Below are 72,089 nucleotides of genomic sequence, written 5' to 3'. Positions count from 1 at the left end.
AACAATGATCTGCAGGGACATGCAGTATCTCAAAGTACATAGAAGTGTACAAATAGGGGTTGGCAAAAGCTTTCAACATTCCTAAATGAAACATGTTCAATTTCTCTACTCCTGGCAATCCATTTCTAGGAAACTGAAGTATCGGGCTACATTAAAGGACACTCTTTGCCTGTGGCTGTATTTAACATAACTAACAGCACCATGCAGGTAAGGTATATCAAGATATAGGTAAGGTATATTGTCCCTGTATATGAATGAATGATACAAGTTATCTCGTTTCCAGAGGGTGTTGCGGGGCAGCAGGCATTCAAACAGAAATACTGTCATTTAAAACATCAGAGACATCATTTAAACATTGAGACACATTTTAAAATCGCATCTTCTATAATCGCATAGCTCCAATACAGCTGGAGTAATTGGTATATTACTACTGTGACCTGCAATTTAACAAGTACTGTACATTGCATTTGCAAATGAGTGCACAGCCAGGTACCTCAAGATACTTGGTCCAATCACTGGTTGCTCTATAAAAACTCTGAGTGTTATAATTGGAGACTTGTGTAGATCTGAAAGCATACCTTGTATTTTATCTATTAAAGCGTTCGATCAAATATGTGGGAGCCTGATTGGATACACATTTATAGACTAAAGTGTACCAAAGTTTATTTCGTCTAGTTTCCAATGTATTCCGCCCAATTCAGTATACATTGTGCAATGATGGGTCTGGAAATCACATTCCAAAACAAATCTATTATATAACACATCCAATCTATGTAGAGATGCAATAGATACCACTTGAATAATTAAGCTATACTGTATTATTTCAGTTCTGTAAAGTAAAAGGCATACAATTATATCTGTGTATTACACTAAATAAACCTTTTTACAACCTAGAACCATGTAATAAGTCTATACAATAGCACTGATTAGATATGTTGACATATAAAAATAGTACAATTCTTTGCCAAATGTTTCAGCTACAAGTCTCTGTTATGTCTTCTTATCAGACCACACCATTACCAGCACGCCAACACAATGGGCCTCATTCACTAAATGGCGGTAAATGATCAGAATTACAGCATGGCAGGGAGAAACGCTATTCACTAAGCTAATTATATGCACAAATAAAGCAAGATAAATGATTCATTTGCAAGCTGTCACAACGTGTGGAATTCAGCACACAGAATTCAACACGCACAATTATTATTATTATTTATTTATTTCTTTAGCAGACACCATTATCCAGGGCGACTTACAGCTGTTACAAGATATCACATTATTTTTACATACAGTTACCCATTTATACAGTTGGGTTTTTACTGGAGCAATCTAAGTAAAGTACCTTGCTCAAGGGTACAGCAGCAGTGTCCCCCACCTGGGAATGAACACACAACCCTCCGGTCAAGAGTCCAGAGCCCAAACCGCTACTCCACACTGCTGCCCACATTATGCATGAGGTTTACACATACTGTATTATAGTATATATATAGCTCTTCTGCTGGTTCTGTGACCGTCTAGTTTCAATAAGCGGTACTTTTAACACACGTTGAGGCACCTAGTAAAGTTAAGTGAATATGGTTTGCATATCAAATACCTCCCTTGTGGTATGTTGTGACGTTATTTGCATACATTTCCATACATTTTTCCATGCACTAGGTTGCCTGCGACTAGTTAGTGAATACAGAAGGTATATAAAGCATTCAGTAAAAGGGGCTTTCTGCATGCAAAACACGTTACTGCTGTTTAGTGAATGAGGCCCAATGGATTTTGAACCCGATATTGCACAGTCGTTCAGATGTGTTATAGTAGCACACTGGTATTGCACTGACGTGGTTCCATGGAATTTCAATGGACTGCCAGTGAGTATTGATTTAAACCATTGTTGTGTTACCATTCTACCAGTGTCTCCTTAGTACAGATCCATGGCATTACCACTAAAGTAGGGACACTACATTGCCATTAAATACAGTATTATTTGGTTCGATTGGCACAAGCACAGAAAGGTGTTTGAAAGAAAGATGCAAATATAATGTTAAGCTTGTATAATAGCAGTTTAGCAAAGGGAATCTCAACCTTCACCATACATTAGAAAGGTAATTTGATTATGGTGTTGCATTTAAAATACCATCCCCTTATCCCTGTTCACACTACCATTGTGTTTTCATTCCACTCTGCATTATGGGTTCAAGGAAGAACTGCTAGGCTTTTTTTCTCACAAAGGCAAAGGACTGAAAGAACAGAAATGTAAGTCTTTCCCCTGAAACCCCCAAACAGGAAAAAAGAAACTTGATGCTGACAAACTTCTGAAAACATGAAATAGATTAATTGTCTAAGGGGTCCAGCTGACAACTGAAAGACTGACTGAAAAGTTAGATTACAGATCCATTGATTTAGAAAGAAGAGGCCTACTATCATATACCTAGGAAACTGTTCCCACCGAATCCCATTATGCTGTGAAATAATAGCCAAATCTTGCCTGTGCTTTGGCGGCTGGAACATTAGTTTTTATATGCAACTCTGCCGTTAATCAGATGCAGTTACCTTATCTAGGATCAAGGTAATTTTTTTTTTTGGCACAAAACGGGTTAAATTCTAGTTAACATACAGCAGCTGAAATATGTTTCATGGGGTTTATGCAAGTGCTGGATATATTTTTTATTTTTGTATCCCACACATTATGGAGAAAGCTACGTGGGTCTCAAATGTGCTTACTGTACACACACCCCCATGCATATACAAGGAAATACTCAAGAGCTTATATTTATTTATGAATAATGTAAAAACCTGAATAAAAACAACTGAACACAAACTACCGGGTTTGGATTTAAGATTGAAGCAAAGACTAAATAGGTACTGCTTGTCGTTTAAGATGAGGTTTTGCTGACCTATGCGCAATAGGATTGGGATAGTGTCTCTTATGGCTTCACGCTTTACTATAGATTCTTAGAGTTCACTTATATATTGCATCACCAGATTCCACAAGCTCATTCTATAGAACCACTTCTCACAAAACAAAGCTGAAATCTAATGCCATCAAGTACTTGCAATTCCCTTTATTTATAACATAAATGAACACCATGTGATTTGAAATCTAAAATTGATGAAAATGCAGAAAGAACAACACAAGAACCACATGAATAAATTGTCAATGATCTAGATGGAAAACCATCCCATGAATACTGCATTTATGTACCCACAGTTATAGCTAAACAACTTAGGAAGGTCATTGCATGTTAGAGCAGTTTCTAGGCAACTGTTTGCAAATCAGAAGACAAGTACTTCACTATGGCAACACTAAATGACCAACACAGGTAAATGCTCGCTTGGTCACCAAAGTGTTAAAAGTAGTGAATTCTAATTATAATACAAAATGTGCAGTTTGGTGGTGTTTGTATTGTAAATTAATTAACTAATTTCTAGACATGCTTAACCGATGAACAGCATGTTTCCAATACGGTGAAGCTGGGAAAGAAACACCACTGTTTATCTACCAGCATTACTGTCATCTCTTTGTACTAAAACATAATTTCTATACCTTATAGCAATGCATCAATATAAAAGAGATATTAAATTCAAATATATATATATATATATATATATATATATATATATATATATATATATATATATATATATATATATTTACCTTCCAGTATATGGAAGTGTAGTGTAGGATATATTGAAAAATAAGAAATGTCTTCAAAAGGCAGAGACTTGTGAATACGACCAAACAGCAATCAGTTTTTCAGAGATCTTCAGAGCATGGACCACACAACTTGTAGTTAGCAAGTTGCGTGATACTTGACTGCGGTTTTACCTTGGTTTTTATAGGATTTTCCCTCCATTGAATACATCAGGAGTTTCAATTAAATCTGATCACCAATCTACCTTGACAGTTCCTATCTTTGAGTTAATGATATTTTCAAGAAGTATCCGGTCAACTCTGTTTTCAAAATTAACTGAATGTGAGCTCATGGTTCACTATCTTCCACCCCTCCTTTCCCTAAAAATTAGGTGAACTGGAGTTCACAGGGTCCTTGCTACCAAATACAATAAAAGTATATGTGTATATATGAGAGATGTTTTTAATATGTAATACCAGCTCTATTATTATTATTTCAGACTCCCTGTTTATTTGCCAAGGCTAGTGTTTTAATTAATATGAAACTCCACTGTAAGCACTTTTCCAAATTCACCACATGAAGTCAATTTTTGGCAGATTCAAGAGATACCTGGACCAGTATCTTTTCAGATAATAAGAAAAAGCTTTCATCCTAATTTTTATCGTCTCTCATTATTTTCTTATAATATAATGAGATACATACTCCTGTCTTTATTAAAGCACCTTCCGTTGGTTATCATTCAAAGTTGGCAAATCCCGCTTTTAAGAGCCAACACCGAATCCTGCTTTGAGGTGCCAAAGACTAAGCTTTATCTTTTGAAGGTCTAATGCCCCTCCAGAATTCTACTGTGTGTCTGAGACAAACATTTAATTCTTTCACTATTAAACTCTACAGTTTCTCTGTAAATAAATACCTCTGTTAATTACTGCAGTAAAACCTTTATATAAGCTAAACATTTATATTCTTTAGTTTAATTGATATTGTAATGTCTAAAATACTTTTTGTTTAGTTGGAGAAACTGAACTAATTCTTAAATTAATTAAATGAACATTATCTCAAATGTTTCTTAACAATATGTTTACAATATTGTCAACGCCATGCTTCTGTTATAATAAACTTTTAATATGTTCTTTCAACAGTTTAACTTTAAATGGTATTATAAGATGTATTTCTAATTAAGTTACTTCAGTATAACAGTTGCTCCTAGAAACTGTAATGGAAGGTCCAGTTATTTATATCTAAATACAGGCTAGCATTAATATACCAAAATGCCAAAGTGTTACAGTGACTGAACTAAGTCTGACCTTCTTCACTGTTCATACAAAATCCAGTTAAAGCAGGTTTAAGAGAACCTTTGCTTTTTTCCAATTTTAGGATTGATTAATATGAAACACTACCGTAAGCAATTTTCAATACTCATTATTTCAAATCAATATCTAATTTAACATATTAACATGTCCTATGCTTTCCATTCCCATCTCTTCCTGCCAGGTTCTAATTAATTTCTGTTATAGACAGAGAATGATTATTGTAAGATAAACTCCTATCTTCTGTTATCCGAAAGGTATTTCAGTTCGTTAATATTAACAAGATCGCTCATTATAGAAAGGATTTTGACTTTTAAATCGCTGACCATCAAAAATCCCAGCTACATTGGCCAAAACCAATGAGTCATTTTCAACATTGCTTTTACTACAGGCAGGTAAGGAGGTTACAAATCAGTTCACTGTATATGTAAAGTTACAGTTTGTACTTTAAATGATTTTATAACATGTAGTTCTAATTCAGATACTTCAATATAGCAATGTCTTATAAACTGCAATTCTATTTAACTTCATTGATATACACAGAAGGCAAGAGGCTAATTTTTAATTATTAATATTAGTATTAATTGAATATTTAAACTTAGGACTGCTCATACATTTACTTAATGTTATTATATTTTCTTATTTATTTAAATGCTTTTGATTTTTCTTACTATATTCAAACCTAGTTTGATTGCTTCTAGCATATTAACTGTGCTCCATAGATTCTGCCATTCTGCTCTCGCTGGATCAGAATGTTTTGAGGCTCTTAGTCTAATTATAAAAGGTGCTATAGCCTGATAGGGGAGGTTTGGAACTTTCAGCAAGTCAGTCTGACCTTCAATGTAATGAACTCCACACAGGCCTTACACAGATCTGCTAGTAATATTTCCTACTGCTTTTAAATTATTTAAAACACATTACAGCCATTACAATATTTGTTGCAGTTTCACAAATGTTCAATTTGTATCCCAAAGATCAGCCTGCTTCCAGTAGCTGTGACAGTCTTGGGTCAGTTTCTGCTCACAGATGTGGGTGACAGTCTTTGAAAGCCTGATACCTGCAAAAACATAAATCTTGTTAGCTGGGCTCCCATCTCTACATTCTCATTCCCATCGTCAGTGGGCAACACATTTTAACTGAATCTGGGTCCATCAAAGTACCGCACACCCTTGCAACCAAGGCCTTCCATGCAAAAGGATCTAATGACTTATAGCACAAAAGGGCCAAAGACATGGACACATGTTACCTACTTGTTTATAATTTCTTCTTCTTCAAAGATCTCAATCTCAAAATATTCAGTAATGCAGTTGGAAAAGACACTTTATAAAAATGATCTAATAAAATGTATAGTATTACTTTATATGCTAAATAAATGAACATATATATTAACATGTATATATTTCCTTCCCACTGTATAAATATCATGGCATTGAATTTGCAGTACTGTATATATACAGTATATGCAATGAAAATTGAATTGTCCATAAACATCGTAAGGTAAAATCATCTTTGTGTGATTAGAATGCATAAACAGTACAGTAAGTGAAGGTGAAATGAATGAATCAAAGAGAGACCTTATTATCGTATGTTATTCAGATCCAGACACGTGGTATTCATCAGAAATGATCATGACAATGCTACTAATTCTGTTTTCTGTATGTAAGACAAGTATTTCAGGTAATGAATGTTTATCACATGATTCAAAATCCTGTTTACATTCTTCTTAACCAGTACAGAGGACATCTGAGGCTGTGATCTGCCTCGTCCATCAAGAATTAGAGAGTTGTTCATGCAGTTGTAAATATCAAAGGTCATTTCAATGGGTCAATGTGATTTACTTCTGCTAGTCTCACCCAGTCTAGTCCCAGCATTTATTATGCTGCTGCCTGTGATGTACAAGCTCTGTGGATAAATTGAGGACCTCTGTCAGCTGGACTCATTTTTCAAGAGCTGTTGTTGGTACAGGATAGTGCTAAGTGCTATTATATTTGCATGGGTGAGTGTCGGGTGACTTTCTTTATTGCAATTAACCATATGTTAAGAACCATTGCATTAGAATAATTTGCATAATGCATCAAACATCTTTTTATTCCTATTCCCATCTTGGTCAATTGCATTTGCTTTTCCAAGTGCTCTAAAATACATGTTATCTTTACCCATATACAGAAATTTGTATTTTTACAGCGTGTTCATAAAGATACAGTTTCATTTTCCCTGAAACATTACACTAAGATCAGTTTTATTCCAATTCATTTGCACTAAACATATTTAATTTATATATATATATATATAGTGCTGACTGATTCTGCAATTCACACAATGACACAGTAAAATAACGAATACAAAATGTATATCATAATATCCTTTATTTTAAAACACTAAACGTTTTACCCATACCTTTTCCACCTCTTCAGGTGCAGCCTGGAACATAACAGAACCTGTAAATACATTCATATATCTGGACATACAGTATCTGCACCATAACAGCCCACTCTTCAAACACACTAACTTCCATGAATCCAAACGGATAAGTCTAGAGGGGGAGATTGGCATTCACCACAAAAAGCAGAAAACTTACAATTAATTGTTGTTATTAATTATTTCTTAGCAGACACCCTTATCCAGGGCGACTTACAATTGTTTTGTTTTTTTTTACATACAATTACCCATTTATACAGTTGGGTTTTTACTGGAGCAATCTAGGTAAAGCACCTTGCTCAAGGGTACAGCAGCAGTGACCCCCACCGGGGATTGAACCCACGACCCTCCGGTCAAGAGGCCAGAGCCCTAACCACTACTCCACACTGCATACACACGCGTACTAATTCATGTAACTCTGTTATTTTAGTACAGAATACATTTATCCAGCATTCCCATTTTACATCTGAAGCACTGAAAAATATGTCATGCATGACGATCTGAATCTAAATTAAATGTTTGATGCCTTCAAAAAGTAGGCAATTATTAAGACGATTCACTCCATGATTAAATAAAAGACAAACTACAGTTGGTGCTAGATCTTCTACATTATAGTGAATATCACTGGAAGTATCTGTTATTATTATTATTATTTATTATTATATAAGCTAAAATACTTTAAACATTACAATCTGTTGAACTTACCCTGTAAATATGTCCCCTTGCATATTTAACCCATCACAGATAATGTTCTGCCATGTCTACTATATATATATCCTTTCTTTTTCGCCAGCAGGAATAACAGGGCTGAGGCTGGATGACTATTACACACTGCAAGCAAGTGGCTTAACCACAATGCAATAGAGCCTCGTCTGTATGTGCGGTTATAGAGCTTCTACCAACAGGGGTCGGCATCTGTAACGTCAGTGCATCTCACACACAGCAGTAAAGCAGTGAAGAACATGAGCAAGCAGCTTCAGATGCCATTTTATTTATTTCATCATCGTTACCTTGGCTTTTTATGATGTTTGCAATTATGTTGAGTAGTTCTGGGGTCTGTTGATCCAGTATTGGGTTTATTATCATGTTTCTCTATATCTATATTCTCTATGTCTTAATCTGTCTGTGAGCTTATCTGGAATATTCTAACTGCCTACAGAACTGAACAGACTTCCTCATTGCATTCCACTCATGTGACAAAATGTCCCTTCAACTTGGCTAACAGCACCGACTCACCCTCTATATGCAGAGCAGGTTGGTTCACATAACATGGTTTGACTGGAATGCGGAAGTCAATTTAGCTCTAGGCAGTTAGATCTAGCCAGACAAGCTTGAATCAAGAAAAGAGATCAGCTTCAATGAATAAAGCAAAGGTAAGTGCTGAACCAGAAGCTCATACATACCCCACAAAATAACACAGCAGCCTGCCCATCATTATTATCATGATCTTGATTTTTTTAAAATGTATTTATTTATTTTTAAATTTTGTAGTCGCCGAGTGTTTTTTTTTTTTTTTTTTATCATTTTTTCTCCCAATTTGGAATAGCCAATTATTTTTAGGCTTAGCTCACTGCTACCACCCCCCTCGCTGACTCGGGAGTGGTGAAGACGAACACTCGCTATCCTCCGAAGCGTATGCTGTCAGCCGACTGCTTCTTTTCACACTGCAGGCCCACCATGCAGCCACCTCAGAGTTACAGCAGCTCTGGGTAGCTTACAGGCAATCCTGCAGGCGCCCGGCCAGACTACAGGGGGCGCTGGTGCGTGAGCCGAGAACACCCTGGCCAATATATTATATCTATATTATTTTTACATTTTTCGTGGTCTGATTTTTTTTTATGTTCTTGAAATATTTAAGGTTCACCTAGAAACATGTTTTAGCCCATGACAATATTTTCTTTTGTGCTTTGTCAATATTTATTTTTCATGTACAATGGCTTGGCTGTATCTGATGAGTAATTGAAAATGAATTATCAACACCCCTCTCCAAGAATAATAATAAGAATAAGAAAAGCAAAATGGGGCACTTTTGAGAGTAGGAAAATGTTGTTTTTTACTGGGTTACAAAAAATGTACGATACTATTAAAAAATGTACGATAAAAAATGTACGATAGTGTTAATCAAAGTTTTAAAATCAATGTTCTACCTCTTAAGCATTAGCAACATTAACACTTCCCTTTTCTTTCTTGTGTTATTATTTTTTTCACTCGTTGTTTTATACTTTAATTTTGGATGGTAAAGTTGCTGCAGTTTCCAATTTCCAAATTACCCTAAAGCATTAATCATTCTTGAGTTGTTTCTTTAACTAAACCACATTTGTGTTACTAAATGAGCATGGAAAAGGTATTGTTTGATTCTTTTCTCTCCTGGTTTTCTCTGTCTGCCTTCACAGACAGAAAGCCAATCAGATGCCGTTTGCTGTGATAGCATGTTATTTCTCTGTCTGTACATGCTAAATGAACCAATCATGCAGTGGCTTGGCTTCATCTATATTTGCCTCCAGCAATAAAAAAAATGAAATGATTATATTTTAGATAATGTTATCATAGGTCTGATGTTAAAGTGTTCAAAATGATGAGTGCCACATCCAATTAGGGTTCTGTTCAAGTTACAACAACATTCTAAAAATGTGTCCTGTAACTACATTTGATGAAGTTTTTTTCTTTCTTGAAAGAAAAGCATTTAGAGAAATATTGAGTTAATGTATGAATTCAGCATATATGGAATATTACTTGTTTCGACATTATTAACACACCAATGGTGAATTAAATTGATTTAATTAATGTACAGAAATATTCAACATTGTCAAGAACAGAATATTTTTCTTTGAAACAATACAGTATTTACGGTATTTCTGATCAGATTTTATTCTCTATTTATTGGTCAACTGCCACCAAGCTAGTAGACGTGTGAGGACTTTGAGTCCCACATGCCCACGCTAAAAAAATCTGTTTCATCATGTTCACGTCAAATCTGGTGTTTATTAGCATCGTACAGTATACCAGCCTTTCCAAACTTTGACTTTGTGTTGTTACAGCTTGAAAATGTTTGGGTACTCTATGCTGTGTTTCTGTTCTGTTATGTCTTTGAATATTTTCCTTCAGCTATTTAGTTCTTTATGTTCAGCAAATACTGTACATTGTGGTACTTTCACAATGTGACCCCTGCTCTTGTCAATAAAACATTTACAATACAGTTTAATCAATAACAGGCTTGTTTGTCATGTTGGCACAGTGAGTTGGCAGGATTTTCAACTTCCATTGATAGCAATTCTACACCTAATGGGCCTCAAGCCCTTTAAAATGCACTGACTCAGCTTGTACCTGCTTGCATGCTCAAGCTTGCAGGTCAGCTGCTTCAGTGAATGTTCTGAAAGACAGCTAGATGCGTAATGCAAAAATCCACCCAGTGATTTATATTAGAACATACAGACGTGGGATGTTTGGTTTGTATTGTATATACTGTAGCCAGTCATTTCAAGGAAGTGTCTCCTCTAATGAAAACACTACAATACAGAGTTTGAGGGAATGTGGATCTACCACTTACTTAAGTATTTTAGTACTAATGTAGATTTGACTTAAATTTACTGACCCTTTGTTATATATATATATAAAAAAATTAAATTAAATACATTCTTCTTAGCTCCATACTTTATTCCAGAAACAAACTGTTATTATTATTATTTTTTTAAATGTGGGATCGTCGGGTTATGGGATCCTAAAACTGTTTTGTCAGACTAACTACATTAATTCTACATTTAAAATAAAATAAAAAAAATAAAAAAAACATTGTACCTATGAACAGAAGAGTCAACTCTGCTGTTTTTAAAGTAAAATAAGCTTTTTCCTTGATATTGTCCAAAAAGTTTAAATTCAAAGGGCACGTGCAAATGAAAATAATATGTAACTTCTGTATGAATACAAACAAGCTAGTATAGCTCAGTAGTACCAGGCCCAGTGTGATCTGTTTGATCTAAACTGAAGCATAACATCATACACTGTAGTACCGTATTAAAATATTTCTTAGGCACATGCTTTAACTCGCTGAATTTAACAATCATGTTTCTAATCTCTGCCAACTACTTCTTCTGGGACTTCAAGGCTGTGAATAGAGGATTTATCACAGATGAAACCCTAGGCTGACATAGAGACTACACGTCTCTCAGATTATAACCAGCCTTCGACTGACAGAAATGGTCATTTAAATAGAGAACAGTTTGTAAGAGAATTTTAAACACAGCCTTTAGTCAATGTATTCCCCTTCTGTTGATAGGGAGACGTTCCAGCTTGGCTCCCACAGGGAAAATCTAAATTACAGCCTAATGCAAATGCAGAAGCAAGGGTACTGGCACAGATCACTATGAACCACGGGCTGTTTTCTGAACTCCCTGTAGAAATTGCAGTAGGCGGTGGTGGTTAGTGGTTCTTGTAGAAGGGTTTCCGTACACAGACACGTTCTGTCATCCATAACTAATTAACACTTAATAAGGCTGAAGTAAGAAATACTAAAAGACTTTTAACATCCACCTAGAATGAAAAACAAACAAAAAACCCACCAAAAATAATAAAAATGATGATGCTGCTGTGTTTTTCCAAGTTAACAATGCTACACATAGCTCTGGAATAATACAGATTGTTTATCAGTATACAGTATCTCAAAACATATATAAGTATCTCTTGACTACTGTACATAGTATTCAGGTCTGTTGGTGTCACAAATGTAACCAAGAAAATGAGTATTGTGTTGCCTTTCTACAAACGTTTCACAGCTTACTGTTTGATCAACATGCCATCAAAAGTAACTAGTATAACTACAGAAAACTATGCCATGTAGATTAAATCAATGTTTTGGATTGTCTTGCAATTTAACATCTATTCCTATTTGTTCCCACTGCATCTCTGTATTGGCTTTTTGGGCCACCTAAAAATATGCCTTTAATTGATCATGCTTTTGTCCACTCTGTGATGGGATAAAGGAAGCTACTACTTATCACGTGACTCCCTTAAAGGTATTCATAAGCAAATATTAAGAGTCCATGTTTGCTTCTGCAAATCACTTCTCTAACTAAGCTGGAACTAGGCATACAATTTGGAGCATGCCGTCGTTTGCATCCTCCTAACCCAAAGATAATACCAGTGCGTATGTGTTGACTAGGCAGGCTGAATATACAAGGTAAAAAACATAATCCAAACTGAGTTATCATAAATCTGTAGGCAGCAGTGTGGAGTAGTGGTTAGGGCTCTGGACTCTTAACCGGAGGGTTGTGGGTTCAATCCAGTGGAGGACACTGCTGTTGTACCCTTGAGCAAGGTACTTTACCTAGATTGCTCCAGTAAAAAGCCAACTGTATAAATGGGTAATTGTATGTAAAAATAATGTGATAGCTGTATAATGTGAAATAATGTATAATGTGATATCTTGTAAAATTGTAAGTCGCCCTGGATAAGGGCGTCTGCTAAGAAATAAATAATAATAATAAATAATAATAAATCTGACATTTAACACAAAGTGTGTGGTGTGAATTCTGTCCATTATCAAACATGCGTTTATTTGAACACATTCACATTCAACATGTGTAATCATAAATTGGAATAGCAATTGGAATGTTTCAAGTTTGGACATGTCTACTCTTGTGTAAATCTTTCTTGCTTGGTGAACAGACGCTAAAACTAGAGAGACTCTAAACCAGGGGTGGGCAATTCCGGTCCTGAAGGGCCGGTGTCCCTCCTGGTTTTTGTTCCAACTGTACCCTAAATTAATTAATTAGACCAATTAAGCTTCTAATAAGCACTTAATTGGTCCAATTAAGTAATTTAGGGTACAATTGGAATAAAAACCAGGAGGGACACCAGCCCTCCAGGACCGAAATTGACCACCCCTGATCTAAACCCTTCTGACAGACCTTTGCTGTGTTTTAGAACAGAGGACACAGGTCGTAGCTGATTTCTGAGTAAACAGTACAACCACCAATCAGTATTTAACAACTATTGAAGGTACTCAACTTGCCAGCACACTGAATCTTTTTATTGTAGTTATTTTGTTAGGATTACAGTTTTTATAATCATGGAAGACACATGATAAAACAATGAGCAAATCATTTACCAGTAAATGAAACCACCATGGGCCACGTGTATCAAGGTCTTTACTCCAAAGTGTAATTTAAATATGTTTTGTCAAAAGAAAAGCAAACTGCAATTATAAAATCAGTAACTTGCAAAAAGGTAAATGTATGAACTAAGCCAGGGTTGTTAGTTATCTGAAAATATAATTTATACAGCAAACATTTTTAAAGGAAATAAAAACCATAGCAATCAATTTACAGATCCCAGTGTCATGTCATCATTTGTATTTCTTTGCTGAAAAAAAAAGTTCAACAATCACTTCATTTCAACACGAGTCATGGTTTTAATTGTGAATACAAAGAAAGAAAGGGATTACATGTAACCAGTTGTCTATAAAAACTGAAACAGTTACATATGCTTTCAGTTTCCAATTTGTGACTGGATCTGAAAGTTATTTATATGTTATTGGATTTACTGCTGAAGATACAGCACTGTATGTGCATACACTGCCAACAGCGGACAAATACAAATGTAGCATAACTGCTAGAATGTCTTTTAAGAAATCCAGATTGTCCTGGATGTTTTTAAATACTGATATTACTTACTAGTAGAGAAGCTGGAAGCTTTAATCAGTTCATACATCAGGAAATGGTTGGGAGTTCCACGCTGCCTCAGCAGAGTGGGACTTTATGGTAAAGGAATACTGCAGCTACCAGTCTCTGCTCTAACCGAGGAGTTTAAGTGCGCCAAGGTCAGACTGGAAATGACATTAGTAGAGTCACGCGATAAATGCGTAAGGGAGGCAGCACCTGTGTTGAAAACTGGAAGAAAGTGGGCGGCAAAGAAAGCTGTGGAAGATGCAAAGGCTGCCCTTCGAATTGGTGATATCATGGGGCAAGTTCAGCATGGAAGAGGGGGTCTTGGTTTCAGTTCAACTCCTCCTACATGGCACAAGGCGGCCCCAGCTCAAAGAAGGAAGCTGGTAGTCAACGAGGTGCAAAAGCAGGAGGAGAGGATGAGGTGTATAAAGGCCATTTCCCAGGCCAAACAGGGAGAATGGATGAGATGGGAGAGTGTGGAACAACGCAAGATTGGCTGGCAAGACCTATGGTCAATGGAACAGAGCAGGATCAGTTTCCTCATCAGGTCAACATATGATGTTCTCCCATCACCACAGAACCTAAACCTCTGGGTAGGAGAGGATCCCTCATGTCCTTTGTGTTCATCACCTGCAACATTAAGGCACATTTTGACAGGATGTAAGGTGGCTCTTAGCCAAGGTCGGTTTACTTGGCGCCATGACCAGGTGCTGCGATGTTTGGCCTTAGCATTGGAAGACAAGCGTAACATGACCAATAAGTTGCCACCTGTTCCATCAAAACATTACACACAAAAGACAACATTCCTCCGCCCAGGAGAGCAACCACCAAGAAAAGGTGTTAAAACCAATCCTCGCCCAGGACAACTGGAAGCTGCTAGAGACTGGAATATGCTGGCAGATGTTGGTCAACGGCTTATTTTTCCACCTGAGATTGCCACCACTAACCTTCGACCAGATATTGTCTTGTGGTCTGGATCAGCACGCCTTGTTCACCTGGTAGAGTTAACAGTGCCATGGGAGGACGCTGTAGATGAGGCGTATGAGAGGAAGAAACTGCGGTATGCTCAACTAGCCACTGAAGCGGAACAGCGAGGATGGAGAGTTCGGGTTTACCCAGTGGAAGTGGGTTGTCGAGGATTTGTGGCACACTCTACAACCCGGTTTCTCAGAGACGTCGGATTCAGTGGCCAAGAGTTGCGTCGCACAGTGAAGAACTTATCTGAAGCAGCAGAGAGGAGCAGCAACTGGCTGTGGTTGAGACGGAAAGATTCTGGCTGGGGACAGGTAAGTAAGCTGGGCTGAGTTGAGTGGGGGACGGAGGGGGGTGATGCTGGGACGCCAGAATCACCGTCGAGCCCTCTTGAGGTGTCGTGGGCTAGTCGACGAAACACTGAGGATGGAAGGTGCCCACTTGAAAACCCCAGAGATGTACCCTACTTAGCTCAATCCAGACGGTTGTCATGCTGATGCGCTGGGGAGGCCGCACTTTGGTTGATCCCCGGAGCCAGCATCGCAGCCGTTGTGTGTGCTGATGCGCCAGGGAGGCAAAATAAGCTGATCCCTGGAGCCAGCATTACACTTCAGCCATTAACACCAGACAGAAGGATATCTACATCATCATATGGAAGGAAACGTAAATGGATGGAGACGCATATGGATCACATTAGTTTACTGTAAAGCTACGTCTTAGTTGGTGCTTATCTTGGCGAGAGCCGAGTTCAAATCAGCATGAAGTTTTAACATCTACTCTCGTGTAATGGAAATCATGAAGATCTGGATACGTCCAGTGACTGCTGTGAATAGTGCAGCTGGCAACAAGGGAAAGACCTTGTGACAGCCTGGAGAGACAGCTGACAGGAGGAAAGAGACCCCATTGGGGCTGGTAAGGGTTAGCTACCCTTGTCGGCAGTATCCAGCTCTGTGTTTACAGGATGCTGGAGACACCCGCCCAAGGCTTCTAAGAAATTAAAGAGAAAAATACCCCTAGAGTCTGCGAGAGCGGGGGCGGAAGATGACTCAACGTTGGACAACACGGTTAACGACTTAGGAACGGAAACGGATATGAGTATGGAGAGTACTTCACAAAAGACTAGTTCAAGATCTGCAGTTAACAAAGACATGGAACTCCAGGTTTGTGTCTGCGGCTGGAGCAAGGCGACAACGGTCAGGGGTTTGAAGATTCATCAAGGGAGAATGAAATGCTTGAGGGAGAAGGGACAAGGGCCTCGCATTGATCAGTACTTCTTACGAAGTCAGTCAAGTCAGTCGAATGAAATCCAGCGACAGGAAGCAAACCACAGTTCGCAGGATATCAGCACCCCTGTCATAGATGTGAGGAGGACTTGCGTGGACACAGTTAGTGATGAACCTAATGATCCTTGTGAACCCGGTCAGACAAACCAGCATAAGAGAGAAAAGAACCTCAACGGGCACAAGCCTGGAGTTAAATGGCCAAGAGCTTGTGAGAAAACTGCATGGGACACAGTAAACACAGATCTCTGCGTTGCATTGGAAAGATTAAGTGGAACAGTTGAAAAGAAGCTGGATAAATTTGGGGACATCATCTACGCATATGGAAGTGAGAGGTTTGGAGTTGAAAAAAGGAAGGAAAAAGTACAAACTATTCCTGGAAAGTCTAGACGGCAGCAGGAGATTGAACGCTTAGTTAGAGAAAGGAGACAGCTGAGGAACCAATGGAGAAGAGCAGAACAAAGTCAGAAGGAGGGACTCAATCTCTTACAAAGGGTCATAAAAGATAAGCTTGCAACATTGCGCAGAGCTGAGCGCCTACGGAAACGCTACAAAAAGAAGGAGCGTGCGAGAGCTAACTTTTATAAAGACCCATTCAAATTTGTAAAGAAGTTATTCACCAGTGAGAAGAATGGCACACTAAAAGCATCTAAGGTTGAGCTGGAGAGATATTTGGAGGAAACACATACAGATTCAAAAAGGCAGGAGCCTATGTCAATTCCGTCAGACATCCCACCTATCAATCCACCAGAATACCAAATGGAGGACTGTGCACCTAAGTGGAAAGAAATAGAGCAAGCTGTGAAAAAAGCAAGGGCTTCATCATCTCCAGGGCCTAATGGAGTTCCGTACAGAGTGTACAAGAGTGCTTCAGGAGTTCTACGAATTCTGTGGAAATTGATGAAAGTGGCATGGGAAAAACAGGTTGTACCAAGAGCATGGCGCCGAGCAGGTGGAGTCTTTATACCTAAAGAAAAAGATTCTACAAGCATCAGTCAGTTTCGTCCCATTTCCCTATTAAACGTAGAAGGCAAGATTTTCTTCAGCATTATTGCTCAGAGATTGTCAGCTTACCTATTAAAGAACTGCTTCATTGACACTTCAATACAAAAAGCGGGCATTCCAGGTTTCCCAGGTTGCTTAGAACACATCAATGTGATCTGGCAACAAATTCAATCAGCTAAAAAGGAGAGGAAGGAGCTCCATGTGACATTCCTGGATTTGGCTAATGCATATGGTTCAGTGCCACATGAACTACTTTGGGCAGCATTTGATTTTTTCAGTGTACCGATGACAATAACAAATTTAGTGAAAGCCTATTTTGGAGATTTGCAATTCAGTTTTTCAACTTCAGAATTCAGCACTACATGGCAATGCCTAGAGGTTGGAATAATGGCAGGATGCACCATTTCTCCACTGGCTTTTACCATGGCAATGGAAGTAATCATTAGGGCATCAAAATGGGTAGTAGGAGGAGAGCGCTTGGCTTCTGGAATGCGACTACCACCAATTCGAGCATACATGGATGACATGACAACCATGACTACAACAGTAGCCTGCACTAATCGATTATTGGGCAAATTAACCAATAACATTGAATGGGCACGAATGCAATTCAAGCCCACTAAATCAAGGAGCATCTCTATAATTAAAGGCAAAGTAGTAGATAAAACATTCTTCATTAATGGTGAGGCAATACCAACAGTGTCTGAGAAGCCAGTGAAGAGTCTTGGGAGATGGTACGACGGGGATCTAAAGGACACAGTTCGTGTGGGAGAAGTTAGACAACAAGCAGTGGAAGGGTTGAAGAGCATAGACAGCTGCGCTCTACCAGGTAAACTAAAACTCTGGTGCTTTCAGTTTGGTCTACTGCCGAGGTTGCTGTGGCCACTGACTGTGTACGAGGTTTCTTTGACAACAGTAGAGAAGCTGGAAGCTTTAATCAGTTCATACATCAGGAAATGGTTGGGAGTTCCACGCTGCCTCAGCAGAGTGGGACTTTATGGTAAAGGAATACTGCAGCTACCAGTCTCTGCTCTAACCGAGGAGTTTAAGTGCGCCAAGGTCAGACTGGAAATGACATTAGTAGAGTCACGCGATAAATGCGTAAGGGAGGCAGCACCTGTGTTGAAAACTGGAAGAAAGTGGGCGGCAAAGAAAGCTGTGGAAGATGCAAAGGCTGCCCTTCGAATTGGTGATATCATGGGGCAAGTTCAGCATGGAAGAGGGGGTCTTGGTTTCAGTTCAACTCCTCCTACATGGCACAAGGCGGCCCCAGCTCAAAGAAGGAAGCTGGTAGTCAACGAGGTGCAAAAGCAGGAGGAGAGGATGAGGTGTATAAAGGCCATTTCCCAGGCCAAACAGGGAGAATGGATGAGATGGGAGAGTGTGGAACAACGCAAGATTGGCTGGCAAGACCTATGGTCAATGGAACAGAGCAGGATCAGTTTCCTCATCAGGTCAACATATGATGTTCTCCCATCACCACAGAACCTAAACCTCTGGGTAGGAGAGGATCCCTCATGTCCTTTGTGTTCATCACCTGCAACATTAAGGCACATTTTGACAGGATGTAAGGTGGCTCTTAGCCAAGGTCGGTTTACTTGGCGCCATGACCAGGTGCTGCGATGTTTGGCCTTAGCATTGGAAGACAAGCGTAACATGACCAATAAGTTGCCACCTGTTCCATCAAAACATTACACACAAAAGACAACATTCCTCCGCCCAGGAGAGCAACCACCAAGAAAAGGTGTTAAAACCAATCCTCGCCCAGGACAACTGGAAGCTGCTAGAGACTGGAATATGCTGGCAGATGTTGGTCAACGGCTTATTTTTCCACCTGAGATTGCCACCACTAACCTTCGACCAGATATTGTCTTGTGGTCTGGATCAGCACGCCTTGTTCACCTGGTAGAGTTAACAGTGCCATGGGAGGACGCTGTAGATGAGGCGTATGAGAGGAAGAAACTGCGGTATGCTCAACTAGCCACTGAAGCGGAACAGCGAGGATGGAGAGTTCGGGTTTACCCAGTGGAAGTGGGTTGTCGAGGATTTGTGGCACACTCTACAACCCGGTTTCTCAGTGACGTCGGATTCAGTGGCCAAGAGTTGCGTCGCACAGTGAAGAACTTATCTGAAGCAGCAGAGAGGAGCAGCAACTGGCTGTGGTTGAGACGGAAAGATTCTGGCTGGGGACAGGTAAGTAAGCTGGGCTGAGTTGAGTGGGGGACGGAGGGGGGTGATGCTGGGACGCCAGAATCACCGTCGAGCCCTCTTGAGGTGTCGTGGGCTAGTCGACGAAACACTGAGGATGGAAGGTGCCCACTTGAAAACCCCAGAGATGTACCCTACTTAGCTCAATCCAGACGGTTGTCATGCTGATGCGCTGGGGAGGCCGCACTTTGGTTGATCCCCGGAGCCAGCATCGCAGCCGTTGTGTGTGCTGATGCGCCAGGGAGGCAAAATAAGCTGATCCCTGGAGCCAGCATTACACTTCAGCCATTAACACCAGACAGAAGGATATCTACATCATCATATGGAAGGAAACGTAAATGGATGGAGACGCATATGGATCACATTAGTTTACTGTAAAGCTACGTCTTAGTTGGTGCTTATCTTGGCGAGAGCCGAGTTCAAATCAGCATGAAGTTTTAACATCTACTCTCGTGTAATGGAAATCATGAATGGAGAAAATGGGAAAACAAAACTCAGAATACTGTGATCTCACTGCATTCTCAGTGGACTTAGAGGAAGACATTGTTTAAAAAGGCATTCCACATTGGTCATGCTGGCAAGCCTTGCACATTTTAAACATTGCAATACAGTCTAAAGTGCCTAATTGCTACCATATTCTTTAAGTCAGACAGGGATGTGAAAGTCTAAGAAAGGAATTAGCTCCTTATTCTTTTTTTTTCATTTATTAATTTCTGTGACAAATACTAGTGAGAAACTAAAATAAATACTCTCCCATGTCAAGGATATTCTATATTTTTTTTATTGAAATTAATTCTTTGTGTTTTGTTTCCTTAATGTCGTTAGCTATCTCCTCTAACGCTGTAGCATTGTTGGGGCCAACTGGAGAGAGTTGCACTCCACAGAACGTGACGCTGTATAAAGACCGCTCTGTCAGCTGGTTACTTTGGGTCATATAATCAAAGGTCTGCCTGAAAAGAAGGCCTATCAATTCCTTCCCCCTGTGTTCCGGCCTACATGGTAGTATCACCCTGGAAGCCTGACTCACACAAAAGGAGAAGCAAGCACTTAATGCAGGCTGTGGGCTGACAATGCTCATTACTACACATGACCTGAGCTTGGTGTTTGACGTCACTGATGACAGCCCCATTCATGCTGTTACCTTGATGAGGAGAATATAAAGGGTGGGGGTTAAGTAACCAGGATACGTCTGCAGCTAAAGGTAACATGTGACTATGCTTTATTACCATTCTATACCCTTTTTCAAGCTGGAATTTCAATGCTAAATCTGTTTGTTTTTTTACCCCAGTCAACACATTGCTTACATTTTACATCAGTGCCAACAGCCGCCTGTAAGTAGCTTTCACACACATTCCTCCAGTCCCACTCTCCCGCTGACATGCTAGTGGGAACCCCAGCTGATTCTGTTGCTCCACGGCCATATGGGTTTGCAATTATTATCCGAAAACCTTTATACAGGACAAAAATGAGCGTAATGTAGAGATGTATGGGGTTTTACTGTACGTTTTATCGAATGACTACATCAGTGGTTTCATTTCTAATTTTAAATCACATTCTATTCACCCCTGGACATTTTGATCTCTAGCAATATCTAACTATGCAGTACACTACAGGGAATAATACTGTTTTCTTTTCTGTATGCTCAAAACAAACACTTACTAACCAGTGTTTTATTAACCATTATCCTGATAATTGGTAACATTTGTCTGACACAGCATACCACACCAATGTGCAGTTTGCAAATGGTTATGCTCATAGATCTATTAATTGTCAGAGTGTTTTATTGATCCTTTAAATTGTAGAGAAATATATACATACCATTTACAGAAAGGCAAACATGATTGTAAAAGCCGGTGGTCTATTATTTATTATTATTTATTTCTTAGCAGACTATACATTTCTTAGCAGGCTTACAATTGTTACAAGATTGTTACATTGTTACAAGATATCACATTATACATTATTTCACATTATACAGATTATTTTTACATACAATTACCCATTTATACAGTTGGGTTTTTACTGGAGCAAAGTAGGTAAAGCAGTGACCCCCACTGGGGATTGAACCCACAACCCTCCGGTCAAGAGTCCAGAGCCCTAACTACTCCACACTGCTGCCCACACTCTGGTCTAGTTGTCAAACACAACAAGAAACTAACTGGTACAACATAATGTAGGATTGTATACATTTTAACATGGAAACTGCTACTATTGTAGCTAAAAGCGGAACAAACATACATACTCATAGAGTAACAGGTTAAAAAAGCTGACGACGCAACTTCTTTTACGTCACCACTTACTTTTGGATCATACGGATTTCAGCTCCACCATTGGGAGTTAGACTGCAATACAACACAATATAGGATTAAGCAGGGAGATGAGCTTAGACCTTAATGTACAGGGCTTTTATCAGTAATTTATATCTGCATGCAATGGGTCCATTAGGAGCAGAAAAATGTGGCGTTGATTAATGCAATTTCCGTCACCCTAAAACCACTATTTTATTACATTATGATTAAACAACAATACGTAGTAAAAAAGATACACGATTAAACGAAGAAAGTTAGTTTGAGTTTATCATCTTCCATAACTGTCTAGGCATGCATACAATCCTGAATTTGCATGTATAAAGAACAGATACATTAATAACAGTTTGAAAGCAAAGTAAATACAAAACAAAATACATTAACATAAATCAATACATAAAAAAAGAATATTACTAGGGGGTTATATTAAAGATCGTATTATATATTTTCATTAAAGTTGAACTTGTTAGGTTTTTTTGTACTTTTTAAAGACTATATAAGTTATTCTGAAAAAAAAATGCATTAGAAACAGTGTCTGATCATTTTGATTTTTTGAATGATATTTAGCTAGTACAGTATTAATAAGAGATGTACAAAGGGAGTCGTTTTAATAGCAGATTCATCCGCTGGGATATTTCAATTGTGATTGTGGCGTCACAGGCAGGGGAAGGCTTATCTGATCTCCCAGCGCTCCTGCTCTGGTGAGGCGGAGCTAGTTCTCTGCTTGTGGGCGTGGTCCAGCAGTCTCTTGCTGAAGCTTTTTGATGGTCTGTGTAGTTGAGTTGTGGTAGTGTTTGTCTTGGAAGGATGAGCTGTGGGTCGTGAAGGGAGCAGGACGGGAGTAATACCACACCGCGTGTGAGTTTTGTTTGCTTTAGTTTTTAAACATACAGGACAAAATCCTAACCGGGATTTATTTTTTTGGCGTCCAAAATTTCTGTCAGAAAAATTGTGTGGAGTTTTTTTTAAGTAGGAATTGCGTCGGCGTACTCGGAAAGGAAGGAGCATTCCGCGCGGACGACGCTTTTGCAGGCAAGTGAGTTTGTGGTAATCCTTGGATTAATCAGCCAATTCGAAGGGGCAAAGGACATTTTTTTTCCTTCGTGAAATCCAATTGCATTTTATTGTGGAATTTGGACTGCAAATGCATTAGTAACTTGGATGTATCCATATTATTATTAATTCTATAGTTGTGTTTATAGTTAAGAATATAATTCTGAACGTATATCCATATTGTAAATTCTATTATACCGTACAATTGTTGTCTACAGTTTAGGGCTAGGTTTTACAACATGCATTGTTATTTCAGTGTAGGCATTTTAATATTAAATATACGGTAAGTGTGTGTATGATGGGCTGTAAAGTATTTCAATCTATAAAAAGACAGCTTCCTTTGTCCAGCTCTTAGTGAGGAAAAAAGAATCCACATATTTAAGATTGTTTCAAGGAATGAAGCATTTCATTATTTTTAGTGCAATGTAAGTTACTACCGTATGCATACAGTACGTACAGTGATACAAGAAACGAAACAAAACGTTATTACTACTAGTAATAATGCAACAATGGACGTTACTTTCTGTCGTGAGTAATAGTTTGCTATCGTTCTTTCTTTCTTTATTTGTTTATTTATTTTTAAATCAGTGTTATAGAGAGAACCGAAATACAGACGCTTGTCTGTTGTTGTATAGAATCGGTAGAGATTTAATTCTGCATCGAACATCGATCAGAATCTGGGCACAGAAAAAGCAGCCCAAGCACAATCAGTCAACACGGTTGAAACGTGGCCCACATCCGTAACGTAGCCTATACCATTAGAATAATGTAATAAAACGTGTCGCGCATAGACTTTTCTCTATTTTGCTGGTAGTGTGTTGATTAATCTTGGACCCTGGTGGTATTTATTTATTTATTTATTTATTTTACAAATCTGTATTTCAATTTTTAAACACATAAAGGAAATGTTATTTTTAATGTCATCTGGACTGTCATCTACATTTTTGGCAAAAGATTAATGGAATTTGAGAAAATAAACGTACGAAGGGGTACAGTTACAGTAATTTCAGTTAACCTAATCTGTGTCTAGACATTTAGTGGCATGTTCGTTTACTGGTTTTATTGCCAGCTATAGCTCTTAAATGAATTTATTGCTGTCTAATTCAAGCACGAATTAGAAAAGTGCTGGAAATTAAACCGATCTGCAGATTCCAACCATTAATGTATAAACGCATTGTTTTTCCTTCACTCTTGTAGAGCGTGTTGCCACATACTGCACAGTAACTCCCAGCCACCAGTGTGCGAGTTACAAACAGACATGCCTTTTTCATTCGATTGCACTCCAAGCAGTTGATGTAATATGAACCCCTACGGCCTATAAAAGAATAGGCCTACATACTTTTATCAATATCAATGTCTTCCTTAATTACACATTTATTCGTGTTATATTATGTCATGATACGACTTTTAAAACAAGCCTTCTATTGAACTGCTGTCACATTTAAATTATATATATATATATAATTTATATATATATATATATATATATATATATATATATATTTCTCTCTCTCCTCTCCTGCTTACAGTATAGCTTGTACGCCTAGCAATGTGTGCCTAAATGATTGACACCACCATTTAAGCGTCTTTTTAAACGTAATTTGAAATAAACTTTACATGGGGAATCTGTTATTTTTACAGCGTCCCCTTATTAATACCAGTCAGGGTTTACACTTATTGGGGAATGTATAACATGCTACTGCAAAATGCTCTACCAGTGAAGAAAATGTCAAAACCCCTTAAGGTACACAGGGAATTGAACAGTTGTTCATATGGTTTCTCCTTAAAATACATTTGAGTGACTCAAGTATCAGGAGGAAACTGACAATTTGGATGACCAGATCCACACCCTGTCAGTAAATTTCAAACTGTGTTCCATGCACATTGCAAAAATAGGAAAGTTGGTGTAATTATTTGTGAGACACATGTGTCCCTTGTACCTTAAAGGGTTTATGATTGATCGGTTATTGTGCTATTAATTGTGCAGCGTTTCCTTAAGGCCATATATAATATAAGGGCTGGTTTTCTTTCTAGGTCAGGCGAGCGAATGGAGTGCGGCTGCAGAAGGTATTAGACAGATGGGCAGATTGTGTCTGAAGCACCATGAAGGTGCAACAGACTGCAGAACTCAAAAACCAAGCTACATTTTGAGGCGCTGACAAATTCCTGAGCTGCAGGAAAAGAGGAAGTAGAAAAGAAAAATAACCCAACCCAGAAAGGACATTTTGCAAAAAAAGGATATTGAGGACTTCGACCCTTTTTACAAGCCACGTGACAATATCTCTCATATCTGATTTTCAGATTCATATATTTAATTATATGTGTATATAATTGGGAGGGTGGAAAAAAATAAGCAGGCAGGACAAATCCTTTATGTGTTGCTGTATATTTTGGTTCCACTGGATTAATAATATCTGACACTTAAGTTTTGAAAATGAGTGCGGAAGGATACCAGTACAGAGCCCTGTACGAATACAAAAAAGAAAGGGAAGAAGATATTGATCTGCATGTAGGAGACATACTGATTGTGAATAAGGGGGCCTTGGTAGCACTTGGGTACAGTGATGGAATGGAAGAGAGACCTGAAGAAATTGGATGGCTCGCAGGGTTTAATGAAACCACACAAGAAAAAGGCGACTTCCCTGGAACCTATGTTGAGTTCATGGGCAAGAAGAGGATTTCACCTCCAACACCCAAACCTCGACCTCCAAGGCCACTGCCGGTGGCTCCCGGGCCAGACAAAGCCGATTCCGATTCAGAGCAAGGTAAGTCTGGTAATTATCCTCCAACACATTCTTCCCTTGTATGTCAGCTGATACTTACCTGCACTGGTCCTTCCTGACTGTCCAGTCAGGATCCAAGTGATCATTCAGCCAAGCGTCACGCCGCATATTTCCTGAATCCTTTCTTTTCAATTGACGTCAGATTCCATTTTAATCTTGATAATGATCGAGACTTCCCTTTTTCATTTATTGCATTTACGAAGACTCTTGTGGCTAGAGAAATTACACCTGTTGCCCGAATAATTTGCTAGTTAAATGGAAATTTATTGTAGAAACTCGCCTCCTGTAGTCAGACTTGTGTGGTTTCATTTCGTTTGTAGAAATGCGTGCTGGATTTCAGCTTTTCATCATTAAATGTATTTATAATTGGTTAAACAAACAAACATACCACACCTCAGATGCCCACGTCATTATAAATAACCTTACTCATAGTAGCTGCTGTTTAAAATGATGTGCGTTCACTTTCTTCTTTGTTGATGTGATTTGCTGGAAAGTATTTCTACTGATCGAATATTTATTTTTTTAACATTGTAATTAGAACTTTTCTGTGTTTTTTGTTTGTTTTATTTTGTTTTTAAGCTAATGTATGCTGTCTGAAAACTTTGCTACATGTCTGTTATACTGTTGGAGTGTTTTCATAGCACCCTCTAGATGGCTGTAACCCGAATGCTTGCTTCCCTTTGGGGAAATAAGGCCCAACATTGAAGTCGCCGTGTGTTTCTTCTTGTGTGCGATCGAAATGTATTTGCTGGTTTGCCTGTTTTAGTTTGTTTCTGCTCTGGATTCAACTTTTACAGATCCACAAACCAAACTTCCATCCTATATTCCTGCAATGTATTTCTTTAAAAAAAGAGAAATACAACATTATTTGTTTTACAGAAACTCCCCTACAAGTGAATTGTGACTCACTATTCTGTATTCAAATACATTTGAATGTACCCTGTGGAAAGTGGCTGAAGGAGTGGTTCATTTAAATAATGTCCTGAAATTAAGATAACATCATCTCCAGCCTTAGCACTTGGGTTCAGTGATGGAATGGAAAAGTTGATAATCTTGACAGATTATTATATAAATGGAATGAGAAACATAAACAAGTGCTTTTTTTTCCCCCTCTGTTGCAAAAAGTGATCGTTCTCATGATTTCAAAATGCAGATCCTTGTAGTGGCCTGTAGTGTTGTTTTTTTTTAAGTAACATTTTGTTTTGTTTGTGTTTTTTTTTTTTTTTTTTTTTTTTTTTAATACACTTACTGTAGTGCTAAACCACAAACAGTGGCAAATTGTTTCCATATAAAAATATAACAAAACCGGAAATGTTTCTGGTATCTGGGTTTATAGGCTTTTGTCAGTAATGTCTGTTTTTCTTTTTTTGTATAGATGTATATTTAGTTCTGTTTGTAATTTGTTGGGAATTGTGAAGTCAAATGCTGAAAGTCTGCATGGCAACTAAATAGCTTGATATAAAAACAAAGATGTTTGTCAACCGCCAATGTCAGCAGCTGTTTTATCGTTTGAGTCAATTTAGACTTTGTTTTAGCTGAAAGGTTTATTTTTTTGTTATCCTTTTAATGCATGTCGGCCTGAACAGAACAGTTTGCGTGAAAATCACTTTCAGTTTTCTAGAGGTAGGTTTTCAAAACACACAGCCGTGCCCTCCCTGCTCCCTAGTGTTGAGGAAGGAAATAAAGTTGTTGGGGTGGGGGGATTCCTGTGACCCCAGCAAAGGCAGTGCCTTCTATGGTTCCATGTACAGTCCACAGCCATTTCTCTGCTGTTCTGAAGACACAGATGTTTGCTCTATACTGCAACTGATCCATGAGACTTCTCCATTTACATAACCGTTGGCCTTTGGCAAGAGTTCAACACAGAACTATGCAATCGCCCTGCAGGCTTAAGCAGGATAAGATATTTTAATTGCTTGGTATGGGTGGGGTAGGGTGGGGTGTTGGTGGTTATGAAATGAAAATACAAATCTGAATGGAGGACAATGTTATTAGTAGGGATGGGCACCGATATCGATAATTTCCATATCGTGATATTATGAGATTTAATAAATAAATAAATAAATAAAATTAACATATGCGCGCAGAGACATTTGTGTTTTTAGCATTATTAACAATAAATACAAACACAGTATAATCAAGTTTATTTTATATTAATATACAACAAACCCTATACATACCAATCATGGTCAGTCTCATAGGCAAACACCACACACTGAAGTATTTAACCACTGTGTACGCTGCTTGCACCAAGTGATGTCACATTTCAGGATAGCGGCATCTCAATTAACGGCGAATGAGCGGTTTATTTGAAATCCTGTATATTTTGCTGTAAAACAGTCATTTAGTTTCACATCACCCAAACAACAATTCCTTAAACAAAAAAAAGCGTACTTTATTTTAATTTACTGTAATGTCATTTGAACTTTTACTGTTTATTTGTTTAACCTTTTTCAGGTTAAACAAATCGACCCGTTCCATCAAGGTAAGCCATTTGCTTTTATCCATTAGAATGTCTCCCAGTTGTCCTTCGTGAACAGTATATACCTCACTTAGGCGAGAAAACATTTGCGATGTCTTGCTGACTTGCTTTCTTATTTTCAGATGCATACATGCAGATTTATCGTTTTTTGCTCTGCTGTTAAATGTAGTGTCGACTCGCCATTTTGTACTTTCTGTTTTGCTTTGGGAGCGGGAGTGTTGATGACACTGGTATGAACGTTCAGTTAACAACGAATTAGGAAAGTGAGTCAAAGGTTAATTGCATAAGTTTAATTGACCATGATTATTTCGCTGGCGCTACAATTAGGGAAACTACAATACTTATATTTACGTTTGCTTGGCTTGGGAAGTTGGCGGGTGGTGGACAGCGGGGTGGCTATATAACGGGTACAAATAGCACTGTTTTTATATTGGTGACATTTGTTCAGAGAGAATAGCTGGCGGTATGCGAGGGTGGCGTTATAACGCGGCACAGCTGTATTTTACGGTCATTTTGCTGCAGTGTAATAGATTACTGCGAATATGCATCCCTTTCCATTCTGTGCGTCCCGTGAACACAAGACAAAAAATATTTTTCCGTCCAATGGATTTATTTTGCATCTAGGACGCAAAATGTTACATTAATGCGACCTCTGAAACGCAATAACTCCCCTTCATAGTCACAGAGGTAGCTATGGTATTTGCATGCTGCATAAGCACCATTGGCCTTCCATTTTGCATTATGTTGAGCTATGCGCATGCTTCAGCGGTTCATTACTTAACCTATTATTAATGTATACTGAGCATCAAAAGAAACTTATCACATGTATTTGGATACAATTCACTAGATGTGATCGAAAAATGACAAACTCTGTTTTAGAGCAGGTGCAGCGACTTTTCATTGTGCTGATTAACAACTGACATCACGAAGATGCTGCAAAATGCCACAATACGCTAATAAATAAATAATAATAATAATAATAATTATTATACGCTAGGGCTGTCAGTTAAGCCTCGATTTAATTGGGCACACAAAATCGAATTGTTTGAATAAATATCGATGATTGTACCGCACGCATACATTGTCACTCCATTCCTGTCCCCCCGACGTGATTGATAATCTCATTGCTGTTCAGTAAAAGCCTGTGCACACCAGTTGAATGCGAGAGGTAATTACACCTTGGTAGCGTCAGGAGAAAGAGAGAGAGAAAAAAACAACACGTCTACAGCAAGTTTAACACACTACAGGGGTGTTACTAAAGTATTTATTCCAAAAGATTACAGTTCTTTGGAATGTAGGCTAGTCTATATAAACTAGACACAATTTAGTGCCAGCTGCAGCATCACACATTGCATCTTGTTAATACTGTACCACCTAACCTTCACTATCTGTGAAACGCACAATGTGGAAATCCCTGCTTAAAATAATAATAATAATAATAATAATAATAATAATAATAATAATAATAATGTGATTTACTTACCACAACATGCATACCCTCTATAGGTCAAGCTGATAGTTCAAAATTGCGGTTAACATCAATGATTTTTTATTTTTTTTTAATGTTATTGAATATTGTTACATATTCATTATATAACAGTTCATTTTGAAACGCCAAAGAAGCACAAGCTATATACAGTCAGTTTTCTTCAATTTATTTACAGACTGTTTGCCAGGAATACAAGCCTGTCGTTCTGCTCTAGATTCAAGGCGACACGCTTTTTAGTTTGTTTACATCGAATACACAGAGGGGCGTACTTGCAAAGCACTTTCAAAACTGCTTGAATGGCAGAAATACTGTAAATAGCAAGGCAGGGCGTTCGGTGAGTTTTCATTGATAAACTTAAATAAGGTTGTTAACTATGCGCGTTACAGAAATGTAATTATTGAATATATTATCCAGTATTTATATCGATGTATATAATGAGGAATGGAATCGATCGAAAAATCGATTTTCAATTCAATCGTAGCAATGTTTTATTGTTATTGGTGTTAAGTATCCTTTTAATATTTCAAAATCCTGCTTGGCAAAAATAAAAAATAAATTAATAAGATGCTAATAAATGTACCTTTTGGAATCCCTACCTTTGTGTAGCCTCCCTGTGCCTTCAATCATTATGGGACTTCATTATTATTTGTGAGGGGGGAGGGGGCTAAAACGTGTCTAAAAATGTGAAGGGCTTGCCAAATGGAATTCCAAGTGCCTTCGGGGTTTGGGGTGGAGGGAGAACATCATGTGCCTTCCAGAATCCTGTCACGTTTCTGTGCAGCTGTCAAGTGTCTGCAATATCTTCAAGAAGAGTCGTATCTGTACTTGTTTTGTAAAATTAGCTATTCATATATGAAAGTCAAATTTGAAATATCATAATTTGTGTGGATTGCTTTGCTGTTACAAGACAGTTTATACACAATTTACAAAAACAAATTACATTTTTTTAAACACCCTGAAAGTCAAAATTTGCAATTCAAATGTACTGTAGTTTGATATCCAACCAAATTAACCCATTAAAACTCACCTCAGTAAATTACTTTAACTTATTTAGTCATGCTAGCTGTAAATACCATATTACATCATTATTAGTGGTGGGCAACGGTGAAAATTGTATGTTTTATTTGTTGTCCAATGGCAATTTTAAATTGCTAATTCCTGGATTGTGGCTAATTAGTGCATTCCAGATAAATTGGACCCCTTTTACGCTTTTCAATTTCCAACTCTGACAGCCATTCTCAAACTCAACCCATTTTTTTTTGTGTGTGTGGCAGTTCGGTTTTATTGTATTGTTTAGAGGCAAAAAAAAAAAAAAAAATCTGAACAAATCCTTTGCTTGGGTGTTGAAATGTTGTCCTACAAACTGGGGGGGAAAAGCAATGTGTTACAGAGTGAGTGGCGGAGCTAGTCTTGAAGCTAGTGCAAATGTAGTATCAGGAAAAGAATGGGCCTCTGTTCACGCGCTGAGGGGCCTGTGCTTGGGGAAGGCTGGGTGTTGAATTCTTCTTGCCTCAGAGTATTTGTGATTCATTGCCATTCATTGAAGGCTTTGGCAGCATTTTCCCCATCCACCCCCATTTTTATGTTTTGATAATGTTCTTCAGATTTGCAGAGCTTTTAGGCAGCAGAGGCACCGTGCATTTTTAACCACAGGGGGTTGTCTGTACAGAACTACAGATGTGAAAATAAACTGCTTTAGTACTTTAAAAAAAAAAAAAAATGTTCTTGGTTTCTCAAGAAATCTGTCAGCCTGCTTCAGTTTCAATGACCCTGCTGATGAGTTACTGTGTATGCTTGCCAGTGTTTGGGGCATTCCATTGCTGACGTTAGGATAGTATTTGACCTGCAGAACTCAAAGTAAATTCTGCACCCATCTGTTGAATGTAATGTTAAACAACTGTAAACATTTAATTCAACATACAGTAAAGCCATTTAGTTCTTTCTGCTGCACTGCCTGGCATTGAACTGATAAAGCAGTAAAGCGGTTTGCGAATGACCATCAGTGAGTTACTATTGCACCCTGGGTATGCGTATGCCTGACAATAGAGATACTGTACAGCCCCTGTTATGTAATGTCATTTCACACTTCGCATTATTTTAATAATGCAACTTGGAAAGGATATTCTTTTGTACAAGCCTTGGACAGGGAGGTACCTGTCTATTATTGTGTAACTTTGGGAGCTAATGGATCCGTTACCTCTAGTTGCATTGTGCTCTATTGTTGAATACAAGTATTGTAAGTTGAATCACATTGTAAGCCTTGGCATTCAAAACTGAATGTTATTTTCAGTAGTTTTACAGTTGCTTCTGTAAATTTGTGGAAGAGTTCACACTTCTAACATTGACAGGCATAAATAGCTGAGCTCTCATAATGTGCCGATACAGTACGCTTGCTTGGTTTTACATGATTGTGAAATCCAGTGTTGATCTTGGTCTAACTTGGTTTTAGTTATTCTGATTTTGAAAAAGGGTCAACGATAGTTTTAAAAATGAAGTCAGTAAGTAGTGCAGATTGCCTTGTCCATGTGTGAATATAACAGCTAAACCCTAAATGAATGTAATCACATCTGTGCTGTGTTTCTGTATGGCATTGGTATGAAAGTGGTGCTCGTTTGCAGTTACTCTTAGTATAAAGCCATGTGGGGAATACTGCAGTAGAAAAACAGCATTTCTTAGCAGCAGTCTGGAGAACAAATCCAGTTAGTTTTTTTTTATAAGGGAAAGATAGTTTGAATTCAGTTTTCAGTAATGCATCAGTCTTGAATTGAAGGTGCTTTTAAACGTTAATGCACCCGTGGGTTCAGTAAATGATGCAAAGTTTAAAAATAAATAAATCATTTATTGCAGGAGAGTATTCATATCCTGTCATTTTGTTGTAGAGCCCTATGTGTCGTTTAATGTGCACGGTTCCAGACTTCATGGAAATCTAATCAGACCTCCGCTCCACAAAGACTAGTATCTCCGATCACTGTGAAGTGCAGTAATTGAACTTCTGCAAAGTGTGAAACTCCAGATTGTTGTTTCATTAGCTTTTTAGCTGCGATGTCAGCAAAAAAAGAACAAGACTTGCCTTGTAAAGAATTTGCTGCAGGGCTCATTCTTAAAAGCCGTCAGCCTGTTAACACTTCTGTTGTCAGGATGGTACAGGGGCTTACTGATAGATGTTTCTAAGCTTTGTTTTGGGAGTTTTTTGTGGTTTTTGCTGCACTCTATTCATGACTGTGACAGGAAGAGAATTTAGGTTGGAAAGTATACAGAGGATGCTTTATGAAGCTGGAATGTAGGCCTGCATACAGTAACACATCTGTCTTTGATGCTACCCTGAAGTACCCAGGCCCTGCTTCCATCTCAGGGTTTTTTAATTAAGGGGCTGTGTAGTTTTTGAGGTCTGATGACCCACCTGTGAAAAACGTGTACATTTTTTTAATAAATTTCATACAAATTTTTTTTTTAATTTTTAAACTGGCATGCAAGGTACAGTAGTTTTAGATCTTGGTGCTAAACATTTGTGCTGTGCCCAAGTTGAATGAATGTTCCTTCCAAGCATGTGTGCAGTTCAGCTGGAAAGATCAACACACAGCCTTCTGCATCAGTGTTACACATTGCATAGTTCGAGTTTGAGCTAATGTCCCTGCTCCTTTCCTGGACCCCGCAAGTGTTACCATGAACATCTGCTGCATTGAACAATATTCTTAAAGAGATTCGGGTTGCCAGGCTTCAGCTGGGAAGTTTGCTTACACTTAATGGTAGTTAGCTGACCAGGCAGCTGTGAGTTAGGTCTGTGGGCTTCATTTAACAGATGCATAGCTGGCGCATGTTTTTTTGTGCTGCGGTTTGTGTTAAAAGATCTTTATTTGTTATTGATCACTGTGCATGTTCAATGTTGCTTTGCAGTTTGTTTGAAAAAGGAGTGGCTTTTCATTATGAAATGAAAACAAACACTTCAAATACTTTTCCTTGGTAGTACAGTAAATACTGTGAAAGGGTTATTGCTTCATTAGGAAACACTGGTTAGCTGTACACTTTGCCTTTTAAGCTGCATTAAAGGGTTTGTTTCATTGTTTTTTACTTTAACCCTTTGCGGTCCATTTATTAATCGCGCGTCAGGCACGTCAGGTCTAATTAATTTTCACACGCGCAGTTAATTTTAGACGCGCTGTTTAAAAGTATTTTTTTCCACAGTCAAACGGGTTTAAATGGCACTGCATATCAACAAAGCACTCACTAGGCATCTCCAGCCCCGCCCCACCCTTTCGTTCGCTATCGCTTTCACCTATGTAAGAAATAAATAATAATAATAATAATAGTCGTACATACCGATCGATCATCTCCTGATCACTTGTTTTATCACCAAACTCCTCAATAATGCGATCCAAGTCATTATTTTATTACTATAACATCTCAAAAAAGCTCTGCAAATGTCCGTGTTCTCTGTGCGCTGATTCAGTCAGCCAACTTGTTTACTTACGACCGCCCCGTTATCTGATACCAGATACCATGAATGACTAATCATGAGATACGCCTATTTTTATTTTTATTTTTTTTCGACTTGTCTCGGCTCCTGTCGCTCCCACTCGGCAATTGAATGGTTTTCTCGGCTTTTTCCGGAGAAAAAACGACTAGAAACCCGTTTTTTGCGTTGCTATAATGATGTCGGACCCAGTCCGACAAAGGACCTGTGAGGAATAATTGCAATGTCGGACCCAGTCCAACAATGGACCGCAAAGGGTTAAGCCTTGATTAGCCTTGATTTATTACAAAAAAGAAAAAAAAAAGACAGACATTAATTTATTAAACAGTTGAAGCGTTCTGTTTAACCCCTGTTCTTAGAACAAAATGTGGTTGGTAATAGTCTGCACTGTGTTCTTGAGAAACCGGAACCTTTTGACCCTCTGTACCCAAATTGTACTTCTGCTGATGGCAATGTGGAGCACAGTTTTTAGGTTGATATTTGCTCTGGTTTGTGTATCGTTTTGGCTTTTATAAATGTATCCAGAATACCTGGGAAATTGTCTGTGAATGTAGGGGGAGCGAGAGAAATTAGAGGACCACTTTAAAAGCTTTCTGGAATCTTGCTGTCCTTTAGGCAGCATTCAGTGAAAGCACTTGGCAATTAATGCACAGAAGAATCTGTGGGTGGTTCAAAGATTCTGTTAATAGTACGTTCTCACAGTAGAATCTGTGGATAGTTCAGAGATTCTGTTAATAGTACGTTCTCACAGTAGCCACTGCAAAGCACGAAGCAGTTTTAAAAATGCTCTTATTATAAGCTTTATGGTTGAATTCCAGAAGCTACATTAAAAGTATGACTGTGGTAAAATAATATTGAATACAAGTAAATTACAGGATTCCAAAACCATTTTAAAAGGGCAAATTTTATTTAGTCAACATGAAACATTGCAATGTTTTCACTGAATTTAAGAATTTAAGTGTATTTTAGTATTTTGAAATGTACCACCATATATATGTTGAGTATATTTGTACAGTACTTTGGTGTTTGTTTAAATGATAACATGCTGTTTATTTTTTCTGAAGGGGGGGTTCAATAACAGGATTGCATTTAACCTACATACATAAGTAAATAAATAAAATGGTAACAAAAAATACATCTTGAAACCTACCACAAAAAGGAACCGAGGTATGTAGGAATATATTTAGTTTGCTGGTCTTTTCTGGAGTTTGCTGTTTTATTGGGCTGTATGTGCGTGAGAGCGTGCACATGTGTGTTTCATTACTTGATCGCCTCAAGAGACTGCTGTTTAAATTGGCAAATCTTATTGGATACAAAGCATGTCTGCTGACTGGATTAGGAGCATGTAGCAGAGAACTGGCCCACTGCGTAAGGAAAAGCAGAACCCAGCATGTGTTAGAATGGGGGCCAAAGCTCTGAAGTTCACAGGGTGAAAAAAAAAATGGAATGTGTTTTTGATTTGTTGTTCTGAGCTGTAGATAATTGAAAATGAGTACTCTGGTTAAACATGTCCCCTTTGAGCAGCTGTGATTTTTAATTCCTCTTGCTGCATTTGTAGAATTGCTTTTATATAGAGGTTTCAGGAAAATTACCACCTTTTTGAAAACATGTTTTAAATGAATTAATAAATACTTTGTTAGTAAGTTTAAAAAAAAAAAAAAAAAGTCTTGCTAGATTTAAAGAATAGGAAAAGCGTAGCCTTAATCCCAAAAAAGAGGGCTGTACGTTTTTGCTATTGCATTTGGTTGCTATACTTACCTAAATAGGACTTTTCGTGTGTCGGTAGAATAGTTTTAACAGAGGCCAGTAAACTGTTTGCATTTTGCTGCAGTTCATTTTGACCTTTATTTGCTTTTAAAATGTACATCAAATAGAAAGGATTTAACACGTGTGCAGTATCGTGTTTAAACAAGGTTAGTTTTGTTTTTAATAAGCTACTGTACTGCCGAGGCCCCTTTTTTAGTAATACAGTATGAGAATATGAAAAAGATGCTTTGTTTATTGCAGATGTCTGCACTCATTCCAGATACAGTACAGCTGGGCATTTTGTGAGAATTGCACTGCAAAAAATTAAAAATTAAAAAGAAATCCAGGTTGAAACCTTGCACTCAGTATTTAAGTTTATGTGGCATTTCACTTTCCAGAGCTGCATTGCAATGCAAGCAATTTTAGCTTCTTACTAGTATAGAACATTGGGATTGCACCGAACATCTGCAGATAAAAATACTTCAGCGGTTTGTTAAGGAAGTGCAAAAAAAAAAAAAAGAAACTTCCTCCTTTGGACAAAGTTTACAGTATATCTGTAGAACTGAAAATTCCTTTTTACTGTAGCTTTTTCTGAAACTCATACATGTGACTGTGTACAGTAGTTAGTAGCCTGGGGCAATGCAGCACCAAGAAGACTAAATAGTTTTTGCAAGCATAGACAGTTAAGTCTCTCTGGGTTAAACAGGGAAGTGAAATTAATTCTGTGAATTGTGGTGTGTACTCTTCTGTGAAAAGTACTCAAGACCAATATGTCGGTTTAAATGTTAACATGAAATGAGCTTTCAGTTTTACACGTTTAGTGCTTCCAAAATGTTAAAGATGAGATTAAAGCTTTAAAAACAAAACAAAAAAAAGATCTTTTAACGGGCAAGGATTTCCTCAAATGTTTGATCCAGTTGTTACAACAAAACCAGCAACACTAGAATGACAAGTAGCAGGGAATCATTTGATCCATCATGTGAAGTAGGTTGCTACTGCAAGTTATTGATTGGGCAGAAAGTGTGCACTTTGCAGCTGGTGTTTTTAAACTTTCATATACAGGTAGTAGACACCATCACATTAACATAGTGTAGATGCATACAGCTCAGAGGTAACTTTAGTTTCTGAAAACCTACATTTCCCTCATTGCCGTAGTCAATGAGCATACAGCTTTTTACCTGTATGTGTCTGTGTTTTTGATTTTTTTTTTAAATTGGCAAATAGCAATCCTTTTAAAAGAGAAAAGAGTGTAGGGTCGCAGAGACCATAGGAAGGGAGTTTAAAATGAGCAACGCAAATGCAGGGAACATTTTATTGTGCTCTTGCTGATATTAGTCATCTGCAGTGTAACATTAAAGAACTACAAACAAAAAATAACACACAGCTTCTGGCATTGACGGATATACTTTTTTACTGTCTTGTAAAGTCATCAGTAAGTCAAAGGATAAAGTCAATGAAGTAGCATTATTGGGGGGGGGGGGGATAAATTATTCCTTTTTTGTTGCACAGTGACTCCTTGTGGATGAATAATATATTGCTCTATGTTTTAAAGAGGCTTTTATTTACTACAGATAGTCTTTATTGGAAATGTGTATTTGGGTCATTTTAAATAATCTATTTGAGACCCCAGTTGGGTGATTGAGTGTCCTCGCCATACCTATGATTTTTCCACAGCAGCTGGGCCACAGCCTCACCTTGCACGCTGTTGCTACATTGGTATTCAGTGCAGAAGAGCCAAATTTTAAAGGTGCATTCCTTTTGCTCCCAGCTGGTGCCCAGACCCTGCTTGTCTTGCCAGGATAACCAAGCCCAGTAATTGGCAGAAAACTGGAGCAAACCTACCTGATTGGTTCTTAGCACTGCCTTCTGTAAAAATAGACCTGGAGCGTGAGTACCCTGAAGCTGTAATGTGTAATCAAAAGCCTTGAACGTGGAGTAATCTTGGGTAGAAGACCTTTTCTGATTTTACAGCAGGCCTAATAATACAAAATAAAATACCCTATGGAGGTTGTTGATATTGGATATACACAGAGTTTCCAAGGAATTTAATAATCAAATAAATCATGATTACTGTCCAAGAAAGCATTATGGCAGACTGTAGCGAAAGTATGTCCGGCCTCTGTCAAAGTTTTGGGGAAGATTATTCCCGAAATGTCTATGCAGTGTTTCGGGAGTCTTCAAAGCAAGCCTACTTCATGAAACCAGGTACGTTATTCTTTGCCGCATTTTTCTTTTTTTTTTTTTTTTTTAAAGAAATGTAAGTATAACTTTTTTGTGATGCCCAATTTAGACGCCACAGCTATTTTACAGTGTGGTCGTTTACTGGAGATGGGACAGTCTTGAACCCAACTAAATTGAACTGATGAAGTCCTACACCTGCAGTAAATCTGGTTTCTGCGCTAGTGATTTGTAATTGTTTTCCGTGCCTGTCTTTAATTCTCCACAGCTGCAGTGTGTGGGAGAGGATGCTGGCACTTACAATATCAGGCACCATGTAAACTGAAGTTTTAAATATTAAATTAGAAGGGGACGATAACCATGATAATAAAAACGTTTGTCCTACACCGCTGTCGAAATCGCGGATGCATGGCTTCCTCGCACACTGACCACTTGGAGAACGCTGTCTGGAGACTTACCTCCTGAAAAAATGATTTCTGGGTTCTTTTTTAATGTTCTGTTTTTAGCAAGCTGACCTACTGGCCTCCGAGGCAATGGAGTCAGTGCCCTGGTTGAATAATACAGATGCACAGAACAGTGCAAGACAGCATTGCCCTTGATCATGTACAAGAAACGGGTGGAAGAGTGGGACATTTACTTTTCTTTAGAAATGTCCTGTTTTTTATTTTGATATATTCATTAACTATAAACTTTAAACTTTTTTTAAATTGGTACTGCCTGTGTGTTCAATATATCATCTCGTAGTGCATCAGTCCAGGCATAAAGTAAAGCTGAATCGTGTGTGTGTGTGTTTCCTTTACTGGCACTAAATAACCAAGAATTGGAAGTCTTGCTATTACAGTTTTTTAGTTAAGGAAGGCAGTTTAGCTACTTGGCTGCTATCATTTCCTGTCAGACTTTTTTTTTCTTCAAAGATCATTCATGAAGGCAGTTTCTCCATTTTCTTTTTGGCTCAGCTAACAGTCCACATATTCAACTGGCAGTTGCTGTGCAGTTTGTGAAGAAAATGTGTAATTTGTGAGAGAGGGACGGGTGTACAATATAAACACTTAAAGAAATGCAGGAGATCATGTTGCAGTAGGAGTGTGTTACGAGATGGAAAGGCATTAAATTCAGCAAGCGGTTGTGTTAACTAGGAAATCCTGGAATTGTTGAACTGTATTGGTTAAATTAATACCAAGCTGGACACTTCACGACCGTGGGTTTATTTTTTTGGGTGGGTAACCAGGCCAGCAGAGTCTGAAACAACATTCGTTTTCTTTTTCTAAAAGCCTTAGTGGTTTGAGGACAGTGGTCTGAATTTGACACTCATCATGTTCTAATCCATTTTTTTTTAGTTTTAATATTAAGGCTTGTGTTTCTAGACTTTTCCACATGCAGATTGTGTGTGTTTATCCAAATAGAACACAGATGTGGTTGTGATTCTGGGATGAGGTGGATGTTTGGAATCAGATGGTGCTCTATGTAAATGACAGCCAGCAGCGCACAAATGTCGGCAGCTGGAATCCTGGTGAGATGCAAAGAACATTTGGTATCCTGATTTGGAGGGACAGTTCAGGGAAATTTGTTACCTGATAGGTCTATGCATTTCTGTCATTTTCTGTGTCAACTGATCCTATGCTCCTGGTGGCAGATGTATCAAGTCACACTGTTACCAAGAAGCAATCCAATCTCCCCCTTTCCACCTCTCCTGTCGCATCTGAATAATTGTCACATGTACTTCAGAAAAAAAGCGTTAGTCAGTTTCTTATGCATAAAGTATAGTAGTACCATTTCTGTTTTAATTTAGTTTTTTTTTTTTTAAAGCATACCTATCGGACCTTTTTATTCCTTATCCAGTATTAACTTGATGCCTTTAAATAATATGTTGGAAGTGATTTCAGGAACTCTGTTTCCTAGAACTTGGTGAAGGTGTCTTTCTGGCAGATTTATGACAGTGTTGAATTTCCCCTGCTGTGTGAAAGGTTAAACCTGCACTGGAGATGATTTTAACCTTCAACGGAACACCTCGTGGAAGATAATAATTACAAAAATGAATGCTTGGGACTAAACCATTCTGTTAATTTTTTTAAATGTAAATCTATTTATTTTTAAATGACAATCCTGGTTTACATTAACCGATTTTGACTGTTTTATATAAACTTTTTATGTAATTTATGGTTTAACAGTATTTGATTGCGTTAGGGACTTCAAAAACACCCCTATTGGGAACTATAGTTCTTCCCTCGGGGGGGGGGGGCATAGTTTCCCACTATGCGCGTCCTCGAAAGTCCATATTTACTGGATGGATAGATAGATAGATAGATAGATAGATAGATAGATTGATCGATCTGTGTCTCTCTCAACCCACTACAACTGTAGGGTTACCCAGGATATATAATGTACTGAAAATACATTCAGTACTTGTGTTGCAGAGAAACCTGCAGTAGATGGCGCTGTCACCCCTAATACCTACCTTTTTTTTTTTTAACTTTTTTTCCATTTGTGTTGTGTGGGTGTAAACATCTGTCACATCTGGGTTCAGATGTTGTGCATTTCTGGGCAGATTGTTTACTGTATTTTCTTTGCATATGCTGTTGTTTAAATAGTGATAATGTTAAGCTGATGTAATACAAGTTGTTGAAAGCAATGCATTGGGAGGATATGCTGCTGTTCATTATGCTGTGCGTTCATTGCCACATCATATTCGGCACACAAAGCGAATCAAGCTGTGCATATGTGGTTTATATTTTCCCGTTTTATTTAGGAATCAGTAAACCTGCGATGCTGAACAGTGACCTGTGCAGGCTTGAGCACTGTTTGCACTTCATGTTTGAGTGTGCTGCTACTGAAAGTCACACTGTGTGTTTTTACAGTCCTTCCTTGCTTTGCAGGAAGGGAGCACTTACAGGGCTCAACAAGGAGTTCATTTATAAATCGGAAGTTTCAAACACAAGTCTGCACAGTTACATTTGCGAAGGGATCCAAAAAATTGCTTCTCCAAATGAAAACAAATACTTGCCTTTTTCATATATATATATATATATATATATATATATATATATATATATATATATATATATATATATATATATATATATATATATATATATATATATATATATATGCAATTACTGGCGAGTTTATAAAATGAGATGTGTCACAATGACATTTTGCACGGACCTCCAATCGTGCAATATTATTTTACCTCCTACCCAATGTCTTATGCAGTAATTCAAGACTCCCATCGTGCAGCCATCCAAGGTTTTTCATTTCAATCTATAGTAATTGTAAGAGATTGAAATGCAGTGTTAAGAGTGTAAATATACTGTACTCTGAAGCCAAAAAGCATATTTCTAAGCCTAAATTTAACTTCACACTGAACTTTCGTAACATGTTTAGACTGTTTTGAATCTTTCTCTTTGTCTCACTATCTCTTGCTCTCTCGCGCACACACACACACACACACACACTTTGTGGTTTCTCAGAACATTGATAGGATTTCCTGCCAACATTTAGGATTACACAGTTTTTTTGGAAGGACATTTCGTTTTACAGAACTGGAGAGAGGTGTGTGTGACTGGTCAAATCAGAAAACTGATGGTTGCAAACTGACTTTTCCCCGTGGGGTGTCAGGCATACACAATTCTGACGGGCCTATGATAGAGCTGGACTATGTAACGCTTAACGCCAGCCTGTGAGGGGAGTGTTCCGCTACTATTGACATAGACACAGGAACCAACAGAGGCTGTTTGTTCGTTGTTTAAAAATTAATTGGTCACATTGCATCCCATGAATTTCATAGACTGTGTAAGTGCATTTGGCAAATTTGCTGTAACGTGGTTTGATTTTATTCTTTGCCTTCAGCGTCCACACTGCCAGATCTCACAGAGCAGTTCTCCCCTCCTGATGAGGCGCCGCCGATGCTTGTGAAGTTAGTTGAGGCGATTGAAAGAAAAGGTAAGACCTGTTTGTTGTTGTTGGGTTACAGTAACTACCAGCAACACTTTGTGTAGTTGACATTTTTATAATGTAGTAGGCTACGTTTTATGTGTTTTATTACATCTCCATAATTGCAAAAGAATGTGCATACAGTCTTGTTGCAATGCCATGTCATACATCATCTTTTTTTAGTTTTGATATATTTCAACTCGGTTGAAGAGATTACCCTTGAAGTAGATTAACCCTTTGCGGTTCATTTATTCAGCACCTGTCAGGCGCATCAGGTCCAATTTATTTTCATAAGCGCTGTTTATTTTACCTGCACTGTTTTAAAAGTAATTTTATTCAAAGTAAAACAGGTTTAAAAGGCACTACATATCAACAGGACACTCAGTACTGCATCTCCAGCCCCGCCCCACCCCTTGTTCACTGTATTTATCACATACCTCTTCATAGTCGTGCATACTGATAAATCATCTCCTGATCACTTGTTTTATCACCAAACTCTTCAATAATGCGATCCAAGTAATTATTTTATTACTAGAACATATCAAAAAGCTTGGCAAATGTCCGTGATATTCTTTGAGCGCTGGATGCAGAAGCAGCTATTGTTTGTTTGTTTGTTTGTTTGTTTGTTTGTTTGTTTGTTTGTTTGTTTGTTTGTTTATGTCCGTCGGCCATTGAAAGGCTTTTTCCGGAGAAAAAATTACGAGACCTGTGCTTGACATCTTTTTGATGATGTCGGACTGGAAAGGGAAAATTAATGTCGGACCGCCAAGGGTTAAAAATAGTGTGTGTGTCCGTCAGTCACTACGTGTGTACATAGTTTTATGACCACATTGTTTTTTAATACTGACAGTGAATTGATGCCTATAAAACCTCATTGCTTACTAACTACAGTGCTGCTGCTGGTGATTACACTAACACAAGGCTGTGAATGCTATGTACAGTATCTGTTTCCAGGTTCTGCAGTATGTATAAATGGGTTCTCACCTATCGGCTTGTACTCTTTATCGCTGGCAACACTGTTTAGTTTGAAATGTTTCCCCAGCCAACTGTAACAAGCCAGTTTAAATTGTTCATTCTTAGGTCTGGACTGTCCCACTCTCTATAGAAATTTTGGCTCAAGTGGTGGTGCTGATGTCCAAGAGTGCTTAGAAAGTGGTGAGTATCTGCATAGTACACATACTCTTAGTCATGATGCTACTGTAGTACCAGACAAGTAGTCCTGTAAAGAGAATATTGAAATTAAAAAAATTGACATCAGGTGGCGCTGTTGGAAACAAAGAGCTTCTAATCATATCTGATGACCCCCGATGCCTGTTAAACTGTGATTAAATAAAACTGTGCTGGTTCCACCACTTCAGTTGAGAGATAGCAGATATCTTCTCTGGACGTTAATAATTTAAAGAGGGGCTTGAGAAAGGTCAAAGCTACTGCTGTGGGAGAAAAAAAAAAAAAAGTAAGAGACTGAAGTTCTTGAGATGACCCCCACACAGTATAGCAGCTCTTGTTTACAGTCGTGTGGGTGTTTTTTTTGAGACACCAGTGTTTTCAAATAAATATGTATTGTCAAGGGGATCAAAGTTTGCTGCTGTCATGGATGACGATCCAGATTCCTCTGTGCTGCACATAACTATAGTTTTGCCAACAGTGTACATATACATGTGTGTTTTATAAACAGTAAAGCAGAGGTGTCGTGCAGTAGGGCTGGTGCTGTGGTTGCGTGCAGTGTCTTGTATGTAAAATGTCTATTGGAAACTTAATCACCTTAAGTAAGTACCCTAAATATAGTACTGTCTGCATTCATTTTTAAATTTAGTTGGTAGACATATCAGATGTAGGATTGGCATTGCATATAGAGTGCACCTTTCTAAATAGGTTCATTTAAACATGCACAATTGTCATCACTTCTGTGTTTTGCCATTCTTTTCTAAATAGATAAGCCTAATGATAATAAGTCATACTTCCAATATTAATTTGGCTGTGTAATTGTTCATTTTAGAATGAATATGTTAAGTAGCAACCACCTACATACAAATAAACAAAACACAGCCTAATGGCTAGTTTATTTACTGCATTAAAATTATTACTGTAATCTTTTGACATTGAGAAGGGGGTATTAATATCTTCTGCTATCTGTAACAATTCTGTTTTCTCAAAATAAACATAGGCATTATATGTGTCAACATAGTAAAGTGTCCATAAAATCACAAGGGTGTTGTCAAAATACCCAGTGTGTGATCAGTTGGTGGTTTGTTATTCCTGTAGATGCTGCTTCGGTTGATATTGATCAGTTTGACCTGCAGACATTGTCAGATGGTCTAAGGAGGTATCTTCAGGATCTGCCATATCCTGTTGTTCCAGCATCTGTTTACAGTGAAATGGTACATGTAGCACAAGGTAAGGATTCCGTGACTTCTCATGAAGCAAATCCCATTTTAAAACTGTGTGCAAAATAAACATGCAAGTCTCGAGTTTGTAGTTTAGATGTGTTGTGTTTTTTTGGAAGATGGACGGAATTCCATGTTGGCCATGGTAACCAGAATACTGACACGGCTAGGAAAATGGGTGACAGGCTTATTTAATCTAGAAATGTGTTGGAATTCTTATTTTGGAAGTAGGTCTGATTTCTGATATGGGTTGTGCATATAAATTACATGTGCTTTAAAAACATACCTAGTTTGAATTGGGTTAACAGCAACTTTGCTTAAGCAGTCTGTACCAAAAAAACCCCATTCATTTCAGGGTTCCTTAAAAGACACATTTTAAGCATGTAAACACTTTTTAAATCTGTGTGTGAATAATATTTATTCTGTATGGAATTGGAAATGTAAGTTATTTATTTGAACTAATATATCCTCAGTATATATATTTAGTTTCATGAAGTCACTGACATGTTAGTGTAACTGTTGAAATTCGTCCTTGTATCCAAAAAAAAAAATGCTGTATGACTGTGTGCTGGTTAAAGATTATCTGTGAGGCATTTGGCATGAAAGCAGACACGCATGTGGTACATTATGTCCTAAAAACTCAGTTTCAACACAGACAGCAGTGGTTTGTAAGAACACAACTGTGGCAAATACACAGAAGCACACACATTCTTTATAAGCATTGGCTCTGGTCTGTCACATGTCCGGAACAGGATATCTGTGTGGTTCAGCAGATCTAATCTGTGTTCAGTGTCTATGGCTACCTAATCGGCTGCAAGAGAACAGAAAACTCAGATCTATAGCATTAACATTGTAGTTTAACCAAAACGTTTGATTTTTTTTTTTTTCCTTTCCTTATTTAGCTCTTTTGGTCAACGGTACATTGTAGACTTGCATCCACTTTGGACGTCAAGATTTATTTATTTTTAAGTGCAAGAGAAAACTTGTGTGCAGGTTGTTGCTGGATTGATAACCTAATGGGCTTGTTATCTGTCCTGCTACAGATGTGCAGAACGCAGAGGAGTGCGCCCAGCTGCTGAGGAGAATCACCCGGTCACCAAACGTGCCTCTTCAGTATTGGCTTACTCTTAATTATCTGATCAAGCATTTCTGCAAAGCTTGCCAAAATACCAGCAAAAATCTACTCAGTGCAAGGGCTCTTGCTGAAATTTTCAGCCCTCTGCTTTTCAGGCCTCAAGCAGCAAGGTATGTGAGATAAGCTACTCAGGTATTGTCTTTGTTTTAAATTAAATTTGCTGTTGCCTTAATATCACTGCGCCAAACATTTGTCATTATGGGACTAATGTGCTTATTTACATTTGTTTTGCTTATAGCTGTGATTCAAATCCAGAATATCACACAAAGATAATTGAAGTCTTGGTCACCAGCGAATGGAATGAGAGTCAGGCTGCCCCAGGTAAGACAAGTTGGCAAACTTTCCTTCTCACCTTTTGCTGATCCTAGTGGCTATGAAAATGTCTTGCAGAATGTTCAGTTGTATGACTATAGTTGCTGCAATTGGTGATATTTTCATTGGCTGATCCCAGTACCTGGAGATAAGGGTAAGACGCCCTGAAACCACACACACATTTTGCCTGTTGTCAGTTGTTGAGAAAATACCAATGGGGCTGTGTTGGAAGACCAACAGTGCAATTCTGCTGCAGCAGAGGGCACTCTACAGTTGCATTTAGTGCAGACCTTGGTCAGTTTGAGGCTGAAGCTGCTCCACTGCATCGACAGCATTGTCATTGTTCAGTCGTCTTGGTATACCTACTCTACTACACGGTTCTTGTGTACAGACTGTGGGTGTAAGCATCTGTTGCTCGGAAGTCTGCAGCTTGAGACAGACGTGCAAGGCAAGAGACTGTGCTGCATGACATTTGTATAGGCGTTCCTTAGTTATACATCTAAATGTATTTCTACTGTAATTGGGTGTGGGAAAAAAAAAAAGTTAGCTGAAGTGTATTTCTGTCCACGTGTACATTTCCAGTTACACTTTATTTATTTATTTGCACATGATTCAGATGTTTGTGCCAATATATTTCTTTTCTTGGTTCATCCTGGCATAAGCGTGGCACAATAATCGTGCCACAATGGCCATGAACTGAACAACTGGAGGTGTAGCAGAAAAAATAGGAATAGGTATCGGATTAGGCTGTACAACCCTGTTTGTCGTCTTGGTTTCAGATTTTTTTGTGATGTTCAGCTGTGGGGGATGGAAGGTTTTTTTTTTTTTTTTCAAAAAGCAGATCTTGCTTGTTCCAGTATTCCTAAGATTACTTGCTGACTGATCTGGAACTGGAACCAAGGATTTTAGTCATAAATTCTCAGAACTAGTTCCCACATTGATCTCTTCTTTTCATGAGGTTATGTTTCTTAAGCACATTGTGTGCACCTTGCCTTTTTTACTTTTGTTGATCTTAATACAGATTAAATACTTGCATCTACTACCCAAGGTAACATTGGGTAGTCCAGGTTAGTGTTTATCGGGGTCTGTGAAACCAGCCGATAGTGTTGTAAAACTTCCTGCAGCTATGAGCTTGGAACTACTGTAGATGAATAGAGACTGTGCACTGTCTTGACTGTTAATGTATCTGTTTGAAATATGCATGTGATTTTATAGCTGCTGTATTTTCAGTGCTAAAAAAGAACATTGTATGCAGTGTGCAAGCTTTAGTTTCCATACCTCTCTGGTGCTTTGCACCGGAAGTTTAGAAACCACAGAGTCAAACTGACTTGCATATGAGAATGCAGGGCCCTGTCTGTCTAGATGAAATGCTGGTTTTGTTGGTGTGTTAAGCATTTTATTACCTGTCGGAGACTATTTATAGCCCCTGTTGGCAATAACTGTGCTCAGCTGTCAGTGATTCGCACCTGTAGTCTGGCCTGAGCGAGGAGGAGGGAAAAGCAAGGAGCTTATTCTGGGTTAGGCACCTTTTTGAGAGGGAAAGAACATACAAAGAAGGCTTTGATTCTATTTTGTGCTGAACTAGCCAAGCTGCTTCCTGCGTGTGCCGGGCTGAGGTGATCTATTTGACTTTCAGATACTTTATAGATTGCCCTCTTTGCAGTCAGTTACAGTACAGCAGCTATTTTAAGAAGGCTTACAATGACCCTCACATTTGGGTTGGCTGGAATCGGAAGGTTCGTTCTACAGTGAACGCTTGTCAGCTGACGACAGCTTTCACTTTAACTCGCTGAATTTTACTCCCTCCCCCCCCCCCCCCCTCCCCCTCCCTACTGCTGCCTACCTCCCCCACCTAAAATCCAGGCTCAGCAAATATTTGAACCTGGGTAAGTTAATGATCAGACAGAGATCGCTATCAATAGTTCAGGGCAGTGTAAGCCGCTCGCAGTACTGACACCACATTCCTGCTTGTATTCATGAACATGGAAATGAGTCCACCTCGCAGGCTCAAGTTTATATCTTTAACTAACTCGAGAAGCAGTTCCTGTGCTTTACTGCACTAGCACCTGCCGACTAACGGGATTACAGCGTTTTAATTAAAAGCACTTCTTCTTTTTATTATTTTTTTTTTTGCTCTCCCCTCTTATGAAAGGCGGATACTTGTTCCACTGCAAAGCCAGGAAATTGGAGTGGATTTATTACCATTTGTTGTGGAACTTTTACTTTATTTAATTCTTCTGGGATTGTGGAATTTTACAACTTTTTTCATTGAGAGCGGATAACTTTTTTTTTTTTTAATTTATAAAAGATTTCTGATAAACCTCACAAATGCACAATTTACAATGTAAGTGAACTTTTGTTACGTACAGTTTTTATTTGGCTTTTGAATACCATTTAATTGCTGGGGACATGACATTTTCCTTTCAAATGATTTGTGTGTGAAGTACAGTATGTACTTTTGAATGCAGTACAGAAAGTTTAAATGTTCTTTGCAAAGTTCTGTGCTATATAAGTATCATAGCATGTGCAATTCTATGCAAGCTGGACTGGTTTTTGTTAAGCATTTACCTAATGGTCTCAGTGTACTGTTGCTATCTGGGGAAAAAAGTTTTTGAAAACCCCTGAAGGGATTTGAAATTTTTGACATACATCAGAGGAGTTGGAAGCTTGCATAATTCATTTTACTGCATACAGTACTGGATTGAAGTCTGTTTTACCTTTTCTTAAAAAAAACAAACAAAAATGCATCAGGATTATTACTGTCTTTTTTGTATTAATTTTGTTAGGTTAAAGGCAAGTAAGTCACAGCTATGTATTTATCACAGATTTTCTCTATTAAAAGTAAAACATGTCTTGATTAACATCCTCAAACTTTATATACAGGCATTAACTAATTAGGCACAGGACATATAAAAGTGCAAATCTTTCTAAAGTAATCGCAAGTGTCTGCATTCAGTGTAGAGCTATGACCAAATCACTTTGACTGTTAGGATTGGGACATATAATTAAAAAAAAAAAAAATAATTAAAAAAATTATTATATGAACATAATTTAGAACATGTATTTATCATGTAAGGAAAGAAACTGCAAAAGTATATTGCAAAAGTCTACCTGAAGCCATAATAGTAGTACAGTATTTTGTTATATTTTGAAATGTCACATTTGTCAGTTTTTTGTTAAGTATATGGAAAGCTACAAAGCAGCATGCAAGTCCATATGTTAATGTAATAGTATTCAGCAGGTTTCATTTGATTTCATGAAGCCAAATGAGTTCATTCTACAGGGTGGTGGAGGAAAACGTTTGGCCAGAGCTGTAGTAAGAGGAGGGGTGGGTGGGATTTGTTTCTAGCTCTGAGTTGCTTGTCAGACGTTTTCTGTTTTCATTAAACTCTGAGAAAGGACTTGTTCAGGGACTGATGTAGCTCGTCGTTTTATTTATTTATTGTTTTCAAAATCAAAAAAGTACTGTAAACTAGTCGTTTATAAGGATGCCACAGAAAGGTATGTTGGTTCAAAATTATTATTATTATTATTATGATTAAGTACAGATTTGGCTATCATAAAAATGTATCACTTAAGCCTGATTCGCACAGGATTGACAATCTGCACATGAACCGGTGAAAACGAATCCACGTGTGGGAAGTTACTGGACGTCCTCCGCTTTTGACCAACTCTGAGTCTTTTTTTTTTTTTTTTTTTAGTCCTGTGTGAATCATGCTTTATTATAGATTAAAACTTTTTTTTTTTTTTTAAACTTTTTATAAACCAGATTTGAGATAATAATTGGTCTTGGCCAAATTTAAATACAATAAAATCTGCAATAATAATGAAATGGGTGCTACATGCCACATTTTTATACACAATCACAAGCCACGTATTCGGCACAGTAAAGTACAGGTATTCAAGAAAAGGCCAAAGCCACTGTTTTATTTATTTATTTATTTATTTATTTATTTATTTATAGTTTTTAATTTTTTTTAGACATCCGTTTTAAAATAGTCTGTGGTTCATTTGTGAATGGTTACCAACTGTCCCTTGGATTTGAGTGTCACATCGAAGGATTATGGCAGTGCTGTAATAGTTGAAATTGACCTGGCTGTCAATTAAACCCAGAAGACTACGTGCTGCAGCACAGCAGCTTTTGTCATCCTGCCAGAAGTGGGACGGACAAAACCGTCATGCAGTCTGAGAGAGAGAGAGAGAGAGAAAAAATCTGTTCTGTTTTTTTTTTTGTTTCGTGGAGCATTTCTTATTCAGTCATTCATTTATCTATAGAAATATGTGCATACCGTATTTTTTTTTCCTGCCTACAATAGGATGCATGTTATTAGGTTAGGTACCGAGAGAGGCTGTGTGCTTTTAAAATGACATCATTGTTTAAAGGAAAAGATGCAGCAGGCAGTGAAGCAGGAGTGGTCTGGTGACAATGTCCTTGTGCCATTGGCTGAGGTATGTGATGTAATGGATTACAGTGCAGCCCTTTATAGCTTTTAAAATGAATTCCAAGACACCATTACAAAGAAACAGATTATTTTCTAATAACTGGGCTTGATCGGTGATACCTGAGATACTAATGTACAACACAGTTTGGAACATGGAAGATTTGGAAGTAGAATGTCCAAGGACTGAGCTAAATTGTGAAACAGATCTCTTATTTTACATAGAAATGGATCCACCAGGTAACACTGCAGTAATATTGTACTCTTGAAGGATGCTTTTTTATACTGTCAAGTCTTTGTTCCTTATGAGGCAATTGGTTTGGCAATTGCTGTATTTACCTATTGTTTTCTGTTGGATGTTTTGCTTTGGGAGCATTTGTTTTATTGTTGTTATTTAACACAGATGCATTGTTAGGCTTGGATTTTAGCTCTCATCATTGTGCACTTTGCAACAAGGCTAGCACTTGGTTTTATGCTTGCTGTTTAGTAAAGGCTGCACATATAGTATGATTTTAAGTGCATCAATATTTGCAATGTTTGTGATGATCACAGTAGTCTGTTTAAACTATGTTGATTTGTTGCCATATACGACGTGTGCTGCAGCAGTGCCCCTTTTGTAACAATGCAGTGGGATTACAGCAGACAAAGAGTAGAGTGCAGATGATTTACTGGGTAATAGCCATGCATTATTTGTTTTCTCTGTATATTGCCTGTACAAGGTAGCAGAATTTTGCATGTGTAAGGCAGTGTGTGCAATGTCAGTCATAATCAATTAAATAGAATCCTGAATAATGTATTGTATAACTGTTGCTGATTTTTTTTTTTCTTTTTTTTTTCTTTTATATATACAATTTATTTGTCCAAAATTAAATCACATGGCCCAATTAAAACACGTGGTTATTTATTCAGTCTGTTTTTGATTCCGTATCTAGTGGCAAGGACTTTTCACATTCCATTACTAAAAAAGTGAGTCAGAAATTGAGCTGTATCTACTTTGGCACAGAGTACCTTCTGTGTTGCTTTGGCTGTCAGTGTAGGGTTTTTGGTTTTTAATCAGATTTGCTATTTAGGACAAATTTATCCTGCAGAATTTAAGAGAAGCACTTTGTAATTTGTATATTTATTTTTTGTTTGGGGGGGGAGGGTGGCAGATGTATTTCTTAAGAGTGATTTCTATCCACATCGTGTTCCCGGAGAGTTGAGACCCACTCGTCCTTTTTCAATGAAACACATTTCTTCTGACTGGCTGCTTTTATTACACAGTCGCTCCACTGCTGGAAAGCAGTGACATTCTTTTGAGGCTGATTTAAATCAAGTGCAAAGAGATTGGGGGGCTGGAAGAGGAGGGGGAGGGATACCGTGAAACTCCTCTGCAGATGTTTAATTTCATCTAATCGAAGCTGTCTTTCTTGCCAGACAGACAAAAAGATGGAGGGCATCCACAATTAAAAACTTTATACCACAGCAAAGACTGCTGGTTCTAGATCTAGCCTTTAAAAGAACAGGGTATTTACGTCATCCACTAAAGTGTATTTGGTTGGTGCGAGGTTGTACTTTTCTGTAACTTGACTCTGTTTTGATTTAAAATTGTACTAAATTTGAATCAATTTTCTTTTTTAACAGCACTGCCTCCAAAGCCGCCAAAGCCTGCCCCTGTTGCAAACAACTGTATGAATAACAACATGTCTCTACAAGACGCTGAATGGTACTGGGGAGATATATCAAGGTACAGTAAGTCAACCCAGAATTGCCATTTTGTTGCTCTGCACTTGAAGTTCGGATTTTAAAATGAAACAAGAGCTACAAGACACATCTGCTGATGCCAGTATCTGGTAGACTACTTGAGCACTGTCCAAAATTTAGGAAACGTTCCAGAGACATAAAAGAAAAGAGGGGGAGGAAGAGCTGTATTTGGCAGCCTGATGAAAGTTATTCAAAACAGTTTTTACAGTATTTAAAGTGTTCTTGCCAGAGTCATGTGATTCTATATGCAAGGAGCCAAATGAAAGACATTCTTGAATTGCAAGGGAATTGTTCGCAGAGTCAAGGTTGCCAGTAATTGATGATTTCTTTCATGCCTATTAAGGTAAAGGCAGGTTAAAACAAGGAAGTGGGTCATGGACTTGGCACTGTTTTGTTTAAAGGTTGAGACATTCAAGTACAGAGTTATTTTTCAATACTGAATGTCTGTAGGATATCAATTATGAGATTAAAATTGCATGTGATTCATAAATCTGCAGTAAACATGGTTTTCAACAAGCAATTATCTGAACTGTCAGCTTAAAATAAATAATATAATAATAATAATAATAATAATGTTGATGCCATACTGTCCTGCTGAAACTAGACGTAGGCAGGTGCCATCAAGAGTAGCCATAGCAATGTGTGTTAAAGTAGCCCTCTCTGTATAGTGTTGAATAGCTGTACCTGTCTGTGCATTCAACGTCATGGCTCTTTGTTACAGGGAGGAGGTCAACGAAAAATTACGGGATACAGCAGATGGTACTTTTTTGGTTCGAGATGCCTCCACAAAAATGCATGGGGACTACACACTTACGTTAAGGTAACCACCTTTTCTTTTTCTCCTATTAACACAAACTTAAGGGGGGAAAAAATAACATAACATACCGTGGTGAAAGTTTAGTCCCATTTCTCATAATTACTCTCTCTTCATTTACAGGAAAGGGGGAAACAACAAGCTTATTAAGATCTTTCACCGAGATGGAAAGTACGGTTTCTCCGATCCACTTACCTTCAACTCTGTGGTTGAGCTCATAAACCACTACCGCCATGAGTCTCTGGCTCAGTACAACCCCAAGCTAGATGTCAAGCTGCTGTATCCTGTATCCAAGCACCAGCAGGTAAGGAGCAAAGTGTCACCTTGGCTAAAAACAACTCCTTTAAGATCTGCTCTAAATAAAGAACCTGATCAAAGCTGATACCCTAAATTGTATCCCACATGTACTATAGTCTTTTTACTTGTTTACGTCTTTTCAGTTATTCAGTTAAATAGTAGATGCTAGAGATTGCACATCGAACACCCGTTCTTTATTTTTTTTTTAGGATCAGGTTGTAAAAGAAGACAACATTGAGGCAGTCGGAAAGAAGCTCCATGAATATCACCTCCTGTACCAGGAAAAGAACAAAGAGTACGACCGCCTGTATGAAGAATACACAAGAACATCACAGGTAAGTTAGTGGGCTCATATGCTGAAAGAATATGCATGAGTGATAAAAGTGGCTGTTGAACATATGTCTGTTTAATTTGTGTTCTGCTTTTAAAAAAAAAATATATATATTTTTTTTTTTATAAAGGAAATTCAAATGAAAAGGACTGCTATTGAAGCCTTCAATGAGACGATCAAAATATTTGAAGAGCAGTGCCAAACCCAGGAACGGTACAGCAAGGAATACATTGAGAAATTCAGGAGGGAGGGGAATGACAAAGAAATTCAGAGGTGTGTTGAAAATATCCTAATGAATATCAGATTCCACACATACTGTAGGACAATGCAGACGTCCATGTGGATGCGTAGAAGGGAAGGACGTGTAGTTACTTTTACCAACTTCTATACACTTACACACATAAAGATATCCTATAGGAGTAAAGATACACATGTCAGATGAGATTGGCTTGTCTCGAATCACAAACAGGTATTTATTTTTTTGATAATTGTTATAGCCAAGTAAAATGTGAGGCAGAAACTTGTATAGATTATACATATTGTAACCGTACTCTTCTGCCTATGTCTTTCAGGATCATGGTGAACTATGATAAGCTGAAGTCCAGAATCAGTGAAATTGTAGACAGCAAGCGCAGGCTGGAGGAGGACTTGAAGAAGCAAGCAGCCGATTACCGAGAGATTGACAAACGCATGAACAGCATCAAACCAGACCTAATCCAGCTGAGAAAGACAAGAGACCAATACTTGATGTATGTGTACCAATGTTTTAAAATCCCCATTGTTCACTTTTAAAAAACCAAAAAAAACGGGGGATTAGATCAGTCTGGGGGATTTAAAAAACTATATATATGATCTTTGGTTTTTAATTGTTTGCATCTCTTCTCCTTGTTTTCAGGTGGTTGACTCAAAAGGGTGTCCGACAAAAGAAGTTGAATGAATGGCTTGACATTAAAAACGAGAACACAGAAGAGTAAGTTTTTAATCGTTTCTTTCAACGTTGCATAAAATATATAAAATAAAATTTACTGTTGTGACCTTACCTAATCTTTTCTTCTTTTAATCGTAGCCAATACTCAATGACTGAAGATGATGAAGATTTGCCTCATCATGATGAGCGCTCGTGGAAACTGGGAAACCTCAACAGAACCCAGGCCGAGGCCTTGCTGAGGGGGAAGCGGAACGGAACGTTCCTCGTCCGGGACAGCAGCAAGCCAGGCTGCTATGCCTGCAGCGTTGTGTACGTATTTGTATAAAAACTTAAAATAGGCTGCCAGTTATTAAAAAGGACTTGGCTGTTGCTTCTTGTTCTAGCCATCCTAGTCCTAAGCTGTATTCCAAAAAACTTTCATCTCAATCACTTTTAACAAGAATAGCTGTTTAGGATAACAATACATGATAATGTTTTTAATAATCTGTTCCTTTTCTCTTGCAGTGTGGACGACGAGGTAAAGCATTGTGTTATCAACAAAACACCGACAGGATATGGGTTTGCAGAGCCATACAACTTGTATGGCTCGCTGAAAGAACTGGTGCTGCATTACCAGCACACATCACTTGTACAGCACAATGACTCTTTGAATGTCACGCTATCATACCCAGTGTATTCACAGCAGAGGCGATGAAGGCAACGTGGACAGTACTTGGGACTCGAGAAGAAGGACTGACGGCCTCTTGAAAAGGAATGCCAAGTCTGGCTTTGGAGTTAAGAATGCCGGTCTGTGCTTTTGCTAGTCTGACTGGGGCATTCTATAAATTTCAGTAGGAGAGAGAGAGACTGTTGACGGTGTTGAGCTGTGAATGTAGTTTTCTTTTTCTAGTGCTTGTAAAGAAGCACAAGCTAACTGAGGACTGCTAAACTTTCTCCTAATCTGGGGGGGGGCATAGAAGACTGTTTCTTAATGGTGCTTGTTTACATTCTTCTCAAAGCTTTACCAGCTGGAATGTAAAAACGCTGAAACCTTAGGGTGCAACTTTTTGTACAGATTTTTTTTTTTTTGTGCGTGTGTTTGTGTGGGACCTGAACACCCCTTTCAGAATTGGAGGTTGCTGTGTTCATTTGGTCCATACACTCTATAGTGTTCATTATAAATCATTGGATCAGATGATAATGTAGCAAGATGGCACTTTTTCTCGAAAGGACTTTTCTACGAATGTGTTGCAGCAGAGGAGAAACAAATTGAATGATCTTGGCTTTTTTTTTTTAAGCCTGTTTTCTGAACTTTGGAGAAAAAAAAAGAGAATCAGGACTTAATGAAACAGCTAATGTAAGATATGACACTTCTGTTGTATATATTTAAAGGAGGACTTGAATGAAAACTAAATAATGAAACCTACAATACCAAACTTTGAATTCAGTTATTTTTTTTGTTTGTTTTAATTCTAATCATTTCTGCTATGCAATGCTCTCTTTTTTTCCTAAAGCTGAATTATGTTTTAAATGTACCAATAATATAAGCTTGTTTTTATTGCTTGAAAAGTGTCATAATGTCAATGGCCAGGAGGATATTTAAAAGAAAAAAAATATATAAGATGCCAAGCATTGTAGTTTGGATTAAAACTAGGGCAAATTATACTCGCTATTCATATCCTTTATTTGCAATTAATTATTGGATCAGTTTTGCAAAGTTTTATAAGAAGTGTTTGTTTTTGTTTATTATTTCAAACATATGTTTTGTTGGGCAGAGCCTGATGAGCATTTGAATGCTGCTTTAGTCAATAAAATAGAAAACTTTTTCAATGAGCCACCCCTGTTACATATCGGTGATTTATTTCTTAAAGTAGAACAGGTTTTGTACAAATGGGGAAAACCCAAGATACAGCAGAATATTCTAATTGGTTAGATTTTTTTGGCTGATTTTTAAAAAAAGCAGCCTGGTACAGTAAATGCATTGGTTTTAAGAAATCCCATCTGAAGCATCTGAACTGAAACCTATACAAAGTTCAAGCTCTTATTTTGAAATGCAGCAAAATATAAATGATCAGTCAGTAAATTAAAATGTTGCTTTCTCATTTCTAGTTAACATAGTATTTTTTTCTGTATCAGAAAACCCTTAATAGCTGTGTTTTACATGGATGAAATCGTCCATGTTATTAGTCCTGAGTTTTGTTGCTGAATTCCATGCTATGCCAGTAAATCATAGTACTGTTACTTGGTTTATAAGAAAATAAAGTACCAGAATTCATTAAAAATGCTGGCAACTGAAAATGTTTTGCTATTGCATCCATTTCAATATGGCAAATGTATCATTTCACTCACAATATTTTATTTTTCTTTTGTTGCTGAAAACATGACCACATTTTACACATTTCAGTTGTTCTGGTCTATCTTTAATACTTTGCACTGTCTGGACTATATTTCCCCCATGCTTTTCTCTTATTAACAAAACTCATGAGGCCACATATTTTTTGGCACTGTAAGTTTTCAGTATTGTATTTTATTAAAGATGCTGAACCTCACTCCATTACTACCCATCATAAATAATTAACTTTTAATACAGGGAATCTGAATTGACTTGTTGCTAGTTAAAATTCACATTTAGGAAAACAGTGAGCTTGACTTCTGGGGTTTTTAATCATTTACCCTAATCCATTATTGGAACCCCCACAGTCTAAACACCACACTTATTTCACTCCCAGAGTATATCAATGTCTGTGTATGAAGCAGCCTGGTTCTGGGGGTATGATATGTATTTTATAAAAAGATACACTGTATGGAATTATGAGCGCTGTCTTGCATGTAGCTATGCAAAAGTTTAATATTGTTATAGTGTTTTGTTGATTTTTAGGATTTTTTTTCTCTCTTATTCTCATGTATTTTAAACCAAGATTAGGATCTGATCTCTGTATTTAGCTACATCTGTTTCACAATTCTTGCAAGCTTTATTTACACTTGCTTTCCAACACCTATGTAGATAAACGGAGGGGAATGAACAGTAGGCAGTGTTGCACAATGTAACGACTACCCTGTAATTATAGACACACATCTGCCCTTTGTCACGTCCTCACAGGACTGTAGTTGATGATTTACACAACCTGACGTATTTCTGGCCTGGATGCAGTGCCTTGGCCTAAGGGAACAAAGTGCAGACTGTTCTTGTATTATCTGGTGTGTTTTTTGCTCTTGCAAAAAAACGACACTGTACCTGCAGGTACTCGCAGCAAAGTCACTGCGATAAAGAAACAAAATGTACTTCAAGGTTCTCCTTATTAATTCTATCTTTCTGTTGGACTGCATTTGTGTGATTTGGAGGGGTTAGGTTTCATATGCCCCACATGGCAGTACAATAACTTAATTATGCATACCAGCACAGCAAGGATAAATTTAAAAAAAAAAACATTTTAGAGTAAAACACTAAATGATCTTAGTCCATCTCCATGCGAACTTTCATTTTAAGTCTTGCACATTCTTTTCTAACAGGACATGCATTAAGGCTTAAGTGTGCCAAAACATTTGTCTGTTAAGGTGTTTTTCAGCTTTACCATTACAAAAACCACACCTCCCGACCCAGTAAATACTGAAATGTTTTGGTGTTGTGCCTGTCTGGAGTGTGTAAAACACTGCACTTCTGCAACGCTTCACCTGTACATTCAGTGGAAAGTATTAAAGGTACCAAGTCCATTCTGTATTTTGACATGCTAATGAAACTGCAATGTTATGTGTGCTTCTGTCTGCAGCTTTTAAAGTCAAGTGTGGCGTTTTGTATCTGCTATTTGTTTATACTGTTCAATTCTTGAAAATGATGTTAGAGGTACTACTGTGGTGGCCAATATAAAAAGCTTGTAGGTGCCATTCTTATTTAATGTTACTGCTCATTTTCCTTATCTTATCCTTTTTGTTCAGAGTTTACAGGACTATGATATAATAAATAAACACAAATCTGGGAGACTACAGACATGAGAAAAAAAACATTTACTCTTTACTGACTAATTTTGTTCTGCATGGAGATTTCATTATGAAAACGAAACCGGTGTAACTTCAGAATTCTAAGATTTTTTTTTTTTTTACTGAGCTTGCAAAAGTAAAAAAAGGGTGATTTCAAGATAAAATGCCTTGCAAAAAAAACCAATCAAACCTAATGAACAAATAGCTTTCTTGTCAAAACAAGACTGGTACAATTCCATCAGGTTTTGCATGTGACTTTTGTGAAGTTTCAGTAAGTGTTTGTCACCATGAGACTGCATTTAGTTGCCCAAGATGCTGCTATTGTGTTTTGTTAGTTTTTGGTTCCTCAACTACAAACCACATACAAATATAATTTGTATTATAACCAATTTGACTTTATAAAGTGTCAGTTCTTGATCTTAGAAGAGATAAAGGCAAGTCTTTCTTGCCTTAATGAGAGGCAGAACTAGAACTGTACCTCCGAACTGCTGTGCTTCAGCTTTGAGCTGTGATAACTCTCTTGTCTCCTTGTTTTAAATTGCTTAAAACATGTATTAGGCTTTTCATAAAAAAATAAAATTTGTGTTTAAAAAAAACTAAAGTGTTATGTTTTCAATTACAGGTACAGGGATCATGCTGAGAGGTCATTACAAAACAGCGCAAAGTCGCCTGCTCAGCACCTTTATTAGCATTAGTTGGACTGTCTGTGCAGTCTTGTGTACTCAGATGATGTTCTGAAAACCAGTAGTATAGCATCTCCTCAGTGGTGATGTGACAGCAGCCCGCTGTGGACTGGGGATGGCTCAGACTGTTCCAAAGCGCATTGTGTCGCATATTCAGTGAGCTGCACTCATTTTATCATCTCCCGCAGGAGCACGCAATACATTTTGATTTTGATTAATAGTTATACACAGAAAACATTACCACATTTTATACATTTCAATTGTTAATTTCAACTGTTGGGGGGATATCAAAGTTCTTGGACCATAATCTATCTTCAGTTTTAAGTACAATCTAGAATTGCTGAATTGAGTTGAAGTTGATGCAAAGAAGTTTATTGGTCATTCAGGTATTGGTTTCCCCCAGACTTGTGCAAAAGTCGTTTAGATGCATACTCTACATCCTTTTTACTAATGGTTAATTTAATACATATTCACTAGAACTAATGCATTCAGATACTACATGATTGACTGATTCCTACAGAGTGTCTATACTTATGGGAATTCGAGTCAACAATCTCCCTCTCGACCTGTGAGAGCGCTGTGTAACTGAAACAGTGTGCCCCGGACTGGATGGTTTGACAGTCAATTCCAGGATCAGGTGGAAGTCGGCTATCTAGGAAGGAGGGGCCACAATACACGAAGTCATCGCACTAATACGGTAGGCGATGTGTCAGTCATGGATTGGAGGAGACGTGATTGCACTCGCTACCGTTATAAAGCTCTGGGTATTTTATAACACGGCAAGTATATATTTTTTTCTCCATCATTTTGGATGCTGCTTCAACCTGGTAGGCCACGTGCATTGAAGCTGTTGTTTGTTCCCTAATTCCCTAAAAAAAATGATTCCATCCTATTGCCACTCATAGCGGATTCTCCGTGCTGAACTGAAGATTCTCTCCAGGTAATCACAACTATATTGATCTTAATACCAATTTACAATAAAACACATGCAATTCATTGCTTCATGGTACCTTCTCCCTGCAAGAGTCTGTAAACTCTTTCATATTCTTTCACTCATTGCACTGACAGCACGTTAGGTGGTTGTTTTAAAAACTAATGGCTTCAATTAGTACTGTCCTGCAGATTATAAGCAGGCAGTGTGGGCCAGTGGTTAAAGTCCAAGTTTGTAACCAGAAGGTCACCGGTTCAAATCCCACCTCTGCCACTGAATGACTCACTGTGTGACCCTGAGCAAGTCACTTAACCTCCTTGTGCTCCATCCTGCGGATGAGATGTTAAATCAATGTCCTATTGTAAGTGACTCTGCATATAATGCACAGTTCACAGCCTACCTCTGTAAAGTGCTTTGTGGTGGTGGTCCACTATGAAAGGTGTTATATAAAGATGATATTATTATTATTATTATTATTATTATTATTATTATTATTATTATTATTATTATTATTATATAGACCCGTTCTAGCCACAGAACTTGTCACGGGATGTTGGAATTTGTTTCCAATGTAAGTGCATTACGAGGTCCAGGATAATTACCAACATAATCCAGGGCAAACTGGCACTGATTACACACCTGGTATGCTGTAACAGCATGTGACGAATGATGCCTAGCTTAGAGTTACAGAGTTTATGTTTTACCTCTAGGCAAAAGTCTAGTGAGATTTATTTTAATATAGGACAGTATGATTAATAAAGAAAAGATAGACTGGCTAGTCGGCATTGCAGCAGTGCTTTTGTATATTATGACAGCTTATAACCAATGCCAGTGTAACTTGAGTTCAAATGCAATTAAAAAAGACTGAGGACATCACTGCTGTACCTTCCAAAGTGTGAGAAGTTTAACTCATTAAGTACTCATTTGAGGATAGGCTATTTTGTATTTTTTTTTATTTTTTTTTTTAGCTTTTTTAACTGACATCTACTTGTTATTTTAATTTTCTTATTTAACTATATTATGATAATTTACTTAACTTTTGCAGTTAACAAAACAATAATTTTGATAACCGCAAAAGTTAAGTCTAAATGTAACTGTTAATTCTGCAAATATAACCCTTTAGATGCTTTATGACACCTCAATATAAAATAAATTGAAGTCAAAAAGTTACACACGGTTTAAATCAATCTAGAAGGAAGCATGCTTAATATCACTCCTGCTGAAGTCACCTTCTGCTTATTATCATGAAGAACATAATGGATGTCAATAATATCACTTTGTTGGTTATATGTCTCTTAAGTTGACCAAAATCCAAGCAAGTTCTATAATCAATGTCAACTGTTATTCCAAAAAAAAAGAGCTGTCCTGAATGAATCCATGTATTTGATGATAGAAATCTTGAGTTTATCTTCCTAAACAGGATTGTCCATTAATGTATCTTATTGGATAGAGAGGCAAACCCAAGCGGTAATTATTTGGTATAAAAAATCAGCAGATTCAATGCCAAAGTGTAGGCTGGGTATAATATTCCCATTTGATACGAATGCATTCAGTATCACCCATATTCACCAGGCCTTGCAGAAACACCTTTGATTTTGCAGTTGGCACCTGTTAAATACATTTATCCCAGATCAGCACAGGCATTTCTTGGTTTATTTTATAGCTCTCAGCAACTTTAGTGATAGCTCTTTGCAATGTAAACATGGTGCATAGAACCAAGGAAGCTCTATTCTATACTGCATACTCACATTGAAAATGATTCAGCAGAATTTGCACTCGCCATATACTGTACCACCTAAACACTGTTCTGAAAAGCAAGAGCAACAGTACAGCTGTGAGGGTTTGAGGAAACACTCTCAACATATATTTAGAACCTGCCAAAGTATGTGGGAAATACATCCTCTACCGAGTCAATATATTGTAGGATTCATTTTGGCACAACACTTTTCACCTATTACCAGTAAGTGCCATTGTCCTCATCTGACCTGTCTATCGAACCCCCACTTCCCACCGGAAGTACACAATCACTCAACGCAACCAGATACCAGAGTGTGTAACTGCAGGCTCGGAGACCTTGCTCGTGGGGGCCTTGGTGGCTTAGCTGTGGTGACCTATGCTATGACACACATGGTTTTGCTGTTGTGCATTTTTATAAACACATTTAGGCTCATTTTTTATTACTAAATTATATTTTCGGTTGTGCATGAATAAAAATACGATTTACATATGATTGTTTGTCCTTACATTAAACGTTTCTCAAATTAGGCCTTTAAGGTCATTCACAACTATTTTCTTAATTAATAATGTGCATTATTCAACACATGGGACGAATTTAAACTTATGGCATTCATCACCCTTCTCTTCTCCAGTTGGTCTGAACAACATCGCGTGCTGCTGTTGATTTCCGTCTCAAATGTCACGCGAGAGCCACAACCCCATGCGCGCATAGATCACCACAGCTAAGCCACCACAGGCCACCACGAGCAAGGTCTCCCAGCCTGCAGTTATAGAGCACCTATCTGGTGAGAAAAATCTGTGTTTTTGCTACAGTTACGATTTCAGTGGTAAGTTAAATGTAGCCCTTTTTTCCATTTATAGTACTGTTTTAAAGACTTTAGAACCATAACAATGAGTATTGTATTACTGTGCTGTATCCTTGTATTATTCACCAGATTGAGGGTATAGATAGCAGATGTCCACATTTAATAAAACCATTGGAAATTCAATTTGCAGAGTTACAAACATTTCAGACTTATGAACAACCTCCATTCCCAAGGTGTTTATAACTCTGAGGTTCTACTATACTTCAAAGGGACTGAGCAAATACGATGACAATGAACAGACTGGACTTTTCAGGCGCTTATCAATAACTTTGTAAATATACAGCAAATATGCCTGTTTTGCTGCTGAATGCTAAATATTATACGAGTTATTTCACTGATTACAAGAGTGTTCATTAATCACACACACATTTTCTATATACAGTCTGTTACACTGTACACATATAACATTGTAATGAATAAAAGCATAGGTAAGCTGTATTGTACACATACATTTTTAGATGCTATATTATGCTACTGAACTTTATATTTGGATTATTTTAATACTGTATAGCAACTTACTTACAAAACCTTCAAAAAATGATAATGTTTTGCTTTTATTTCACAAAATGATATGAAATGGGGGGTAGAAATCAGTTGCATGATTGTTAAATATTAGTTATAAGAACCAGTGTGTGATAATAACCAAAGTGATGTTATCAGGAGATTTTCACTGTCGACGCCCATTATATTCTTCATGATAATAAGCAGAGGGTGACTTCAGCAGGAGTGATATTAAGCATGCTTCCCTGGAGTTTGATTTAAACCTTGCGTAACGTTTTCTACTGTGAGCTTCAACGCTGTTCCCATCCAAAACCATTCTTTTTCTGCTGACACCAGGAGTTACAGTCGTCACATCTTTTACAATACCTGAGTTATATATGGGAACAGTAAATTAGCGTGCAAACTGAAAAACTGTATTTCTACAGACAAAAGTGATAGTTACTGAACGTATGCATTTGTATTCATCTTAACAGGTAGAGCCGGGATGTGAAGAGCCTATTGAAAGTGCAATGCACGTTAATGTGAATTATAGAGGATTGCAGGGGTGGCTGGGGATCCCCTGTCTGACAGGTGTAGCCTGATCCTGATCAGACAGGACTAAATACCAGGATGCTACCTTAATGCTTTCCAGGTCATGCAAAGGGTTCTCTTGTTTGACCACAGGAATTTAATCAAGAAAAATACAGATTTTCCCAACACTTTTTTGTCAAATTGTTTATCTGCTAGGCTAAGTTACTGTAAGGGCTACATTCACCTACATTCTCAGCAAATTTTCTTAATCCTGCTCAAATAGGATTTTCCAGAGATTTCTTTATTTTTTTTATGCTAATTCAGTAAAAGCCAAGCAGGCATTATAGCACATGAATTGTGCATGATACCCAACTACATTATGGTCATGGTGGTTCACCACTTGGTTGACTATGCTCATATAGTTTTTCAACTGTATCTACAGTATAACCTGTTTTCACTTTTCACTGAATGCATAACCCTGATGAATTCTAGTTTTTATAGCTGCTAATACACTGATAACTCACATCATCTGTTCCTTTCGCACATGGGGCCACATTCTCTAAACTATTTATTGCAAATTGTCATTCACGCTGTTTTTTTCTGAAAGAAAAAACACAATTTTCAATTCTAAAAAAAAAATATGAAACAACTTAACAGTACCTGCAAAGCACCTCAATTAAATATTTGAATGGTTTATTTTTGGTCTGGTAATCTTTTTGGGTATGTTTTTCCTTTCTGAAAAAATTGTAACTACTGACGATTTGGATTACACAACAAGGCACAATGACGCCTCAGTATATATTATCATAAATGGCATTATTTACAGCAAGTGGCCATAATACATTTTCACTGCAGTCAATTCTGCAGTTTATAGCAATTAACTACACTTTCAATGTCTACCTGCAGCTGTAAGAAGGTGTTACAGCACTGGAGTTAAAGGGTTCAAGTTCTGTCTGGTTATGAATTTGTTTCCTTGTCTTGGCATTGGCAGCTCACACCTCTAGCAGTCACTTTGAGATCAGGCCGGGATCTTGTGCAATACAGACGGAATTCAGAATGGCACCCCTGGTATGAAAGCGTGTGGATGCATCAGGTAACCAGCAGGAAACCTGACTGTTCCATGTCTCCTGACGATGACTCCAGCCAACAATGTGGTGCCTTCAGACGCGATTTACAGCTTTCATGAGAAGCTAGGGAGTATTCTGTTTGGACGTAGACGTGTATATTTATCACAACACCAACATTTGCAAACACCATAAAGTTTTCATAACATAGCCCAAAGGCATGGGAAAGTAGGTCACAGGCCTGTGTGTTCATAAAATGTATTTTTGTTTTCAGTGCCTCTTAATAAGGAATTAAAAGGAACAGATCAGCTTTTCAAAATGGATGATCTCGGCAGTGGCTCTTCAAAACATAGCGACTGCAAAGGTATTGTGAAAAGGAAAAAGTACTGTTATACTTACAGTGATGACTGGTGTATTCGTTGAGAATAAAAACCGGCTTCGCAAAGTCCAGGAATTTTTCGACACATCTGTTTTCAAACAAATGTCAGTCCTCTCTCTAGACAATGAAGTACAATGGCGATTGAGAAGTTGGCCGAAGTTCTTTGCCTTGAGATTGACTTTGACAAGATGTATGATGATTGTTGCATTTTACAGCAAATAAGAGGAGAAATAATGTCAAAGGAAAATATTGATCAAAGATGGGTGGAAGTTTTCAAACAAATACCACAAAGTAAAAACATGTTAAACTGTGTCTTTCACGCTTTCAATTCCAGTCTCAAACGCATACTGCAGCTTTGGCGCAAAGAAAGGAACCGATTAAGTGAAAGTGTTGTGAATACAGAGTTACAGGTGCAGCTGAACTGCAGCGTGTCTTGCGCTGACTTTTATGAGTATGTCAAAAAGTATCCAGAGTTGCCGAAAGCAGCAAGAAACCAACTTAAGTACAGGTTTAGGAAGAAAGAGCAAACACTGCTACAGGAGATCCAACATATATAAGGTAAATGCAATCATAGTTATTATTTTATTATGTCTAATGAATGCGTTTTTGCTGCAGTAATCATTTGGTGATACTATACTATTTTCTTTTAGATATTTTAAAAGTAGCCTTAACTGCATCACCCTTTTAAAAATAACATTATTACAACTGGTGATTTTTCAATATTGTTTATCTATGCAACGTGGTTGAACGTTGTGTGCACATGAAATATACAAATACACATACTGGTCCTTATTTTCCACTGGGGGCAAACCGCGGATAAACATGTGTAAGTGCACATGTATTTATTAAATAACTACTATGTAAATACAAAGTAATTAGAGACACAATGTAAAGTGTTACCGTTTCCTGTTTAATGAGAAATGGGTGGGCTTTGACTGTTAAGGTTAAAAGGGCAGGTTTTTGTGAAATCAGATATAACTTGACACATACTACTTGTGTGTCATATCTGGCAGGAAATGCAGCTTGAGTGAGAAAAAGGTGGAGCTACAAAGCTGATCTATTACTCTAATCCCCAAATCTGTGGAAATAGCTAAACGCAAGGAGAGCTGTCCGATTTCAGCCAACCCAAGTTACAAATCTGCAATGTTGCAAACTGTTTCCTAGTCACCTCATTTCAAGTTTATGTAGGCTGTTACTGGGACTGGAACAGCCAGCTGATAGTTGTCTACATTGTGATTGACATCTTATTAAATTTCCCAGCAGATTTGCATAGCTTTTGCATTTGCAGGTTCTAGACCTTGTGCAGGGACTGCCAAAAATGCCCCTGAAACCACACAAGATAACATCAAATCTTAAAAAAAAAGATGCACTATATGTTATGGATTTGTCGTAATAATCAAACCAACTAGCCATATCTATAGAATCAACACTTCAGGATGCTTTCTGAGTTTGATTGTCCTTTGCACTAGATGTAACCTCATGTGGCATGGCTGAGGCCCAGCATGTAAAAATGTATACATTGTGTGTTTTGTTGAAAACAAAGTTTTATATATTTTTAATGTGAGTTTGTCATCGATGGGGTTAAAATACCCAATCCCTAACAAATCCAGGTGCATAATGTGGCTGGGTCTTAATTGATTCATTGATGATCAATTAAGCCCAGCCACATAGTTTAAACGAGGAGCCAGATCCTTTGTTGTTTGGTGAGTTTAGGGAGATGTCTGAGGTTGAGCTCCCTTACTGGGTTTCTGATTTGTATTTTTTTAGTTGTTTTTAAATCTTTTTTTTTTGTTTTTGTTATTTATAAAAGTACACAGCCATGCTGAACTGCTCTTCTGCCTCTGCGTTTCCTATTCCTGCCACTGGCCAGCCTTGACTGCAACACCACACCTTCACACAAGAACACCAGCATTATTGCAAATCCTAGATTTCACAGCTTCCACAATCCAGTATTGTGTGCCTCTGGAAATTTTATAAGAATCTTAAATGATTACATTTTCATACCATAACTGTGAAATAAATGTCTCAGTCAGAGGCAGCACAGTGTGGTTAGCACAAAGGACAATGAACAGGGAGTTTTCAGGTTTGAATCTCAGGGGAAGTCGCTTGACTTCCTTGTGACTTCTGTTCAAATACTGTGGCGTCAAAAGAGATTCAGATAGTTAGCCTTTAAGTTTGAAAGTCAAGGTTTTATTTGGCCATGAGAGTATTAGTCAAGAGCAGTTTGGTCTTGTGAGGTTCAAGCAAAGCACACAGAACAGGGATAGTCAGTGTGAGTTCTCAAGCCAGTAACAATGACCAAAATTATCTGAGGATCACTTTTATTTATCAAGATGTTTTGTTGTAAGCACTTTAAAAACTTGTTCTGGTCAAAAATACACCATCTGGATCACTGTATTTAAGGTCCTGTATACTGGTTGCAATAAAAGATGGAGGAAGTGTATTCACTTACCTCCTGGAGAGATATTCATCTGGAAAGGTTTGGTCCACATCTAACATGACCAGCTGTGCTTTGGATGAGAGATGACTTCTGTCATATCAGTGCACCTGCACACCTAATATATTAGGACATTAAAACTGCCACAGGGTTACAGAGCTAAACAAATAGAATTATTATACTATCACAGCAGGAACAGTAATAATCAAACATACCACCATTTTGAAATACAGTACATGTAGTTTATTACATAGTATGTATACAGTATATATATTTTTTTCCTTTTGTCAGGTGCATTGTATATATTGTTTATTTATTAATACACCTGTATTTCATACGGAATAAAAAAGAAAAACCCCAAGTGAAAACCTGCTCAAATAAATGGCTGTAAAAATGAATTTTTCTTAATTATTTCATGTTATTTCAGGCACGGAAATAGTTTTCCGGACCACATGTCGTGATAACTAGATAAGAAAGCTACATTAAAACCGTCACTAAGTGCCTGACAAAGGTGGAAGAGCAATTTATGCTGGGAGTCACTCCCTTTATTTTAAGGCTTTTTCAGTAATAATAGCAGATTTAGATGGATTCCTACCGTGTTAGATCATGGCTGGTGACATTAACGGCTGTAAGGCTCCCAGAATGTTGATCGATTGCTGTAATCTGCGGAAACTATTTCAGGATAGGGATTTATTATTATCAAGCCTCTGAAATGGTGCCAGAGGTCAGTGCCAGCTGATGATTGTGTTGTGATGCATCTGTTACAGAAGGCAAGATAGGCCCAGATGAAATCTTTTAATAAACTTAAACTGATGCACGAGGGGCTGCTGAATTCAGAGGAAGGGAGCTGGGTCTTTGTGTTACAGGTTAAATCATTCCTGGGATAAAAGGCGTCCTCTTGAGTTGCTCACTGCGGGTGGTATGTGACGGTCAGAGGCAAGAGTGTAGCAGAGTCCCAGGGAACACAAGCAAAGCAATGGCAAGCTTCTTTTCACTCAGCACTTGGAGAGGACACTTATTTGTTCGTATCCTTTACAGAAACAACACAAAGACAAATGTTTATTAACCCTTTCTCTTACAGTCCCTTTAGTTTACCATAACTTACCATAGTAAAAGCATAGGAAAGTGGAATAAAGCATAGTGAAAGCATTGTAAAGCCCAGAGATATATTGTAAAGCATGTTAAAAAAATGGCAATCCATGGTAAACTATAGTACATTTCAAGCATAAAACTATGCTATGATTTCTAAACTGTAGTTGAGCCAACAGTGGCTTGCAGTCTCAGGGCTTGCTCTCAGCCTCCAGCACTGGCGCTGCACCCTGCCTCCTGTTGCCTGTAGCTGAACACCACCAATGGGCTTGCTAAATCACCTGGCTCTGTGGTTTCAGAATATCTGTTTTATTTAGTGCGCTAGATCACTCAGCTTCCTCTACCTGGACTGCAACGTGTTCCACCCAAACTAAGTTGTGAATCTCTGATGGTGATAATGTACACATTTAAGTTTGTACGGTTCTGGATCAATCTTAGCAATAATAGAATGAAATGGAGGTCATTTTATCAGCACATTGTTACAGAAGACAGTTAAACAGTGGATTATCTGTGGAACTTCCTCTTTTATAAATTTTCTTGGAAGTTTGTTCATTGTTTTTTCAGGTAACTCTGGAACAACAGAAAATTACAGAAGTCATTGAAAGAGCTATTCTTCAAATTGAATAAATTGAATAAATGTGTGCATTCAATGCTCCAGTGCCGTCTAACTTGTTCTAATTTAGGATTTGTTTTATTATGAGTTGCGCTCTGTGTTCGCTGTGGTGAGGCAAGCCAGTCCTGTCCGATTTTCCTCCCTTGCCTGCAGGGGTTCCTAACCAAGACTGCAAATGTAATGAGGCCGGGATTTTACCAGCAGACTCCTCATGGCACGACTACCCAGAAGTATCTCTTAGCTGGTGAACCACTTGGGACATAAACACACAAATATGTTTTTTCTTGTTTGGTTGTTTGCTGTATTGATACACACTGACCTGCTTCCCCACACTTGGTAAAACATGGAAACCGTAGCCACTAGCCTGAACCTTTGAAACCTACACCACACATGTTTTATAATAGGGTTTTTGCCTACACACACCCAGTGAATGATGATTCTATTTGGCAAAGACAATAAACAAGTATTATAATAAAGGGAAAAGGGCAGATGGATAGGGTGCTTTGAAAAATATATTCCAACTGAGATTAGATGTTTTAAAGCTCTGATGTGTGTGTGTGTGTGCGTGGAGAGGGGAGGTATCTGTTTTTGCAACCTTCATATGAACAATCAATATTATATATATATGTGTGTTTGTGTGTGTGTGTGTACATAGGAAATAAGCACAGAGAGATTTATATTGGTTGACACTGTGCTTATTAATTGTGATCGAAAAGAGCTATTAGGCATGGCTGGTTCCTACAAGAAAAATCCATGACTGCAGATCCCCATTGTAGCTAGCAAGTCTCCTGTGTAACATAAAGTCTAAAAAAACAGCATACATTTTCATGTATCAAACCTACTGTCTATCTATCTATCTATTGTAAGCATGGTCTTCATTTTCAGGGATGTCATTAAAAGAATAAACGAGAGTATTATTATTATTATTTGTTTATTTAGCAGACGCATTTATCCAAGGTGACTTACAGAGATTAGGGTGTGTGAACTATGCATCAGCTGCAGAGTAACTTACAATTACATCTCACCCGAAAGACGGAGCACAAGGAGGTTAAGTGACTTGCTCAGGGTCACACAATGAGTCAGTGGTTGGAGTACCGGCAGAATTTCACTCCTGGTTGTTTGGATAGCTTTGGAGAAAAAAGACATCAATGTGTATACTATCAACATAATCATAGTTAGTCACACTAGGTTTTTGTTTGATATCTGGCAGTCAGAATGTTTTTGATTTGTTATCGATTGATTTTTGTTGTTTGAGTTTTGTGCAGAGAAGATAACCACATGCACAGTTGGGTGCTGAGCATTTGATGCAAGTGTTGAAATATTTCTCTGCTCTTTCCACTCATCATGATTACCATCTTAACCAACCAGAAGATTCTGACAGATCTTTATCTCTACATTAGATTGACCTTAATGAGGCCTGCCAGTGCTGCTTGTACATTTTACTGATGGGCGGACTCAAGGTGAACTGAGTGCCTTTGGTTTCAATGGGAATCCTTCTCCCAAAGAATGATCACCCCTATTGGTTCCAATGTTTGGCCGCTGGTCTCTTTATTAAATTATATAAATTGAATGATGCATTGCTTTGTCAAAACTGGACCCTCTGTATGGAAAGTAAGATTCATACAATTCATTCCCAGGAATAAGACACTTAATTGCAGCATGTGTGTGATAACTTTTCGATCACAGTTCCCTTGTGATTATAATTTCAGGTTTATTTTTCTAGAAGTAAACTACACATTTATTCAGAGACAGAAAATCGCTAGCAGGGTGTTCCTGATATGCAATTGAACTGATGCTATCTTTAAGGCATTCCTCCAAATAATTATGTGAGGTCATGTCCTAGATTTCACAATAGTCATCAAAAGACTACTTCCTGGGATTTTTTTTTTTTTTTTTTTAACCTTTCATAGAAAATCAACCGTAAAATCAACATAAAAGGTGGCGGTTTTCTGGAGACTTCTGGGCGCCTTTCCAAAAAACAAAAACAAAAAGTGAATTATTCAGTGTGATAAATGTGTGTAAAACATGTATTTTGTATTGCCTGTGGATCTCAAAGCACAGGTGTTTTATTTAAAAGAAATTAAAAAAAACATTTATTTTAAAACATAGGATACCCAGAAATCTTAATCAAAATATTGTTACAATCCTGGGAAATAACCCTCATAGAACAACATGGCTACTTTTAGGGGTGATTGGTCATGCTAGTCCCCTTAATTTGTCACTAGTTTCTGTCTGTTTCACAGAAGAATCCACAACCAACACAAATAGTAATCAGATGACCCTATCATTCTTCACTGAGCCCACTTTAAAGAGTAAGTAGCGGGGTTCTGAACAATATAGTGTTACACACCCCCACGTGTTGCTAGAACTGTTTAAATAACATACCTGTAATTGTTCTTCTCATTGTAAACATCCTGACAGCTTTTCACACTTATAACTTTAAAGTCTGTTTCAAAGATCTTTTCAAAATGGCTTCTACATATATAGCATTCTACAGGGGGACACAGAATGCTATATTTTTCGGAGCCCTGCTACTTACTCTTTATAATAGCACTATAAATCCCTAATTTTATATATATATATATATATATATATATATATATATATATATATATATATATATATATATATATATATATATATTGTAAAAGAACCGCACCCACTCTGGTTCTTTGCCCCTTTAAAAATAGACCCAGGACACAGGAAATTGAGGTTTAAGCCTGACACGCTATTTTTAATTCACAAAACAAAATAAACAAAACAAACACCTAGCTCTTTTTTGAGCACTAAACTAAAACACAAACAGCAACCTAAACTAACACTCAGGTCAGCTAAGCCGTTTACCTGACCAATAACAAAACACTCACTTCTTGAGACTTACTTTTTCCCTTTTTTAATGGCTGCTCGGAAGCAGAGCACCCCTTCTGCCTCCTTCTACTCAGCAGCCGTACAGACTGACTGCACCTCTTAAAAACCCTGCACCTGGTCCTAATGATAAAGCATGCATAGTGCCGAGATTAAAAAAAATA

General features: G+C 37.8%; 1 protein-coding gene across 6 annotated transcripts; it reads left to right on the top strand.

Annotated features, from left to right (window-relative positions):
* Positions 1-22,479: 22,479 nt before the first annotated feature.
* On the top strand, positions 22,480-58,485 carry LOC117404001 (phosphatidylinositol 3-kinase regulatory subunit alpha). Of its 6 annotated transcripts, none has more exons than XM_034925006.2 (16): positions 22,480-22,639; positions 24,869-25,599; positions 41,830-41,922; positions 42,994-43,068; positions 44,176-44,307; positions 45,341-45,542; positions 45,671-45,753; positions 51,807-51,909; positions 52,648-52,746; positions 52,864-53,044; positions 53,247-53,372; positions 53,499-53,641; positions 53,941-54,117; positions 54,264-54,338; positions 54,435-54,605; positions 54,801-58,485. In XM_034925006.2, exons 2-16 carry the CDS (start codon positions 25,269-25,271, stop codon positions 54,988-54,990), a joined length of 2,181 nt encoding a protein of 726 aa, XP_034780897.2. In that variant the 5' UTR covers positions 22,480-22,639; positions 24,869-25,268; the 3' UTR covers positions 54,991-58,485. The 6 variants fall into 6 exon arrangements, with proteins under 6 accessions (XP_034780897.2, XP_034780891.2, XP_033862484.2 ...); XM_034925000.2 differs by having other exon boundaries at positions 22,480-22,817; XM_034006593.3 differs by lacking the exons at positions 22,480-22,639; positions 24,869-25,599 and adding an exon at positions 37,778-38,010.
* Positions 58,486-72,089: the final 13,604 nt, after the last annotated feature.

Source organism: Acipenser ruthenus, chromosome 1, assembly GCF_902713425.1.
Source record: "Acipenser ruthenus chromosome 1, fAciRut3.2 maternal haplotype, whole genome shotgun sequence".
Lineage (NCBI taxonomy): Eukaryota > Metazoa > Chordata > Actinopteri > Acipenseriformes > Acipenseridae > Acipenser > Acipenser ruthenus.
This window is presented reverse-complemented; position numbering and strand designations above follow the sequence as displayed.

Bases quoted from the DNA above. Each gene is read 5' to 3' on its own strand.
- LOC117404001 (XM_034925006.2), top strand. From the start codon at position 25,269: ATGAGTGCGGAAGGATACCAGTACAGAGCCCTGTACGAATACAAAAAA. The intron at 45,754-51,806 runs GTAAGACAAGTT...CTTTTTTAACAG, and splicing joins TGAGAGTCAGGCTGCCCCAG to CACTGCCTCCAAAGCCGCCA. The intron at 51,910-52,647 runs GTACAGTAAGTC...TCTTTGTTACAG, and splicing joins TACTGGGGAGATATATCAAG to GGAGGAGGTCAACGAAAAAT.